Source organism: Sus scrofa, chromosome 3 (assembly GCF_000003025.6).
Source record: "Sus scrofa isolate TJ Tabasco breed Duroc chromosome 3, Sscrofa11.1, whole genome shotgun sequence".
In the NCBI taxonomy this organism is placed as follows: Eukaryota; Metazoa; Chordata; class Mammalia; order Artiodactyla; family Suidae; genus Sus; species Sus scrofa.
This window is the reverse complement of record NC_010445.4, coordinates 6,677,356-6,735,751: the sequence shown is the minus strand read 5'-3', so window position 1 is coordinate 6,735,751 and position 58,396 is coordinate 6,677,356. Positions and strand designations below refer to the sequence as shown.

The following is a 58,396-nucleotide window of genomic DNA, read 5'->3' as shown; positions in this document are numbered from 1 at the left end:
ACCAGTGAAATGGCCTTGATCTGCAAGGGGAAATTACAGAGGACATGGTTTTGGGGCCCCTTCATTCCACAGCAGAGAACAACTAACTTGAAAAGTCTGATGTGCTGAGGTTGTGAAGGAAGACATTTGTGCCTGAAGGGCACCCAGCCCCCATGTATCTCACTTTCTCATTTGTGTACTAAGGGGCTCATCTTGTACTTTAACAAAAAAATGTAAATTCTTAGTTTGTACTAATATTCAATATCATGTATCAAAATGAGTAAATATAATTTTGCTCTTATCTTGTACCTATATAAAATAATATTTGTGATTGGTCAGCATGTATTTTCAAAGCTCTGTTTTAAATGCTTAGGGTGGAGATATGACTAAGACCCAGACAATATTCAGGTTGAAGATAGAGACAAATACAGTTAATTATAGAACAACCAAATTAAAGTAATCATATAGATTAAAAACTCAGAGTCCTCCATCAGCTGTAAATGGCTTATCTTCTTTCTCAGTCTTTATCAAGCGGTCAAAGTTGAAAATCAAATAACACTGAAGGAAGCATTAGGCTCGGGTATCAGCATAGGTGAACAGGGTGTCAGGAACTCAGTAGTGCAAGATGCACCATCAGTCTGCTATTTGCATCCTTTCATATGTTAGCCCAAGTGGCTTGTCTTCTGTGAAACCTGTCCTGACTTTCTCTGGCTGAGGGAATCAATCACAGTGTGAGGACGAAGTGTTTCTCTGGGATAATTTATGTGTTAGATCAAATTCCAAAAAATATGGTTGGAGTTCCTGTCATGGCACAGTGGAAACAAATACGACTAGGAACCATGAGGTTGTGGGTTCAATCCCTGGCCTTTCTCAGTAGGTTAAGGATCTGGTGCTGCTGTGAGCTATGGTCATGGAGTCAGCTTGGATCTGGCATTTCTGTGGCTCTGGCATAGGCCGGAGGAAACAGCTCCAATTACACCCCTAGCTGGGGAACCTCCATATGCCACGGGTGTGGCACTAAAAAGACAAGACCAAAAAAAAAAAATGATGGTTTTGTCATTTGTCTAGAGGCATTTTGGGATTTCCCCTTTTATTTCATCATTGATTCATTGGGTTTTTACTAGCATGTTGCTTAGTCTCCATGTGATCAATTATTTCCCATTTTTCTTTTTGTGTTGGATTTCTAGTTTCACACTTTTGTGGTCAGAAAAGACGTGAAATAATTTCTATCCTCTTAAATTTGTTGAGGCTTGTTTTGTTCCCTAGTATGTGGTCTCTCCAAGAAAATGGCCCATTCAAGCTTGAAAAGAATGTGTATTCTGTTGTTTGTTTGTTTTTCTGGATGTAGTATCCTGTACATATCAATTAAGCCCAACTGTTTCATTGTGTCATTTAGGATCTCTGTCACAATATTGATTTTCTCTGGAAGATCTGTCCATTGATTTCAGTGCGGTGTTAAATTCTCCTACTATCATTGTATTCCTGTCAATTTCTCCCTCTACACCTGATTGGTATTGTGGTGACCATAGCCTACATTTGATGTTGGGCAGGGCTTCCTCTGCTCTGTGGCCATCACAGCCCTGTGGAAGGTATGGGGAGTTTTGCTCCCCTTTTGTTGCAATAGAATCCCTGAGTGTCGGGTTTGATAAGTCCCTTAAGTGTGCACTCTATCTCCAGTGAGCTAAGTGCTGAAGCAAGTGAGACCCATATGGTTGGTCACCATGAATCTATACACCTCCTGTGCAGGCAATCCTGGTTCTGCTCTGAAGCAGCCCACGGTTGTGTCACTTTCTCCATTCTGTTTGTCCCAGACCTAGTGCTAGACTGTTGCTGGGGACCAGAGTGTTGTGGCTGTAGGAATCAAGGTGATTTTTCTGCCACCTGGGACTTAGCTGCCTCTATGGTAGGGCTCTCCCTGAGCCTGTCCACCCCAGATGCAGTTCTAAGCTGTGTTGTGAGGTGCATGGAACTGGAGTACTCTTTCCAAAAAGGGAACCACTATATACCCTTCCCCAAGGGCTACCCACCAGACATGCCATTCTGTGACACTGCCATCTGATGTGCTCACCAACAAAATCTGCTGCTGCCAGAACTGTCTCCAGTATGAGAGCACTGGTAATGGACTATGATGTTAGTCACACCCACGTCATGCGCACACTCACCAAACTCACTGACACCAAAGTTTCACCCCTCCATAAACACGCTGATAATGGTGCTCCTTTGGCAGATCCATGCCCTGTCCTGTGCACAATGATAATGGGGGTCCTATGGCAGACAGCAGCCCCACACTCAAGCTCTAATAGGCTTTGAGGTTAGGCTGGACTACACTCCAGGCCCTCTAGGCTGTCTCTGTGCAGCTACACTGAATCTTCTACCAGAGCCCATCTGCTGAAGCCTGAGTTTCAGTGCTGAGCAGCTGTACATACTAGCAGCCCTACCTGGCACACATTTGGGGCTAGGAAATGTGGTGAAGTGGCAGCTGTCTGTGCTGGTCTCTCTGTTCCGATCACTAGCAAGCTGGCACAAGACAACACATATACACCCCTCATGAGCATAGTTCAAGCCCCTCCAGTCCCTCTGTCTGTCCTGGAGGACCTCCAAGAAGGCAAGGAGGGTTCCTAGAATGAGGGGCCACACATGTGGACCTTTCATATTTCACAGCTCCCTCCTAGGGGCCCAGGTCCCATCCTGATGCTTCTTTTTCTGTTTTACCCACTTATGTGGGGCCATTCTTGCAGCTTTTGTTGTTAAGAGATCTTCTGCCAGTTTTCAGTGAGAAAAATATACGCAGATGTACTTTTGTTCTGTTTGTGGAGGGAGGTGAGCTCCACGTCCTCCTACTCTGCCATCCTGACCTCTCTGACTGAAGTGTTCACAAGTTTTTACAGTCATTAATACATGGCCAATCTTCTTTATGCAAATTTGCTACTTCCCCTTTCTTCCATCCAAACTGATTTATTATGTCATTTCCTCTGTGAATAACTCCATATACAACTAAGTCCTGGAGGGTACACAACACACCTGGCCACACAGCAAGGTCCTGGGTAGAGAAATAAACAAATAAAATAAGAAATGAAAGATAAGAAATAAAAATAGGTAGTACAGAATTCAAAAAATCACAAGAAAAATACTATGAACAGTGATATGCCAACAAATTGGACAACCTAGTAAAATAGAAAGAAATATACAGCCTGCCAAAACTGAGTCAATTAAAAAAACAGATAATTTGAACAGACCAATTTCAAGAAAGAACATGGACACCCTAATTTTAAAAACTCCCTGCAAACAAAAGTCCAGGATTGGGTGGCTTCACTGAGGAATTCTACCAAACTCAAAAAGAAAAACTTACGCTGATAGTCCTCAAACTGTTTTTAAAAACTGAAGAGGAGGAAACATTCCCTAATTCATTCTACAAGGCCACCACTACCCTGATACAAAACCAGACAAAAACACCAAAAAAACAAAATTGCAGGCCAATATCTTTGATGAATATAGATGTGAAAATCCTCAACAAAGATTATAAAACTGAATCCAACAATACATAAAAAGGATCATAGACCATGGTCAGGTTGGATTCATTCCAGGGTTGCAAGCATGGTTTGATATACATAAATCAATCAATGTGATACACCATATCTACAAAAGAAGACAAAAACTACATGATCATCTCACTAGATGCAGAGAAAGCATTTGAAAAAAATCAGCGTCCATTCATGATTTTAAAAACTCTCATCAGAGTTTCTGTTGTGGCACAGCAGTAAAGAACTGACTAGTATCCATGAGGATGCGGGTTTGATTCCTGGCCTCACTCAGTGGGTTAAGGGTATGTCATTATTGTGAGCTGTGATGCAGGTTGCAGACATGGCTCAGATCTCACATTGCTGTGGCTCTGGCTGTGATGTAGGCTGGCCGCTGCAGTTCCAATTCAACCCCTAGCCTGGGAACTTCCATGTGCTGCAGGTACAGCCCTAAAAAGAAAAAAAAATTCTCATCAAAGTGGATATAGAGGGACTATATCTCAACATAATAAAAGCCATTTATGGCAAAACTCCAGCCAACATAATACACAATGGTGAAAAGCGGAAAGCCTTTCTGCTTAATTCTGCAACAAGGCAAGGCTGTCCATTTTCACCAGTCTTATTAAACATAGTATTAGAAATCCTAACCATATCAATCAGACAAGAAATAGAAAGTACACAAATCAAAAGAGAAGAGGTACAGTTGTCAGTATGTGCAGATGATGTGATACTCCACACAAAAACTATTAGAACTAATAGTTGAATTCAGCAAGGTAGCAGTATACAAGATTAATATATAACATTTGTTGTATTTCCTTACACTGAAAATGAAATATCAGAAAGAGAAAGTAAAAATGAATCTCATTGAGAAATCACATTAAAAAATAATAAAATATCTATGAATAAACCTAACCAAGGAGGTGAAAGGCCTATATTCTGAGAACTATAAAACACTGATAAAGGAAATCAAAGATGATTCAAAGAAATGGAAAGATGTCCCATACTCTTGGATTGGGAGAGTTAATATGGTTTAAATGGTCATACTAACCAAAACAATCTACAGATTTAATGTGCTCCTAATCAAATTAGTCGTGGCATTTTTCAAGGAACTAGAACTAATCCTAACATTTATTTGGACTCACAAAGGCCCAGAATTGCCAAAGCAGTACTGAGGAAAAAGAGCAAAGTTGGAGGCAAACCCTGTCAGACTTTAGAAAAAACTACAAAGCTACAGTAATCAAAACAGCATGCTATTGGCACACAAAAAAATAGACATATAAAATCAAATGAACAGAATAGAGAACCCAAAAATAAACCCCTATATCTATAGTCAATTAATCTCCAACAGATGAGGCAAGAATATACAATGGAGAAAAGATAGTCTCTTCAGCAAGTGGTGTTGGGAAAGTTGGACAGCTGCATGTCATTTGATGAAGTTAGAACATTCCCTCACTCCATACACAAAAATAAACTCAATATGGTTTGAAGATCTAAATATAAGACATGACATCATAAAACTCCTAGAAGAGAACATAGACAAAACATTTTCAGACATAAATCATAGCAATATTTTCTTAGATCACTCTCTTATAAAATAAATAAAAGCAAAAATAAACAAGTGGGACCTAATTAAACTTCAAAGTTTTGCACAGCAAAGGAAACCATCAACAAAATGAAAAGATACCCTGTAGACTGGGAGAAAAAGTTTTCAAACAATGAAACTGACAAGGGGTTAATGTCCAAAAAAATACAGTCATATAACTCAATAGCAAAAAACAAAAACAAAAAACAACCCGATCAAAAAATGGGCAGAAGACCTAAATAGACATTTCTCCAAAGAAGACATACAGATGACCAATAGGCACATGAAAAAATGCTCAACGTCACTAACTATTAGAGAAATGCAAATCAAAGCCACTGTGAGGTATCACCTTAAACTGGTAAGAATGGCCAACACAAACAGTCTACAAATAATAAAATGCTGGAGAGGGTGTGGAGAAAACTGTTGGTGGAAATGTACACAGGTTCAGTCACTATGGAAAACTATATGGAGGTTCTTTAAAAAACTCAAGATAGAGTTACCATATGATCCAAAAATCTCACTCTTAGACATAGAGAGAAAAAATGAAAACTCTAATTTGAAAAGATATACACCCCAATATTCATAGCAGCACTATTTACAGTAGCAAAGACATAGAAACAACCCAAATACCAATCAACAGATGATAGGAGTTCCGTTGTGGCGCAGCAGAAACGAATCCCACTAGGAAACATGAGGTTTCGGGTTTGATCACTGGCCTCCCTCAGTGGGTTAAGGATCTGGCATTGCTGTAAGCTGTGGTGTAGGTCGCAGATGCAGCTCGGATCTGGCATTGCTATGGCTGTAGTGTAGGCTGGCAGCTACAGCTCTGATTAGACCCCTAGCCTGGGAACCTCCACATACCATCAGGGTGGCCCTCAAAAGACAAAAAGACAAAAAAAAAAAAGAAGAAGAAGAAGAAGGTAAGTTATATATTACCCATTAAAAAATGAAATATTGCCATTTGCAGCAACATATCAACCTAGAGAATATTATACTAAGTCAGAAAAAGACAACTATCATGGTATATAACTTATATGTGAAATCTAAAGAATAACACAAATGATCCTATATACAAAATAGAGACTCACAGACATAGAAAGCAAACTTACAGTTACCAAAGGGGGAAGGGAGGAGGGGAGGAAAAAATTAGGGACAAAAAATTAACAGACAACTGTATGCAAAATACATAAGCAACAAGGACTTACTGTATAACACAGAGAGTAATAGTTGATGTCTTGCAATAACCTGTAATGAAAAATAATCTGAAAAAATATACCTATGTATTTATCTGGATCACTTTGCAATACACCTGAAACTAACACAATACTGTAAATCAACTACACTTCAATTTAAAAAAAAAAATGTAAGAGTTCCACTGTGGCTCAGCGGGTTAAGACCCAACTAGTATCCAGGAGGATTCACGTTTGATCCCTGGACTCGCTCAGTGAGTTAAGGATCTCACATTGCCCAAGCTACGGTATAGCGGATGTGACTCAGATCTGGCATTGCTGTGGCTGTGGTGTAGGCCAGTGGCTGCAGCTCCCATTCAACCCTAGCTTGGGAACTTCTAAATGCTTCAGGTGCAGCCCTAAAAAGCCAAAAAAAAATTGTAAACACTTCAAGATCTGAGACCATGTCACGGTCTGTACCTGTTGCAGAAATCAGCATTAATAGTTGCTCAATAAATGTTTGTCAAATTGAACTGAATCAACAATCAACATAGTGCCCTTCACATGTGTTATTCATTTGCTTGTATCGATTTTTAAATTGAATAAAAGTTTAAATAGTTTAATCTTTGCAGGTACCTACAAAGTATTAAAATAATTTTTTAAAGAAATAGAAATTTAGCTCTCGGCTTGGAAGAGTCACTCTGGTAGCTTACAAATGTGGCAACACTTTGAGGTATACAAAGAGTAAATAGTTTTATTGCAAAATTTGAGTTAAGGAAATTGAAAAGTCTACATTGGTTTTTATATCCTAAAATGTAAAAGCACAAATAAATACTGGAGATGACCTATATTCACGTAAAGATAAACTGCAGCTAAGAAAAACTAACAGAATTTCCAAAGTTGTTGCAGACTCTTAGAGACTCATGCAAAAAAGATGAAGTATTGGCAGTATTGAAATTTACAAAAAAAAATCTCTCCTTTAAAATAAATAAATAAATAAAAGCAAGATGACGTGTCCATAACTCAGTTCTCAAGCCTTCAATCTTCTCAGTAGGGCAAACCCTGATCTTGTCATTTCAGGGTATTCAGGTGGTATCCAAGTTTTGGTGGCCAGGCATTGTGGTTGGTGAGGGGGTGGTGAGGCCAATGGCAAATCTGTAAACATTTGCTCCTGGCTATGGAGGAGGTGAGCATCTCCCCCCAAGGTCATTGCATGTGGGTTGGGATGTGTGCCTACCGTGTTCAGGCCACGAGCCAAGCCTAAATAGAAATGTGTCAGGGCCTTGCCCTTATGAAGGCAAGGAGGCAAAAAGCACTAAGCAAATTACCACACAACTAAATATTGAGCTGGATACTGGGACATGTGCTATGAAAGGGAAGAACTGCCTTTCTTAAGTTCCCAGCAATGATAGAGTTGACCCTTTTTTGTTTCCTTAAACTCTGTCTTTCTTCAAAAGATACGGAGACAAGAGAATCAGCAGGATGGATGCGGTAGAATGTGTGACCCTGGGCGTCCTGGGGTCTCTTTCCTCATCTGTCTGAGAGGAAAACTGACCAGAACTGACCTATGAGGACCTTATCCCAACCACAAGGCCTCTTCACCACCTGTCCTCTCAGGCCCTGTGAAAGATTTTCTAAGCACTTCTTCCTCCTTCTTTATTCTCTCTCCCTTCTATGTCATTTAGGGTCCCCATGTCCCCCAGGCCTGTGAGGAACCAAGAGTTCCTGAGGGCAAAATGGAAGAGGATCGACCTGGGAGAAGACAACCAACCTGTTTAAGTCCAGAGCTCTAGATTCTAGAGTGGCTTCCCAAATGGGACTGCAGAGAGGGGTGTACACACACACACACACACGGGCATAGAAAGCTAAACATATTGTTCGGAGTACTTGGCCTGCATTAACTGATTTAATCCACCCAACAACCCTATGAGCTAAGTATTGCCGTCATTCCTGTTTCACAAATGAACAAACTTGGGCAGAGAAAGGTTAAGGAACCATCCAAGAATGCATAAACAATAACTAGTAGAGCTGGGACTCAAATTTAGAAAGTCTAGGTTTCTAACTCAAGGCCTTACCTTGAACCAGGCCCATCCTTGCCCAAGAATTATGGGGGAGCTAGTCTCAGAGCCCAGGTATTCCGAGAGGGTGGTGAATGCCCTTGTCTCTACACAGACAAGGTGAGGCTCCCTCACAAGCCTATCGGTGAGAGTCGGGGTGAGGGTGGGGGATGTTCTCCCTGACCCCCACACGTCCCATCATGCAGAAAGCCTCCCTGCACTCCACCGGCCCCTGTGCCCTGAATCAGAAGTGCTCTCATTCACTTTGCATCAAAGGGAAGAGGAGGAGAGAGATTTCCTCATGGCCACTTGCTTTCTACACAATTCCAGAATTTTTATCATTCCAAGTTAACAAAGAACATCTCTACTGCAAAGTACTGTTTATAAAGTTCTTTCATGTCTCTCTCTCTCTCTTTTTTTTTTTAAGTCTTTTTAGGGCCTCTCCCACAGCATATGGAGGTTCCCAGGCAAGGGGTCCAATTGGAACTGTAGCTGCCAGCCTGCACCACAGCCATAGCAATGTCAGATCCAAGCCAGGTCTGTGACTTACACCACTGCTCACAGCAATGCTGGATCTTTAACCCACTGAGCAAGGCCAGGGATCAAACCCACAACCTCATGGTTCCTAGTCAGATTTGTTTACACAGCATCACGATGGGAACTCCCTCATATCTCTCTTAATTGATCCTTAAGGAATATTTGTGAGGATTTCACGTGGGCTGGGATTATTTAAATCCCTCTTTACAGATGCAGAAACAAAAGCTCAGGGTGGGGATGAAACCTGCCCAAGCAATTAAACCATGAATCCAGGACATATGGTCACAGCTGGTGATTCATACTTACTTGGATTCCAAGGTGCCTCCTGAAATAATTTGGCAGGTTGGGTCAGCCTTAATAGTTATACAATAAATAAATGATTTCCTTCCACTCCTTTCAGCATGATTCCACTGTTGTACAAACTCTACAGAGCTGGTTTTGGCCACAAAATCACAGCACATCGTTCTGCCTACTAAACGTTATGTTTTCACTGAATTCGTGATGTTAGCCAATAGGAGATGTTGCAAACAGGTCTGACATGTAGGAATCAGAATCATCTGGGCTTCCAAGAAAGAAGGCAGTAAAAGATGATGAAATCCGTGAATGAAAGAGGAATCAGAGAATGGAAGGCAAGTGTCAGGAGACCACGACAAAGGCAAATAATGAAAGAGGAAGTATTGGGGGAAGGAAAAGATGAGCATCACAGGTCATATTGCGAAAGAGAGGCAAAGCGTTGGTGGTCTCTCCTCAGTGTTGCAGTAACCTCTGCATGAGTTTGGCCTGATCCTAGGCTAGTCTCACCCAGGGAATCCCCTCCTCTGTCACCAGACAGAGCCTGGTAAAACATGGATTTTGTAACATTCCTCAGTTGCTCAGACCTCTCCACATGCTTCCATCATCCACAGGATAAAACCCATGTCTGGCGGTAGCAACTCAAGACCCTTGTTGGTCCCTTGGGCTGCTTCTGTCTCCTGGCTATTGTAAACTGTGCTGCCATGAGCATAGGGGTATATATCTTTTCAAATTTATGTGTTCATATTCATTTTCATATTCATTCATTCATATTCATATTCATAGACACCCAGAATTGGAAGTGCTGGATCATATGGTAGGCTACTTTTCGTTTTTGAGCAGTTTCCATACTGACGTCACAGTGGTCGTACTAATTTACAATCCCACCAACTAGGCAGGAGAGTTCCCTTCTCTGTCTATCCTGGCCAAAACGTGTTTCTTGGCTTTTTGATGAGAGCCATTCTGAGGGAGGGGTGTGAGGCTTGACTTGTTTTTCCTGACGATGCGTGATGTTGAGTACCTTTTCATGTGTCTGTTGCCATCTGCACGTCTTCTTTGAGGGAAAAAAAAGGCTATTCATTTCTTCTGCCCATTTTTAATTGGGTTTTTCATTTTCTTCTTTTTATATTGACCCAGAGGGTATCACACTAAGTGATATAAGTCAGAGAAAAAGAAATACCTTAGGATTTCATTTATATGTTGAATCTAAAAAACCAAACAAACAACAGAGAAACAAAATCATAGACACAGAGAACAAAAAGATGGTGGGCAGATGGGAGAGGCACTGGGGGACAGCCACAAAAGGCCAAGGGGACAAATAGATACAAACTCCCACATATAAAATAAACAAGTCAGAGGGACACAATGTACACAAAGGGAATACAGTCAAAAATATTGGAACAACTCTGTATGGTGACTGATGCTTATTAGTCTTATTGAGGTGATCAAATCCTAATATATAAAAATATCAAAGCATTACATCGTACACTTGAAATTAACATTGTATGTTAAGTACATCTCATTTTTTAAATAATAAAAATAAAATGTGGAAAAAAAAAAGACTCATGTGCATCTGGTCATGGCTGGCTTCTTCAGTCTTATCTCAGACCACTTCTAAGGAGCACATGATGTTTTAAACAAGGTATGATCTGCCACTCCCCATGCCCGCCAAGATGAAACATAACTGATTCTTCTAGTATCTGAACAAAACTGTTCTTCCCCCTGGAAGGGGCCAAGCTGATTTTCCATCTGGTGAATTCCCAGGCTTCCTCTGGAAGTCAGGTGGGCACTATCTTCCCCAGCAACGCTTGTCCACAGTCTCAGCATGTGGGTGGTGGGGAGAGTCTTGCTTCTGCTCGCTCACAGTGGTTACTCAGAAACACAGAGTGCCTCTCAGGCCATGATGCTCATTATAATTATTAAAAAGTACACACGCCTGGGCCCACCAGAATATCTAAAATCTGTAGGATGATGTCTTAAACTGAAGAAGATCATACCTATTAATTTAACTGTTGCTAAGAACCATGAAAAATATTAGTTAAAATATTAGAAGCAATAGGCCAGTTCCTAGGAAAGCATAACTGACCAAAACTAACCCAAGAAGAATACAAAATTAAATAGTACAAAAGGTCTTTTAAAAATTAAGTGGAAGTCATCCTCCCACAAGGAAAGCATGAACTCCAGAGATTTCCCAAGGAAGAAGAGCCTGAGACCCAGGCTTTCCGGCTACTGTCTTATGGGGAAATTGAGCCCAGGGGAGCAAGGGTGAAGGAAAATAAAAATCAAGCATGAAAGGCAGGATCATCTATACCAGGTCCCTTAACCAACCTGGCCAATACTTGCTATTAAAAGCAACCAACTCTTTGATCAACAGAGGCCATCTTCTGAGAGGCCGTAGGACCACTGCATCCAGGACAGCCCAGCCAAGGGAAAGAAAGAGGAAGAAGCTATCCAATGATTTCCTTCTCCCTTTGGGCCAAGGTTCTGCCAGCAGGGCAGTAATTCTCTAAAACTTCTCTATCATACATGATCTGGTAAGTTGACAGGCACAGGCAAGCTTCACCTACACCAATTAAGCTGGAATCCATGAAAAGCTGGTCCCTGAAGTTGGGGCTGGAACAGACACCAAGAAAGGTGCACTAGTTCTTGATGCTGTCTAACACATTCTCCCAAAATAGAACAGCTGGAAACAACAAACATTTTTACATCACAGTTCTTGGGTTAGGGGTCCAGGTGAGGCTTAGCTGGCACCTCTGGCTCAAGCTCTCTCAGGAGGGTTATAGTCCTGCTATCGGGCTGGGCTACATCCCATCCAAAATGTCACCTGGGGGAGGATCCACCTCCAAGTCCTCTTAGGTGGTGTGGCAGGATTCACTTCCTCACAAGCTCGTGGGTTCCGTTCCCTGCTGGCTGTGGGCCAGGAGCCCCCCTCAGATCTTTGCCACCTGGGTCTCTCCTCAGGGCAGCTCCCAACATGGCAGCTGGCTTCCCTCAGAGTGAGGCAGGGAGCTCCCAAGGTGGAAGCCACAGGCTCTTATCACCTCATCTCAGAAGTGGCATCCCATCTCTTTTACCACATTCTATTCAGTAGAAGCAAGTCACCTGTCCAGCCTCACCAATGAGAGGGGTTACACAGGGGCATAACTGCCAGGAGGCAGCACCCTTGGCAACCTTCTCAGAGGATGTGACCATGGAGCTGAAGCCGAGATTCTGAAGCATCACATAAAAACAATCCAAAAAAGAAAACTATTGGCCAATATCTTTGATGAATATAGACGCAAAAATTCTCAACAAAATCTTAGCCAACCGAATCCAACAACATATCAAAAAGATCATACGCCATGACCAGGTTGGGTTCATCCCAGGTTCACAAGGATGGTTCAACATACGCAAATCAATTAACGTCATACACCACATTAACAAAAGAAAAGTCAAAAACCATATGATCATCTCAATAGATGCAGAAAAAGCATTTGACAAAGTCCAACATCCATTCATGATCAAGACCCTCGCCAAAGTGGGTATAGAGGGAACATTCCTGAATATAATCAAAGCCATTTATGATAAACCCACAGCAAATATAATACTCAATGGGGAAAAACTGAAAGCCTTCTCACTCAAATCTGGAACAAGACAGTGATGCCCACTCTCACCACTGCTCTTCAACATAGTTTTGGAAGTCCTAGCCACAGCAATTAGACAAACAAAAGAAATAAAAGGCATCCAAGTAGGAAGAGAAGAGATCAAACTGTCACTGTATGCAGATGACATGATACTATACATAGAAAACCCTAAGGACTCAACCCCAAAACTACTTGAACTGATTCATAAATTCAGCAAAGGAGCAGGATATAAGATTAACATTCAGAAAGTCAGTTGCATTTCTGTATACCAGCAATGAAACATTAGAAAAGGAATACAAAAAGACGATACCTTTTAAAATTGCACCTCACAAAATCAAATACCTCGGAATACACCTGACCAAGGAGGTAAGGGACCTATATGCCAAGAACTATAAAACTTTAATCAGATAACGTAAAGAAGATGGAAAGAAATGGAAAGATATTCCATGTTCCTTGATTAGAAAAATCAGTATTGTAAAAATGGCCATACTACCCAAAGCAATCTACAGATTCAATGCAATCCCTATCAAATTACCCATGACATTTTTCACAGAACTAGAACAAACAATCCAAACATTTATATGGAACAGCAAAAGACCCAGGATTGCCAAAGCAATCCTGAGAAACAAAAACCAAGCAGGGGGCATAACTCTCCCAGACTTCAAGAAATACTACAAAGCCACAGTCATCAAAACAGTATGGTACTGGTATCAAAACAGACAGACAGACCAATAGAACAGAATAGAGAACCCATAAATAAACCCTGACACCTATGGTCAGTTAATCTTTGACAAGGGAGGCAAGAACATAAAATGGGGAAAAAGAAAGTCTTCTCAGCAAGCATTGCTGGGAAACCTGGACAGCTGCATGCAAAGCAATGAAATTAGAACACACCTTCACACCATGCACAAAAATACACTCCAAATGGCTGAAAGACTTAAATATACGACAGGACACCATCAAACTCCTGGAAGAGAACATAGGCAAAACACTCTCTGACATCAACCTCATGAATATTTTCTCAGGTCAGTCTCCCAAAGCAATAGAAATTAGAGCAAAAATAAACCCGTGGGACCTAATCAAACTGAAAAGCTTTTGCACAGCGAAGGAACCCAAAAAGAAAACAAAAAGACAACTTTCAGAATGGGAGAAAATAGTTTCAAACAATGCAACAGACAAGGGCTTAATCTCTAGAATATGTAAGCAACTTATACAACCCAACAGCAAAAAAACCAATCAATCAATGGAAAAATGGGCAAAAGACCTGAATAGACTGTTCTCCAAGGAAGATATACAGATGGCCAACAAGCACATGAAAAAATGCTCAACATCACTGATTATAAGAGAAATGCAAATCAAAACTACCATGAGATACCACCTCACACCAGTCAGAATGGCCATCATTAATAAGTCCACAAATAACAAGTGCTGGAGGGGCTGTGGAGAAAAGGGAACCCTCCTGCACTGTTGGTGGGAATGTAAGCTGATACAACCACTATGGAGAACAGTTTGGACATACCTTAGAAATCTATACATAGAACTTCCATATGACCCCACAATCCCACTCTTGGGCATCTATCCGGACAAAACTCTACTTAAAAGAGACACATGCACCCGCATGTTCATTGCAGCACTATTCACAATAGCCAGGACATGGAAACAACCCAAATGTCCATCAACAGATGATTGGATTAGGAAGATGTGGTGTATATATACACAATGGAATACTACTCAGCCATAAAAAAGGATGACATAATGCCATTTGCAGCAACATGGATGGAACTAGAGACTCTCATACTGAGTGAAATGAGCCAGAAAGACAAAGACAAAGACCATATGATATCACTTATAACTGGAATCTAATATCCAGCACAAATGAACCTTTCTACAGAAAAGAAAATCATGGACTTGGAGAATAGACTTGTGACTGCCCAGGGGGAGAGGGAGGAAGTGGGAGGGATCAGGATCTTGGGGTTATTGGATACAACTTGGAATGGATTTACAAGGAGATCCTGCTGAGTAGCATCGAGAACTATGTCTAGATACCTATATTGCAACAGAACAAAGGATGGGGGGAAAAATGTATACATGTAAGAGTAACTTGGTTCCCATGCTATACAGCGGGAAAAAATTAAAATAATAAAACAAGAAAAAAAAAACAATCCAGATAACTGGAAAAGAAGGGGGCATACCCAGCTCATTCTATGAAGACAGTATCAACTTGATCCAAGTAAGACAAAGCACAGGACAAGAAAGGAAGAGTGCAGGCCAGTCTCACTCATGGACTTCAACACAAAAGTCCTGAACAAAATAGAAGCAACCCAAATCCAGCAATGATGATACACCATGACCAAGTTGGATTTAACCCTGGAACTCAAGGGTACTTAACAGAGAAATAGTAATACATATCAGTTATCACATTAATTGATTAAAATAAAAAAGTCATATCATCCCAATTGTTTCAGAAAATTCATTTGATATTACTCCCATATACGATGATCTTAAACTAACCCCAAGAAATTTCCTCATTCTGGTAAAAATATCTCCTAAAAAAAAAACCTAATAAAATATCATTCTTCATAATATAAAAGAATCATTTTCTTATACCATTTAAATGCTTTACCATATACACATAGGTCCTTTTCAAAATTTGTAACATTTTTAAAATTTAAAAAAAAACCATCAATTATCTTGTTGTTGTAAATGGAAAGAATATTATTACTTGTTTTTGTCAGAAACCCAGCTGGTTGATCCCAGGGGGAATAATTCAAATATCACTGAATAAATTAAATATTCTTCTACCTTGTGAGGCTGTTTGCACTGATCAACAAGACTTCATTTAACTGAGATCACCTAGGTTCCCAAGCTGAGTTCCCCACATTTCATTAGAACATCAGCTCCTATTGGCATTCCCATTGTGGTGCAGTGGTTAACGAATCTGACTAGGAACCATGAAGTTGCAGGTTCGATCCCTGGTCTTGCTTAGTGGGTTAAGGATCCGGCGTCCCCTTGAGCTATGGTGTAGGTCACAGACGCGGCTCAGATCCCACGTTGCTGTGGCTGTGGCGTAGGCCAGTGGCAACAGCTCCAATTAGACCCCTAGCCTGGGAACCTCCATATGCCATGGGAGTGGCCCTAGAAAAGGAAAAAAAGAAAGAAAGAAAAAAGAAGATCAGCTCCTATGATAATCATAGGGCAATAATAAACCATATACCCAGAAAATAAACAAATACTCATCATTTGTACATGCAGTTCCAAGAGTTTCCTGAAGGGACATATCGCCACAGTGCTGGCCAAGCCCAGGGGACCTGCCCCGCCAAGTACAGCCCAAGCCTGGACTCCAGCATAAGGTACCCTATTCTGATCAGTCACACAGTTACCCCAGGGTCATAGGTCCTCTCTATCAGGCTCAACCTGCCTTCACTCTGCCCAGCGCTATGACGCACCATGGGGGCAAAGTGTGACAAAGAATGTCGTGAAGGGCGCATTCCTGGCTGGGGTGCTCCGTGCAAGTAGACGGGAGGCTGAAGTAAGCAACGCTAAGTGGGATCTGGAGACACTGGAGGGATGGATGGGCTTCCCGGAGGAGGTGGCACTCGCAGTACCAAGGACAGGGCAGTGTTGCCCAATGGAGAGAAGGACACAGGGCATTGCAGGCTGTTGAGAATGGCCCAGCTCACCGTCATCACTGCTGAGTAAGTCTGTCATTACTTGGTTGCAAAGCACAGTGTCTAAATCAACTCAACTTGTGTTACCACTGATAGGGAAGTGTTCAGATCCCCGGTCCTGTATTTCTAGGGCCATGGTTCCAACCTGGACAGCTCAGCAGGGAGCCGAAGGCTGTGCATGGCCTCTGGAAAAACTCACTGATTTTCAGGTATCATATATATGTCTGAGTGTCTGAATGGTTTTGCCTATTCTAGATGTTTCATACACATGGAAACATATAACATATGGCCTTTTGTGTCTGGATTCTTTCATTTACATGTTTTAAGGTCATACCCTCTTAAACCATGTATCAGGACTGAAAACCCCTTTGATGGCTGAATAATATCATGTGGTACCGATATACCACAATTTATCTCTTTCTCCACTGATTGGCCTTGTTTCTACACTTTAACTGTCATGGATAGTGTTGCGATGTACATGCAGGTACATGTGTTTCTTTAAGCAACTGTGTTCCCTTCTCTTAGGTATCTCCCAGGAGTGCAATTGCGGGGTCATACGGTAATTCTGTTTACCTCTCTGAGTTGCTGCCAAACGTTTTTGCCAATCGTTGCACCAATTTACAACCCACCAACAGTGAAAAAGCCTCCCAATTTCTACACATTCTTGCTGAACACTTGCTTTTGACATTTTCCTCAAGTTGATATCCTAGTGCTAGTGAGCCAGTAGAAGTTCTGGAATGTTGAAATAATTAAAAGGCTGGGAGTTCACGGATTCTGAGCTCTATTTTTTTCTTCCTTCTCATTGATTGTATTTAAATGGATCTCTTAATAGCCTGCTATGGGTGGAGCCACTGAATCACTGTTTAAGATTTAATATCCTGGATTCTAATCAGGGCTGGTGGTGTCTGTCCAGCTGTCTGAGCTCAGCATCCTCAGTACAACCTCCCCGCCTCAGGGCACGGAGCTGCCCCCTCTCCCCACCCCTGTGGGACCTGAAAGCCCCTTGTGTTGAAATAGCTCCCATTCTCCTCCTCCTGACCTGGGGTAGAAATTGTTTCAAAAAGTGCCCAAACTTGAGTCCACTGTAGGCAGAGAAAAGATTAATCACAAAGGAACAAAAAAAAAAGTAGAGAAAGTTCATTCCCTCCTTACAGACACAGAGTATTTATAAAATGCAGCCAGGACTTCCAGGCAGGGAACAGACTAGGACAAGAAGAGTGAGGCATTCCACATGAAGGCAAAACTGACAAACTCTCAATCATCAAGATTAGAGTTTATCTGACATGATATTTGTAAAAACTGACATTAATGCAAAAAATCTATGAGTGATAAAACATCAAACATTTTAACAAAAGATGGGATCAATAGGGTAATTTTCTTTACATCCCAGAGTTCTTCTAGTTAATGACACACATGCTCCACTTTCCAGGGGCAAACTGTCCTTATTGTGCACATACACTGAAATGAGTCAAAAAATAAAATGGGCTGAGGGTGGGTAGAGGGGTGTGAAGATGAAGGCTGATACAAATAAAGCAAGATGCTACCTGTTCAATCAAGAGGGTGGTGCAGGGATCTTTACTATACAATTTTTTCCATGTTTCTGCTCAAATTTTCTATATTTGAAAACTTTTGTTATAAAATTTCAGGAGAGGATAACTAGCGATATTTTTGGTACTCAAGAGTAAGCTATACTATACTATTTATTAATCAATTTTACACATGCTTGCTGAGGGCCTACTATGCAAACATCACTCTGCAAGAATTAAAAATAGAGTAGAGAACCAGAAAACTTAGCTCCTGTATTCAAAGTGCTCATACTTTTGTGAGGAAGACAGATAATATAGTAATTAAGAGAAAGAACAGGAGTTCCCACCGTGGTACAGCTGTAATGAATCCGACTAGGAACCATGAGGTTGTGGGTTTGATCCCTGACCTCGCTCAGTGGGTTAAGGGTCTGGCATTGCCGTGAGCTGTAATGTAGATCACAGATGCAGCTTGGATCTGACGTTGCTGTGGCTGTGGTATAGGCTGGTGGCTACAGCTCCAATTAGACTCTTAGCCTGGGAACCTCCATATGCCATAGGTGCAGCCGTAAAAAGGACAAAAGACAAAAAAAAAGGGGGGGGAGAGAGAGAGAGAACAAATCTTTATACAGATTTTGTTTTGTCTTATCTACTAACTAGCAATATTTTTAAACAATTTCAATAACATAGGCAGAATGCTCTTTAACATAAATCACAGCAACATCTTGTTTGATTCACCTCCTAGAAAAATGACAATGAAAGCAAAAATAAAAAATGGGACCTAGTTAAACTCAAAAGCTTTTGCAGAGCAAAGGAAACCATTAAAAAAGAAAAGACAACGCATAGAATGGGAGAAAATCTTTGCAAACGATGCAACCAACAAGGGCCTACTCTCCAAAATATACAAACTCATACGACTCAACAACAACAACAACAAAAAACCAATTGGAAAATGGGCAGAAGACCTGAATAGATATTTCTCTAAAGAAGACATGTGGATGGCCAGCAGGCACATGAAAAAATGTTTAACATCACTAATTACTAGAGAAATGCAAATCAAAACTGCAAGGAGGTACCACCTCATGCTGGTCAAAATGGCCATCATTAATAGGTCTACAACTAACAAATGCTGGAGAGGGTGTGGAGAGAGGGGGACTCTCCTTCACTGTTGCTGGGAATGTAAATTGGTACAACCACTATGGGAAACAGCATGGAGGGTCCTCAGAAAACTAAACATAGAACTACCAGATGATCCAGCAATCCCACTCTTGGGCATATATCTAGACAAAACTTTCATTCAAAAAGATACATGCACCCCTATACTCATCACTGGAGCACTATTCGCAATTGCCAAGACATGAAAACCTAAATGTCCATCAACAGATGAATGGATTAAGAAGATGTGGTACAGGAGTGCCCATCGTGGCTCAGTGGTTTAGGAACCTGAGTAGGAACCATGAGGTTGCGGGTTCGATCCCTGGCCTCACTCAGTGAGTTGAGGATCCGGCGTTGCCGTGAGCTGTGGTGTAGGTCACAGACACGTCTCGGATCCCGAGTTGCTGTGGCTGTGCTGTAGGCCGGCGGCTATAGCTCCAATTAGACCCCTAGCCTGGGAATCTCCATATGCCATGGGTGTGGCCCTAGAAAAGGCAAACACGCACACACAAAAAGAAGACGTGGTACATAAGCACAATGGAATGCTGCTCATCCATGAAAAAATAAAATGTCATTTGCCGCAACATGGATGCAACTAGAGATTCTCATGCTAAGTGAAGTAAATCAAGAAAAGACAAATACCATATGATATAATTTATCTGTGGAATCTAAAATATGGCACAAATGAACCCATCTACAAAAGAGAAACAGACTCACAGACATGGAGAATAGACTTGTGGTTGCCAAGGGGGATGAGAAGGGAGGGAGGTGGACAGAGAGTTTGGGTTTGGTAGATGCAAACAATTACATTTCGAATGGGTAAGCAATGAGGTCCTGCTTTACAGCAGAGGGAACTGCCCAGTCCCTTGTGATAGATCATGATGGAAAGTTGTACGAGAAAAAGAATATGTATATGGCTGGTCACCATGCTGTACAGCAGAAATTGGCACAACACTGTAAATCAACTATACCTAATAAAAATACAATTAAAAGATAATTCCAATATCTTTCATACCTTGCCCACTTCTCACTCACCACACCCCTATCCTAGGCAGACCCCCGACATCTCTGACCAAGACAATGACCGCAGCCACCTGTCCTATCTCCTCTTAGACGGCAACCTTTGCACATCTAATCAGGACACTCCTAAATCTGACCCCTCCCACAGTCCTGTACAGCCTGTGCCTCATCAGGTGACAGGTGACACCCCAGCTGTATTCCCAATGGCCCTTATCAGACCTCACATTGCCTCAGCCTGGAGTATTTGCAGGTCCCCGCACAGCCCACACTACCTCCCGCCTCTCACTTTCACTCAAGCTGTTCCACCTATTCTCTCCCGAATCCCTCTTCATTTTTAAGATCCTCTAACAAACTTTAAACATGGTGGGTTGAACACATGCTTTTATTTCTGAAGCAGCCTGATGCTCCAGTAAAATGCAGAAAAGAACTCTGTCTCTCTCTCTATCTTTCTGTGTGTGTGTGTGTGTGTGTGTGTGTGTGTGTGTGTGTGTGTGTGTGTCTTTTTAGAGCTGGACCCATAGCATGTGGAAGTTTCCGAGCTAGAGGTTGAATCAGAGCTACTAGCCTACACCACAATCACAACCACACCAGATGCGAGATGTGTCTGTGGCCTATACCCCAGCTCGTGGCAACAGTGGATCCTTAACCCAGTGAGTGAGGCCAGGGATTGAAACCACATCCTCATGGACACTATGTCAGGTTCTTAACCCACCGAGCCACAACGAGAACTCCAAGAACTTTCTGAAAAGGCATAACCCCACAGGCACAAGGACAACCAGATGGGAGACAACAGCCACCAAACATTTGAACCTACAAGTATTTGTAGCCAAGAGCCATCAAGAGTTATCCTTAGAAGGAACCAATGCTGCTGACACCTTGATCTTGGACTTTTAGCCTCCAGAACCGCAGAAGAACCAATTTCTATGGTTGAAGCCACCCAGTCTCTAAGACTTTGCTCTGGCAGCTCTAACAAACTAATATAGATCCCTTCTCCTTCCCTCATGGGCTTGGAGCAACAGTGCCTGAGGTCACACTTAAATGTGCAATAAGTATATTTTTGTCTCTTTAATTAAATTATGGGATTCTCCTGAGTGGGAACCAGGATTTGTTCATTTCTATATTCCCGGGGCCTAAGACTGCTCTAGCTGGCATGCTGACTTGCAAGGAATGCATTAATGAAGGAGTAATCTCCATTTTGCACAACCAACTTCAAATTTTAGTTAGATGGGGAGTGCAGAGGTCACATCAGTCTATAAACAGACCAATTGATTCCTCATTAGCGGGGTCATGGGGCAGGAAGCTATAAGCCATTAAAGTCACTGGAATAGCAAGAGTTGGGCTTTGAGCAAAGCCAGGACCACTGACACCTGGAATGGCTGGCTTTAGGTTCAGGGTCTGCTTTGGCATTTCACCTGAAGTTAGTTCAAGATAAGTCAATCCAGCAAAACTGTAAGACTTTAATACCTAGATCTTCTATCACTGCCACTTCTCTGCCAGATAAAGAGATGAAAGCTCACAAAAATGGAGATTAACCATAAGCCGGGTTTAGGGGAAAGCCCACCAATGCACCAATGTGACCATAGCATGGGAGCAGCAGGGTGGGCCCAAGAAAGGGACAATGCCAAGGAGGGGGCAGATGTCAGGGCAGGACGTACATCCAGAAATAAAAAGAAACAAGTCAACTTATGGGAATACCACAGGCACAGCCAAAAAACAAACAAAACAAAATAAAGCACTTTAGAATTACAAACTTAATACAAATTACAAACTTCATGTCACAGGGCAGCATCAGAGAGGATGAAATGGAGAAAAAGTGAAATCTCAAAAAGTATCCTCAGACCTCCAGGGACTAAGCCACTCAGAAAACTGGCTCTTCAGCAAAGTGATCTGTGGCTAAGCGGGATGCTGCCATCTCTTCTGCAGCTCAGACCTGGATCCTCATCACGAAGGCCAGTCTGTTGGTGGGTCAACACGTGCTTGGAACCATTCCCAGCCTCCTCTGAAACAACTTCCTAAATCCCCTCAATAACCCCATGAAGCAGGTGCTATTTACCACCCCTGCTGCCCAAGTGGGAAAACTGACGTTCCCCAAGGTCACCTCCCTAGGTCACCCAGTTTATAAGCGGCAGAGCTGGGTAACAAATCCAGGGGGAGAGAGCCTGCCCCTCGACCCCCTCCCCCTCCTGGAGGCACCACTCTTTACCCTCCAATCACGACACCTGTTGGGCACCCCCGCCCCCACTTCACGGGTGTGCCCACAACCCTGTACACACACCACCACAGCCTCATGGGGAGTTTGCATCTTCAAACAGGACTCTGTGGAGAGGACAACTGTTGGCCTGTAGAACTGAGTATGGAAGTAGAGACACTTCCATGTCTGAGGGCCTTTCAGCCCCATGGATGAGCACCACGCTGCAGAAGGTATCAGCCATGAGTCACAGGAGGGGAAGTGAATCCTGAATTAATCATTGTTGACTATGGTCCTGCCTCTGCATCTTTGACCCCTGATGGGATAAACCTGCTTCCTCTTAGCTTTTCATGTGTCCTGGACACTGCACAGCCTAGACATGACCAGAGAAACCTGTCAGAAACTGGAACCAGAAGAGCAATTTGAAGGGAGGGCAGGAGAAAGCCCCGTGGATACAGTGGCAGCGTTTCCCCAGGGTCACGGCAGTGCACCTGCCCTGCTTCCCCAGGCTTACTTGTGACGACAAAGCATGTCTGGCTGGGGGTGTTTATATTGGTCTTTGCAAAAATGTTGAAGAGCATCCATCACCAGTCTGACATGGATGATGTAATAAAGTTTCATGACAGATGTTTGCCATGATTTTTTGAAATAGTAGATGAGCTGGAGCTGATAATGCTGATGCCCAAACCTTGGAACCAATGTTGGCCTCCTGACAACTGAAGATAATGTGTCTGTGAGAATAACGGCCGTTATTTATTGTCAGCTGACTCTCTGGGTGCCCCGGGGTCTGTGTCCTAAGCACATCACACACATCCTGCTTTCAGCCTCCCTTAAGGTAGGTGCTGGCATTAGCCCCTATTTTGCAGACGGGGACTCTGAGGCACCAAATACTAAGGGACGAAGATAATTACCTTCTTCAAGGCTGTATTCATCAGTGTCAGTAGTGGAAGAAGTTCCCAGATTCCTTTCCTGGGCTGCATGTTCATCCCCCAGTCACGGCAGTGTTTGCCTCATTAGTAATTAAAGCCTGCCTCATTCTCGGGAGCATCTCCTGGGCCAAACTAAAGCCACTTCACCTGGGAGTTTGTGCCTCCTGGGGGATGGGAGAGTTGGTCTATGACTCACTGATGGGGTCCAGAAGGCTGGTCCCCTGCCTCAAATTGGGATGCACTCTGTGTTACAGAGCTCAGCTCTCCCTGTGGGACTGGGCTCCACAGAGACCCCTCTTCACTCAGCTTTTCCTCCGGCCCCACCCAGAGCCTCTCCCTCCCTCCCTTCTCCTGGGAGCCCTCCCTCAGGAAAGTATTTATACAAGAACCCCCACCTCAGGTACTCTTTTCAGGAAACCTGACTAAGGCATTGGCTGAGCCCCAGATAATAGATGCACCGTGGCATTTCGCTAAGGGCCCTACCAGGGCTGACATTCAGCCCAAACTCTGTGCGCCAAGATATGAAAAGGGTGGGGGAGGGGGGCGCTTTTCCTCATTTGCCCAAAGTCACTGACTTTGCTGGAATTTAAAACCCAGGAGCTCCAGCTTCAGAACCTCCCCCCATCTCTCAGTCACAGGCTGGTGCTGCCCTCATGCTAGAATAATACAAAGTCTAAAGTGGCGGGGGGGGTGAGTGCCAGCCAGAAGGTACCCTTGTGACCACCGCCCTCAGCAATCACAAACTTATTGAATAGTCTGTTCAAAGAACCATGTTTCTGACCACCTCTGATACTTCACACCCCCTATAGCCCCCACACACAATGACAGGTCCCCTGTGACCTCAACACCACCTCCAAGTCAGGGTGTTAATGCGGATACATCACTGCCCTCCAACCTCAGGGCCCCCAGTCCCCCCACCTGTCCCACCTGTGCCCTTAGAGACAAGGACCTGCTGTCATCTCCTTGGGTCTGGAACATTTTCAGTCCGTCTTTGGTTTTCATGATGCTCTTTCCAAGATTACAAGCCAGTTACAGACTGGGGGGAGTAGAACGTTCCTCAGGGTGGGTTTGTCGGAGTCTTTTCACAATTGCCTTCAGGTTTGTCTCCTTGGAAGGAAAAGCAACCAGGTGAGGTGACTTCTTCCCACTGCATCCTATCAGGTGAAGGGTGATCAACTCATCCTATTTCTGATGATGCTCTCTGACCCCTTGATGAAAGGGGTGTCTTCCAGGTTTCTCCTCTGAAGCTACCCCTTCCCTCAGGAATTAAGGGGTATTTTGAGCCCCAGTACTTTGAAACTATGCAAATATCCTCTTCAATTTATAATGTACCCATTTATTTACGTACATCTGTATGTACTCGTGTTCTATTTTCTCAAAATGGCTTATAATCTCTTACCATCCGTATTTATAATTATGCTCAAATTGTCTTTGCATTGGTCAGTGGAAGCCTCTCTGGCTGGCTTCCGTGCCTTTTTGTCCCATCAGTGTTTACATGTCCTTGCTTTCTAGCACAGGATGTTTCAGGGTCATCACCTACTTTCCCAGCCCTGGGAGCAGCCATTCCTCTAAGGAGGCCTGGTTCTTTTCAGTTGAAAATATTATTTAATAAGCCAAGATCTAGGCACAAGATGTGATTGTTGCTATTAGGATGTCACTGTTTCTAAGCCCTAAGAGTGGAAAGAAGTAAGTAATATCTGTATTTATATCTACACACACACCTATCTATATATCTACACCTGTCATCTGTATATATCACTCATCTAACTACCTATCATCTATCTTCATAGAAAGGTATGGATTTACACTGATAGATTCAGTTCCAGTCTTTGACTCCCTGGGTTTATTCTGGTTTTCTCCATTTCTGAATCAGTGACTTCCTGCTCCAACAGGGAGAATTCTAGCTTCCACCATCCTTCATGTGTTTGCTTCCTTGATCAGTCCCCCTTTATGGAGCCAGTTCCCCCAACCATCCCTTCCTAAGCCTGGACACCCTCCTCACATACTTGGGATCTCCCACCCTATTTAGACTCTGGCTGCTGCTACAGGCCACCCTTCTTAGGGAGTCCTTTGGGTCCCCGCACCTGTGCCAGGCTGCCGTCCCTGTGGACACCCTCCACTCCCTCCTTGGTCTCTGACTTGGAAACTCTCTGCCCCCTTCTCTACTCCTGCCCTGCAGTGTGAGGCTTCCCACCTTTGGTGCCCCACCTCCTGGCCTTAGGACTGGATCTTCCTGAAAGGGCAGGTGAGGCAGTGGAAGGAAAGAAGAGGGAAGGAGAAAAAAGGGAAAGGAAGAGCCCCGTGCAGCTTCTGATACCCACTGAAACCGACCAGTGCTTGTAGCCACTCTGCCCCATCAATTGACCAATCAACTGTCTTTTATTTCATGTTCATTGTGTTAAGATAGTTGGAGCTTGAGGATGAAACACAAAGAGCTATGAAAAAATATGTGCTCTCCCCAAAAGAAAGATTTAAACTATGAATACACTGTCTAAGCAAGGGGGATTAACTCTTACTTATTGAATAAATCAAACAGAAGTTTTTGAAGACCCCACCCAACCAGTGACTGAGATGGTCAAAAGCATTTAGTCACTGGCTCTTTCTGATACATTGTAGACATTTCCCCAAATGTGCATGAAGGCATCAGATGATACTTTTGTAAAGGGATGTTTATTGACTTCATATAATATTTAATTTAGAATATTCAACATAAAATCTGTAACACAAATATCCACTTTGGTCACCACAATAACTCTTCTTTTCATTAAAGTTTGTTCCTAGGAGAACCCAAGAAGCTGAGTCTGCATGTCTGACCCTCATTAATCACCTCTTTCAAATGACACAGTATGTAACACTCCACATAGACAGTGAGAAGCTAAGGAATGTGCAGCATCTCTAATCATCCATCGAATGCACTAGATTAAGCTTATCTTTATTTCCAGTTCTTATCACAAAGGAAATCAAGGTCTCTGGTACTCTGGGATGCAGCTTCCTTGAGGAACCAAGCCCGAGTCCTTAGGCAAAGTCAGGCTCCACTTGTGGTCCCATCTCTGGGCACAACCATTAGAACAATAGGTTTTTCTGGTTGGATAAGTCCCTGGGAGCTTATTTTCAGGGGGATCTGCAACATGTGAACAAGCAAACGAGAACCAATTAATGAAACATCGCCAACAAAAGAAACAGACAAGCTGCATGATGCACACTAATTCTTGACAAACATATAAAAGCTGACTTTTAGCACCATAGAGTCTTGATTTTTTAACTACTAACTCAATGTGTTTCAAAGATATAGGGAGACTCAGGCTCTCTATATTTCCTTGATTGAATTTTAATAGTTGGTGTCTTTTGGAGAACTGTTCTATATTATAAAATATATGTGGGAATTCCCATCATGGTGCAGCAAAAAAGACTCCATCTGGGAACCATGAGGTTGCAGGTTCGATCCCTGGCCTTGCTCTGTGGGTTAAGGATCCGGCATCACCACGGATTGTTGTGTAGGTCCAGATGCAACTCGGATCTGGTGTTGCTGTGCCTGTGGTATAGGCCGGTAGCTGTAGCTCCGATTTGACCCCTAGCATGGGAACCTCCATAGGCCGTGGGCATGGCCCTAAAAAGACCAAAAAATTAAAAATTTTTAAAAATTAAAATAAATTTTTTAAAATATGGGAATAAAGATGTTTGCAGTACTTCCTTATTATCCTCTTTCAAAATTAAAAGATGTCCCCTTTTATTGTGACCTAAGTGACTTAAGAGCCGGGCACAAGTTTAAGATCCACATCATAATGATTCGACTTACATATACCGTGAAATTATTACCACAAGAAGTTTTGCTAACATTCATCATCTCATGTAGATAGGAAAAGGAAGAGAAAGAAACAATATGGGGCTTTTTGTGTGTGTGAGAACTCTTCTGATCTACTCTCTTATGCTACACAGATAAGTTAGCTCTAGTCATTATGTTATGAATTGCATTCTCGTACTTATATTTTATCTGGAAATTCGCAACTTTTTCTTATGGCCATACTCATGGCATATGGAAGGTCCCAGGCCAGGGCTCGAAACCCAGCCATAGTTGCAGCAACGCCAGATAATTTAACCCACTGCCCCGGGCTGGGGATAGAACCTGCACCTCCCCAGCTATGGGAGCTGCAGCAGTCAGATTCTTTTTTTTTTTTTTTTTTTGTCTTTTTTTGCTATTTGTTTGGGCCGCTCCCGCGGCATATGGAGGTTCCCAGGCTAGGGGTCGAATCAGAGCTGTAGCCACCAGCCTACGCCAGAGCCACAGCAATGTGGGATCCGAGCCGCGTCTGCAACCTACACCACAGCTCACGGCAACGCCGGATCGTTAACCCACTGAGCAAGGGTAGGGACCGAACCCGCAACCTCATGGTTCCTAGTTGGATTCGTTACCACTGCGCCACGACGGGAACTCCAGATTCTTAACCCACTGTGTCTTAGTGGGAACTTCAGAAGACATTATTCTTTGACTAGATCACACTTTTACAGACAGACCCCTCAGTTTAAAAAAAAAAAAAAAACTTAAGAAAACACTATTAATGCAGATAGGTAACTGTCTGACCTGTGTTTCTCTACAAGGTTTGAAGGAGAAGTTCTGCAGGACTCTGACGAGAGCGAGTTTCATGTTCATGAGGGCAAACCTCATGCCAATGCAGTTGCGGGGTCCAGTCCCAAAGGGCAGGTAAGTGTAAGGGTTTATGGTGTCCTTGTTCTTCTTACTGAACCTGGTTGCATAACAGTACATGAAAACTAATTAATGAAACACAGAAACCTCAAGAGCGCTGAGTGTGAGGTGCTAAATCTTCAACCAGGCACATGAGGGGTCCGTCTGGGGGCTGGTCATTCATCCTGCGGTGGGTACGTTGCTGTGAGGAAGGGATGCTCCAGATCCTGCCCATCCCCCTCCCCCCGTGGGCGCTTTCAGCCGCACTGAGGGGATGCGATGCCTGCTGTTTAAAAGAAATGCATACACACAATGGAATACTACTCAGCCATAATAAAGAATGACATAATGCATGGATGGAACTAGAGACTCTCATACTGAGTGAAATGAGCCAGAAAGACAAAGACAAATACCATATGATATCACTTATAACTGGAATCTAATATCCAGCACAAATGAACATCTCCACAGAAAAGAAACTCATGGACTTGGAGAAGAGACTTGTGGCTGCCTGATGGGAGGGGGAGGGAGTGGGAGGGATGGGAGCTTGGGTTTATCAGACACAACTTAGAATAGATTTACAAGGAGATCCTGCTGAGTAGCATTGAGAACTATGTCTAGATACTCATATTGCAACAGAACAAAGGGTGGGAAAAAAATGTATACATGTAAGAGTAACTTGATCCGCTTGCTGTACAGTGGGAAAAAAAAATAGTAACAAATTAAAAAAAAAAACAAAAAGAAAGAAATGTAAGTGTGACCAGATCACCTTGCTGTACAGTAGAAAACTGACAGAACACTGTAAACCAGCTATAATGGAAAAAAATTAAAATCATTATACTTAAAAATATTTTTTTAAATAAAAGGCAATTAGAAACAAAGCAACAACAACAAAAAAGAAATTTTGTCCTTAAACACTAAATTTCCATTCAGGGGGGAGAGGGGTTCACACTCTGAAGGGCAGTTAGGAAAGGAGACTAACTGTAATGCTCTGAGGATTTAACTGTTATTTCCCCTTGTTTTCCCGTCCCCTCCCCTCTCCCTGTGTCCCTGCCCGGCTGGCTGGCTCTCTTTCTCTCTCTCCCACCCACAGAGGATGCTTTAGTCAGAATATTGACACGGACACATGAGGCGACTCTACCCAAGTGCAATCACTGACTTCCTGGTCAGCCCATACATTCCTTGATGCTTAGACCAATGTTTTATTCAAATTTGACTCCTCCACATTTGAATATATTAAGGAAAAAAATGTGGATTTGGGGAAAGCGATAATGGTGCTGTGGTTATGTCTATTTTTAAAGAGTCCCTATTTCGGAAAACATTCTGGAAGATTCGCAGACAATATGAACTAAAACGAAACAGGAATACAGAGAAAGGTAGCAGTAGCATGTGGATAAGGTGGCTAAATTGGGTTGATGATTCTTGAGCAGGGAATAGGCACAGACAAATACCTTAAAATAGTCTGTAGACTGTGCCTATAGAATAGGCTGTGGCTATGTAAATATACATATATTGTATATTTTTTTAATTCTCCACAATGTTTTTTTTTTTTAACATTTGGATTTCTCACTGCCTGGCCCAGCCCCTGACACATAGGGAGGCACGAACTCTCTGCTTGACATCTGGACAAATCAGACAGAAATGCAGAGTGGTCTCTGGCTTTAGGTTCCTGAGGCTCCAGGAGGGGGCGCTGCTGAGCTTGGAGGTTCCCTGGCCCAGAACACAGAGGACTGGGTTGACTCTGACTTCCTCTTTCAACAAGTGCTGTGTGTGGAGGTTGTGTCAGCACCAGGGGCCCCGTGGCTAGCACAACAAAGTCCCTGCCATCAGGGAGCTTAGAGTCAGAGGCTATAAAAGTCTAAATTGCATCTAGTGCTCTAAAAAGTTCCCTCCAAATTGTGGTCCCAACACACAAAAGGAAAGAAGCATCGACTCCTTCCAGAGTCCAAGCTGTGTCCAGACCAGACCTCAGCTCTGAATTCTCAGAAGAGGATGCTTAGCTCCTCCAAGGAGGACATCTCAGACGTCTGAGGGCAGAGGACGTCTCCGCAGAAGGTCAGCAAATACTGAGAAGAAGGAGCTGGCCCAGGACTGCAGCCACAGACAGCACCGGGGCCTGGGTGCACCTCTGTCCTCAGTGAGACTCCTTGAACCACAGGGATGAGGCCTCTCGGTCCCCAGCCTGCATCTCACAACCATGCTGGAGGAAACGGCAGATGACGTTTAAAGAAATGAAATGTGGGAGTGGTGGTGGTGGATTCGGACAGAGGAGAGGACAGACAGAAGATCTAAAAGGAAATAAAAAGCCTACCCACCACCAACAATATAGTTGTTGGGCAAATTTTTGGCATATGCATACAAACATGTATATGTAGAAGGTTGTTTAGAATGAACTGTTAAATCAAATAATCAGTATAAAGCCAAATTAATAGAAGGCCATTTGAAATAGTAAGCATCTATACAGGCCTACAAAAATATCCTTAAGGACTTAAATTGCAAATTGATGAGGCCTATCTTAAGGTATTAAGAATGCAGAGAACCATAATTTACTTTTTTCTAGTCCACCCTTTGTATAAATTTGACTCAACCAATGGAATCTTATAAAAAGAAAAATTTAACCATAAAAAGATGTACAGAGAAATGACTGCATGCGGTATCAGAATATACAAGCACCAAAGAGGATCAGGATGGATCCCCTTCCCTGGGGTCTCGTACCTTTCAGGGCGGAACTCCTCAGGCTCTGGCCAGAGCTCCGGGGCTCTGTGAAGCGCAAAGATTGGCACCATCATCACGGTCCCTTTGGGAACGAACACGCCATGGATTTCCACATCCTTCTTACAGGACCTCTCAAGTCTAGGAGTAACTGGGAATATTCTGAGAGATTCGTTCACCACCATGTCAAGATACTCCATTTGCGCCAGACCATCGTAGGTGGGAGGCCTGGGAAGGAGAAATAGATCTTGATGAATTAAGATTTGGGATCAAGGGTCAACTCAGTCTATGTAGCCCTCTTCAAATGGTAGGACCTTCAGAGAAGCATATTTTTGAATTTATGGCACACCCACAGCATATGGAAGTTCCTGGGCCAGGGACTGATCCAAGCCAGGACCTACATCAAGCCAGCAACACCAGATCCTTCACCTATGGCGCTGGGCCAGGGATTTGACTGCCAAAGCAATCCAAGCTGCTGCAGTCATCAGATTCTTAACGTTCTGTACCACAGTGGGAACTCCTCCAAAGAATAATTTAAATGGGTAAAGGACTTTAGCATTTATAGACATTTTACTATTTATTCTGGCCTTTGATCTCTCAATGGCCCATTGAGATGTGTGGAGTAGGTATGACAATGGGAGACCTTTGAGACAAACCCTGAAAATAGCCTGAAATCCTACTCATTATGTGCAGTATTTTTTCTAGGACAAAAAAAAAAAATTGTGACAAATGGACGATGAACTTTAAGTGAAATATGCCGACATCACCATTTTCTTTTTAAAAGGAAGGCGTGACATCTACGCTAAGGAAAAGGGGATCCAGGAAGTAAAAATCTCCCTCTTCAATAAATTTTTTTTAGTTTTCTTTTTTTAATTACTCAATGAATGTATGACATTTATAGTCGTACAATGATCATCACAGTCCAATTTTCTAGGATTTCCATCCCACACGCCCAGTGCATCCCCCCACCCCCCAAACTGACTCCTTTGGAGACCTTAAGTTTTTCAAAAACTGTGAGTCAGTATCTGGTCTGCAAAGAAGTGCATTCTGTCCTTTTCTCAGATTCCACATGGCAGTGAAAGCATTAATAAATTTTTAGGTTGATAAATTCTAGTCACTAATTCTCTCTCCATGCTCTATTTTTTTTCTTTCCTTTTCTTTTTAGAGCTGTACCTGTAGCATATGGAAGTTCCCAGCCTAGGGGTCGAATCAGAGCTGCAACTGCCCGCCACAGTCACAGCCACAACAAGAAGCCATGTCTGCAACCTACACCATACCTCACAGCAACCCCGGGATCCCTAACTCACTGAGCGAGGCCAGGGAGCAAACCCACACCCTCATGGATACTAGTCGGGTTAGTTTCCACTGTGTCACAAGAGGAAATCCCATGATCACTAATTCTTTGGATTATACATATAAAATGTGAAACCAAATGATATAAAATCTCCATAAATAATATGGGGAGAAAAAGAGTTACTTTCTAAATCAACTGTGTAAAATAGGGGTAAGATGGGTGGTACCAGGAACAGAATTTCAGTTCCAGGGAAAGTTACAAGAGGATAAAAGTGACCCCCCATCCCCCCAGCCCCAACTCTGTGGCTGGAACACATCCCTCTTGTCCCTTCAGGTTGACTATAAGGTCTGAAAGTCCCTACAGGCAAACCCAAAGCCACTCCAGCCCCAGAGGCCAGGTCTCCTCACCCCACCAAGAATCCCAGTTTGGGCAGAGATCTGGGAACAGTGGGGGTGATATGTGAGTGTTTTAGGAACAATACTATAGACGGTGACAAGGCTCAGGAGCCAACACCCTGGCTCCCAGTTTGGCGTCTTCACCACTGGGCACAAGGCTGGTGCATGCGAGTGCTTTATCTCTCGGTAGCTCAGTTTTCTGAAATGCTGCAGGGAGATAATCAGAGTTGACACTTCCTAGGGTTGAGTGACAGAGACAGTCTCTGCTCCCCAATATCCACGTGGTCCCCCTATTTCCCAGCTCACTTGACGTTACAGGAAACCAGCTTTGCCAATGGGCTGTGAACTGAGGCGGTTATGTTGGTTCAGGAACAAATCATTTAAAAAGCCAGGGAGCAGTGCTCAAGTTCCCTATTCCCCAGACAAAGACTCGTGTCCAGATAATGCAGGTCCAGGATGCTGGGGCCTCCTAGTCTGTTTCCCTGAGTAACTGTGTGGAGCAGAGCTTCCCACTCCCGCCCTCCACTGACCATCTGTGCTGCACGTGGAGATGTGGGTCAGAGATAAACCTTTGCTATGAGAGCTCAGAGAGATGGGGGCTCATCTGTTACTGAGGCATAACCTAGCCTCTCCTGACTAATGCAGAATTTTATGAAGCTTAGATTCATTTATAAATAGAAAGTACTAGAATAGATATACATATAGGAAGCAGCAAATGTTAGCCAAGAATGTTGTTATTATAAGTAATACACTAAAAAGGGGAGAACCCAATGCTTAACTAGTGTTTGTCTCTTAGTGAACTGCTCATCTTATTGCATCAAAAGCATCCCAATACGGCGTTTACCAGTGATGACAGACCATCTCTAAACCAGGGAGGTCCTAGGATGCAGCCTTACCTTGTATTTGAAGGACCTAGGACTCTAGGCTTGTCCAAAACCACAGCCAGGACCCAAGCTCATGTCCTCTATTTCCTTTCCTATGCCCTTGTTGTCTCACGCCTCCTCCTGGTCCCAGGGTGGTAGACGGAATTAAAGGTCCCAGTTTTCCACCCCTTCCTGGGTCCACGTCCTTTGCCATCTAGCGTTTTGGCGCCCTCCTCTTCTGACTCAGGTTGACCAGGTGGCTCACTTTGAACCAGTGGGAAGTGGGCTCAGTGTGATGCTAGCAGGGTTTGGGGACACCCACATGATTGGGGTTCTTGCTCTTGACACCTGCCACTGCCCTAGAAGCAGACGTGGGCTATGAGAGATGTGTGGAGCTGAGTCGGCCAGGCCAGCTGAGCCACGGCCAGCCCAGATGAGCAACAGTCAGACCAAAGCAAGTCCAGCCAAGTCAACAGATAACTATGCAGACACTGGAGTGATAGATGCTTCCTATCAGATGTCACTGAGGCTGTGTGGCTTTTACATGACATATCATATATGACATGCCAGTACCAGCACTTTTTTCACAGTACCTACAGATCTGTGCATAGCACTCAAGTCCTGTTTTCTTGCCTTTGTTTTGTATGCTTTAGATCCTTCCGAAACAGTGCAGGTAAAAAATGTGGGATTCCCTTTTTTTGGGCAAAAATCTCCTAAGAAGGGGTGAGCAGCATCCTGCTTAGGATTCATCCCCTCCCCCACTCCAGTATCACCACTCACCTTATTGGGGAAGTCGCATCAATCTCCTCCTGCAGCTTCTGCTGGACGTCAGGGTGAGTGGCCAATTCATACACAAGGAGGGAGAGAGAACTGCTAGTGGTCTCATACCCAGCAAAAATAAAAATAACACCTTGGGCCACAAGTTCTTCATTGGACAGACCTAAAAGGAGGTGAAAGACATTTTAGGTAAAGCCTGTCAATACAGTGTCACAGTTTGGATGATGAGAAATCCAAACGAAGCTGCCAGATCTCTAGGGAACAAGTGTAAAAGCAGCTGAGAGTCATACTGGAAGTGGTTTTCACTCTCCTGTGCTCCTTAAAGAGCCAGCGAAAAGCAGCAATTGTCTTAATCCTGTTTCCCCCATACTGTTCTTGGCCTCTGACTCCCAACTATGGTGCCTCCCCCACAACACAGCTGAGTAATTTCAAGAGACAGCATTTGAGTCTAACAGACACTGCGTTATCCAGTATGTCCCTTGCAAAATCCTAAAAGGACTTCGGCTATAAGTAACACAGGGTAATATTCTCTTTCATCATCATTTAATTTATTCTAGCTAGAGGATAACTTGGTTTTTTGTCAGATGTTACAAGACTAAAGCTTCATCATAGGAAACATTAAGTGATCTTTTACGTCAATAGGTTTGTGAGAACTTAAGACAACAATATAATACAGATAAATTCTAGCTACTCAAAGTGTGGTCCATGGACCAGCAGCATCAGCGGCATCTGGGAGCTTGTTAGAAATGCAGAGTCTCACACCCCGACCTAGAACTAGGAATGTTCATGAGATGCGGTGATTTGTGTGCACAACGTAGCCCAAGAAGCAAGAGCTATACTTTGAGAGGCATCAGGTAAAAGAAGATCTGGGGCTCTAGTCTCCACATGGAGGCTCTCAGCTCTGCACAGAAGCTGCAGAGATTGACAACAAGCTCGAAGAGCTGTGATTGACCCTAGTGTCATCATGACATTAAAATAGCAGAAGAAAGAATGTGTCCTCAGAAGGACACTGGCCATCACGCAATACAGAAAATGGGGGTCCAGTGAGTGGAACTGGCAGTGCTTATTCAATCATGGCCCGAATGTCATCTTCTCAGCGCCTTCCCCCGTCTTTGCTCTTCTTTATGCTCAGCAAACAGCCCTGGGATTATACATGGGTCCCCCTGTTAATTTTCTCCTAAGAGAAACCAAGCATGGTCAGATTCTAATCTCTTCGATGGGAATGGACTGTGACAGTCAGATACTGACGGCCCTCAAATCAATGTGGGACCCACCCCAACCATGTAATTCACAACAAAAACAACACAAAATGAGTGTAAGAAGCATCTGCAGGGTTCTGATTTCCCAGTGATGATTTCTGTGATACTGCTGTGGGTAATTTCTACTATCAAATTCTTTCCCCAGTTAATGTAAACCCCATGGATACTCAGAGTTTAGAGCTATGCCAGCCAGTGCAGTAGTCACAGGTGACACTTAAAAAAACACACAGGGAGTTCCCCTCGTGGCTCAGCAGGAACAAATCTGATGAGCATCTATGAGGACAAAGGTTCGATCCCTGGCCTCACTTAGTGGGTTAAGGATCCAGCATTGCCATGAGTTGTGGTGTAGGTCACACATGTGGCTCAGATCTGGTGTTGGTGTGGCTGTGATGTAGGCCAGCAGCTACAGCTCTGATTTGACCCCTAGCCTGGGAACCTCCATATGCCATGGGTGCGGCCCTAAAAAGACAAAACACACACACACACACATACACACACGTACGTATATTTTATGGCCACACCATGGCATATGGAAGTTCCCAAGCCAGGGGTTGAATCCAAGCTGCAGCTATGATGACCTACACCAAGCTGCAGCAAAGACTGATCCTTTAACATACTGTGCCGGGCCTGGGATCAAACCCCTGCCTCTGCAGCAACCCAAGCTACTGCATTCAGATTCTTAACCCGCTATGCCACAGGGGGAACGCCTACATTTATCTTCGAATTGATTAAATTAAATACAATGTAGCATGCAGTTTCCAGTGGCAGTAGCCACATGTCACGTACTCAATAGCCACATATATTTAGTGCTTCCTGTACAAAACAGTGCAGATATAGAATATTCCTTCATCACAGAAAGATGTGTTGACCTGTGCTTACATATATAGATCAATATATTGAAGATATTTACACATAGTTTTAGATACATTTACAGTGGGTGCAAGAGTCAGCTAATCCTTTCTTAAGCAAAATTTTTTAAAGTTAGGAATTTTTGCGAGATGGTTGTCAAAGCATTAGTAGCTTGAAGTTAACCATAGAGGAGCATTCGTGCCATGCAATAAACTACAGATCAGGGGCTTCTTGTTTGAGAGAACCTGTTTGCTTCACTGGCGATGGGTAGACATAGAAATACCTATGTTCATCAGTCTTATGTTGGATGTTCTTAGCTTTGTCCAGTGAAAAACATTCCTAGATCCCAGGCTTTGATTTCTAAATACCACTTCTCACTAAAGGGAACCAGAACCCCTTGGAGAAATGGTTGGTTCCAGGGCTACTCAGGGGAAATAGAAGAGAAACCCGAACTGTCTTGCCTCAGAACGTGAGGAAGTTCTCTGAAAATGATGGATTAAAAGGATACCGGATACTCCGTATGCTGTAATGGTGGGGATATCTCATTATGCATTTGTCAATACCCATAGAATATACACCAAGAATGAACCATAAGGTCAATTATAGACTTTCAGTGCTAATAATGTATTAACGTATCTTCACTGATTGCAACAAGCGTACAAGTCCAGTAGTATCCTTTGATAGGCGGTGAAGCTCTGTGTTGATGGGGCAGGATGTATGTTGGAAATCTCTGTACCTTCCACTCCATTTTGTTCTGAACCTAACCCCTCTAAAAAAAAATCCTTTAAAAAAGGATTGAAGAAGAAGAAAAGAAAAAGGAATACAGGATCATACTTGAAAAAACTCCAGTGGACAAACCTGGGTGAATTTGAGAATCAAAATCCAAAATGATGTGAGAGAATAAGTTAGCTCTCCATGAGACCGTCAGGATATAAATAAATAAACCAATGAGGAAATGAGGGCGGATGGAGCACTCTTCCCTACACAAGAACATGAAGAATGATGGACTTCGAAAGCCATGGTGTTGCCACCATCACAGCAATGAAGGTTTCAGTCAAGAACCATCCAAGGATAATGAAAGTGGTAGGTGAAATGTGGAGGATTAATAGAATATTTGCAGTCTCAAAGGCTTCTCCCACAAGTTACATATTAATGACAGAGGAAAAAAAATGAAACCTTGCAGTGATTGAGCTGGTGAACACAAGCTTCCCAGGAGCTTGTGCCTCCTGATGTGATGAAGCCTTGATGCAAATTTCCAGGCAGAGGCTCTGACTCAGTGGGTCTGGAGGAGCCTGAGCGTCCACACTGGAAACAAGGGCCCCAGAGGCTCTGCTGTAGGGGATGCACAGACCAGGACTGGCTCCTGGGCCTGACCTCCTTGCTGCACTTGCCCTTCAAGCTCTGAACAAAGTTGCACCTGCCCACTTCTAGGAAGTACCTCAGGCTACTGTTTCTCTCTGAACGTGTGACCTTCTTCAATGGGGCAGAAATGCTCATCTGCCTGGAAAAACTTCCTGCACATTTTCAGAACCACCCCTTCCTCTGGGCCTCCCCACAGGGGCCCCTCTGACACCTCCATGCTTACCTTTATGGGCGTCCATTTCTTTGGAATTCTGGGAGTTAATCATCAGCTGAAGAAGGTCCACTCGGTGCTGGAAAATAGAGAGATTTCAATGAGAGAAAAGTCACTTGCAGCGTCATAGATTAATCAGGGGGTTGTATTTATCCTCTCTCTTGAGAACATGGCCCCTTAAAGACCAGGAGTCTATGTAGTACTGCCTGAGTCCTCAGTGAACACCAACACCACGTACAAGTCTGGGAGACCATGGTATGTCTCTAGGGAAACCCAGCCATCACATTCAAGAGCCTTTTGATCCTTATTCTCCCTGAGCTTTGGCATCTCTGGCTTTTGAAACAGCTTCTTGGCCAAAGAATTGTCTACCCCCATTCCTGTCATATCTGCTTGCTCAAGAGAGTAGCCATGATATCAATCTTTTATTTCTCTCCGGCTTTCATGCTTTCTTTCTTTCTTTTCTGTTTGTTTGTCTTAGTTCTTGGTCCAGGGATTGAACGTGCACCACACCAGTGACCCAAGACACAGCAATGACAATGCTGGATCATTGACTGCCAGGCCACCAGGGAACTCCTAATTCCTAAGGAAGGGCATATAAATGGAGCCCCTGACCTTTGCAGAGTTCACTGGAAGCTTTTGTAGAAGCATCTTCAAGCTCCTGATCCTTCCAGATCTCTACACAACCTCCAGTACCGTCCTGGGTACTCAGCCCTGTAACCCCTGACCTGCAGGCATCCCTGTGCTGGTCTCCAGACCTCGCAAAGGCAAAGCTGGTTAACCAGCTTGCAGCCTCATCACCCAGAGAAGACCCCTGCCCACCCAGACTATGAGAGGCTCAAATGTACCATAGGCTACACCCCACAGGTGCCTCATGGGGCTTCCATCAGACCATCTGTGAGAGAGGAGGCTTGGAGTTGAAGTGGTTCTTTGCCAGTCTAATATGTGAGGAAATTATAATACCAGTAAAATCATTTTTAAACAGTAATTTTTATCCCTTGACAATTTATTGAAGAAAAGTGGTCCACTTCTTACCTCAATGATATTTATACAATAACATACGAATTTCTGTGCCTATCTTTCATTTGTTTTTTTGTTTTTTTGTTTTTTTTTTTTTTTTGCTTTTCTTGTCTATTCAGGGCTGCACCCCATGGCGTATGGAGGTTCCCAGGCTGGAGGTCCAATTGGAGTTACAGCTGCCAGCCACAGCCACAGCCACAGCAATACGGGATCCAAGCCACGTCGGCAACCTACACCACAGCTCACGGCAACGCCAGATCCTTAACCCACTGAGAAAGGCCAGGGATTGAACCCACAACCTCATGGTTCCTAGTCGGATTTGTTAACCACTGCGCCACAATGGGAATGCCATATACCTATCCTTCTATATAAACATTGCTCTCTGACTCATATTCTTATTTTCTTCCCCAATCACCTCCTTCTTCACTCCCCCAGATTTTAAAACCCTCCTGTTCTAAACACTACAGTTCTCTACCTTCCTTTAAAAACGCAGAGATATGCACAAGCCACATGTGTACAGCACAGTCGGTCCACTATACGTGAACGCCCTCAGGGAACCACCTGCCTACTTTACCTTTTGTGTATCTTTGAGGCGACTTTCTTCATCCTTTTTATGGATCTCGTGAAAAAATTCACAACACTTTTGGGAAACAGAGTGATGTTTAATACTTCCAAGATCGGGGTCAAGAATGGAAAGAATACTGTAGGGGAAAAAGATAAAAAGAAGCATGGTGAATTTGCAAAGTTTACCTGGAGCAATTACCATGTGCTCTACCAAAATCAAAAAGGTGAAACCACCAGGGTACTCAGCTGGGAGCCAGTGCCTCTATGACTTTTACTGAGACTTCCAAGCCAATGACTGAGCCAGAGTAAGTCCACATACAGTGATGTCATGTAGTACGAGGTCAGTGGCCCTTTGGGCATCTTTGGAATGATGAGAGGATGTCACTACATTCTGGGAACTTACAGTCTTTAGCTCTTGGACTGGCCTCTCTTTGGAGAAACCAGATCACAATCTGTTAGTTCAAGTAATCAAACTGTTCAAAAACAATAATCGTGACAGAAATAATACAAGGTGTATCGTTACACCACTATGGAATGTAACTATAAATCAATAACAGAAAGAAAGTATGTGGAAATTGAATATCACACTCCTCGATAACCAATGGGTTGACAAAGATAGCAAAAGGGCAATCAGAGATTACTTTTCAATGAATAAAAATGAAGACACAACATACCAACACTGATGAAATGTAGCAAAAGCAGTGCTCAGAGAGATATTTATGCCATAGGTTTCGATCTTTTTTTTTCTTTTTTCTTTTTGCTATTTCTTGGGCCGTTCCCACGGCATATGGAGGTTCCCAGGCTAGGGGTTGAATCGGAGCTGTAGCCACCGGCCTACGCCAGAGCCACAGCAACGCAGGATCCGAGCCGCGTCTGCAACCTACACCACAGCTCACGGCAACGCCAGATCCTTAACCCACTGAGCAAGGGCAGGAACCGAACCCGCAACCTCATGGTTCCTAGTCGGATTCGTTAACCACTGCGCCACGACGGGAACTCCATAGGTTTCGATCTTAAAAGGGCAAAGATCTTAAGTAAATAATCAAACTTTCTACCTAACACACTGAAAAGAGAGGAGGAAACAAAAACCTAAAGTAAGTAGAAGGCAGAAAATAGTAAAGACAAGTGAAGAAGTTACAATGAACAGGAGAATAAAAAATTAGGAAGAAAATCCTTGAAACCAAAAGTTGGTGCCTTGGAAAGAATTTTTAGCTAGATAGGCCAAGAAAAAACAACCAAATTGCTAGCATCAGAAATGAAAGACGTGGGATTACAACTGACTCTTTGTTTTTTTATTTCTTTGCTTTTTAGGGCTGCACTTGCGGCATATGGAAGTTACCAGGCTTGGGGTCAAATCAGAGCTGTAGCTGCCAGCTTATGTCACAGCCACAGCAATGCCAGATCCAAGCCATGCCTGAAAACTACACCACAGCTCACGGTAATACCAGATCCTTAACCCACTCAGTGAGGTCAGGGATCGAACTCATGTCCTCATGGATACTAGTCGGGTTTGTTAACCACTGAACCATGATGACAACTCCTACAACTGACTTTTTAAAAATGAGAGGAGTTCCTGTTGTGGCTCAGCAGGTTAAGAACCCAACATAGTGTCCATGAGAATGTGAGTTTGATGCCTGGTCTGTCTTAGTGGGTTAAAGATCCAGCATTGCCGCAAGCTATGGCATCAGTTGCAGATGTGGCTCAGATCCTGCATTGCTGTGGCTCTGTCATAGGCCTGCAGCTGCAGCTGTATCTCCCATTTCACCCCTAGCCCTGGAATTTCCTCCAAATGCTGCAGCTGTGTCCCTAAAAAAGAGAGAAAGAGAGAGAGAGAGAGTGAAGGATTATAAAGAAATCTATGGTAGATTCCTGGTAGCTCAATGGGTTAAGGTTCTGGCTTTGTCATTGCTGGGGCTTGGTTCAACCCATGGCCAAAGAACTTCTACATGCCATATAGCATGGTAAAAGAAAGAAAGAAAAGGAAAGGAAAACAAAAGAAAATAAATCTGTGTATAGTCAATATCTTTCAATCACCCATAATGGAAAATAATCCGAAAAAGTGAAAATGTGTGTGTGTGTTGTGTGTGTGTGTGTGTGTCACTGACTGAATCATGTTTTTGTATACTTGACACTCATACAACATTGTAAATTAACTATGCTTCAAATAAATACAGTAAGCTATGAACAACAGTATGCCAATAAAATAGATAATTTAGATAAAGGGACAAGATTCCTAGAAAAACATAAACGGACTCAAAGAATTAGACAATATAAATACAACTATAAGAGCTCCAAAGTCTGAGTTAGTAACCAAGAAACCACCTACAGTTTGTCAAAGAAAAGCTCAGGTCCAAGGGGTTTAATGGCAAATACTACCAAAATATTAAAGAAGAATTAATACCATCTTAAAAGAAACTCTTCCAAAACTAGATGGTGCAACACTTCCAAATGTATGAATCTGATACTAAAACCAGGCAGAAATAGCACAGATAAAGAAAGCTACAGGAGTTCCCATCGTGGCGCAGCAGAAGCGAATCCGACTAGGACCCATGAGGTTGCGGGTTCAATCTCTGGCTTCGCTCAGTGGGTTAAGGATCCAGCATTTCCCTGAGCTGTGGTGTAGGTCACAGACATGGCTTGGATCTGGCATTGCTGTGGCTCTGGAGTAGGCCGGCAGCTGTAGCTCTGATTAGACCCCTAGCCTGGAAACCTCCGTATGCCCAGGGTATGGCCCTGAAAAGAAAAAAGACGAAAAAAAAAAAAAGAAAGAAAGACCAACATAACTTATACCATGGATATACAAATCCTCAAGGAAATACTAGCAAACTGAATCCAGAAATATATAAAAGGTGATAACACACCATAATTAAGGTGTAGTGTGTAATACATATTACATATCAAAGGAATAAAAGACAATGACCATGTGATCATCGAATAGATCCATAAAAAGCACGTGACAAAATGCAACACACTCTTGCGATAAAAGTACTCAACAAACAGGAACAGAAGGGAGTTTCCTCAACTTGATAAAGGGCACCTACGGGAGTTCCCGTTGGGGCTCAGTGGTAATGAACCCGACTAGTATCCATGAGGATGTGGCCCCGCTCAGCAGGTTAAGGATCCGGCATTGCCGTGAGCTGCAGTGTGCATTGCAAAGGTGGCTCAGGTCCAGTGTTGCTGTGGCTGTGGCACAGGCCGGCAACTACAGCTCTGATTCAACCCCTAGCCCAGGAACTTCCATATGCTGCAGGGACAGCCCTAACAATTAATTAATTAAATTCCATTTCTATACACTGTAATAAATAACCCCAAAATTAAGAAAATAACTCTATTTACATAACATCAAGAAACAGAATATTTAGGAATAATTTAACCAAAGAAGTGCAAAACTTCTACCCTGAAAACTGCAACATTGTTGAAATGAAAATGATATATAAGTAAATGAAAAATATTGTATGTACATGTCTAAGAACACTAAACATTGTCAAGACAGCAAATCTGCAGATTTAGTGCATTCCCTAGGAGAATCCTAGCTGGTTTCTTTTTAGTAATTGAAAAGCTGACTTTAAAATTCATATTCATTTGCAAGGGGCACAGAAGAGCCAAACACTCTTGAAAAAAATAAAAGAATAAAGTTGTAGGACTCATACTTCCTGATCTCAAAACTTATCACAGATCTATAGTAAATCACAAATCTATAGTGAACAAGGCAATGTCATATGGGCATAAGAAAGATACAGTGAAACAGAATAAAATTTAGACTCCAGAATTAAACCCAGTTTTCTATGGTAAACTCAATGTTGAGAAGAGTTCCAAGACCATTCAATGGAGACAAAATAGTTTTCAGTGAAAAGTACAGGGACACCTGGACGGCTGTGTGCAAAAAATAGAAGTAGACTCTTATCTCACGCCATATATGAAAATAAACTCAAAGCAGACCAAAGACCTAAACTTAAGAACTAAAATGATACACCTCTTAGAGGAAAACCGGCAGGTAGATCTTTATGACCTCAGATTTGGCAATGGACTCATAGAGATGACTCCCAAAGAACAGGAAAGAAAAGGAAGAAAACAGAAATTGTACATAATGAAAATTTAAAATTTTGCTCTTCCAAGTGACAAGGCACCTATAGAAGGGGAAAAAAATCTTTTTAACTCATCTCTCCAATAAAGGGCTCTTATCTGGAATATACCACGAGCTCTTAGACCTCAACAACAGAAATGCAATCCAACTATAAATATAAATCTTACAGTGGTGCATTATACAGTATGTGAATAAAGCTACTGAGCTATTATTAAAGCTATTATTAAAAAAAGAAAGAGGTGTTCCCTGCTGGCTCAGTGGGTCAAGGATACAGCATTGTCTCTGCTGTGACGCATGTCTGATCCATGGCCAGGGAGTCTTTACAGGCCCTGGGGCAGCAAAAAAAAAAAAAAAAAAAAAAGGTGAAAAAGGGAAGGAAGGAACAAATGAATGAAGGAAGGAGGGAGTGAAGAAAAGATAAAAGAAAAAGAATTCAAGTAGACTACATACTTATTGAGAGAAAGAATGGACTGAAGAAACTAAATTTTAAGAGCTTCCTGCTGTTTTCCACAAAGGGGTCTTGTGGGTTGTTGAGGGAATCGACGTTCACTCCAAATGCTGTGCTAGTGATCACGTCCATGCTGTAGGCCCCAAAGATGCTGAGGAGAGAAAGATAAGAACGATTAAAATCCACCTCTCTTTACTGGCCTTACCCAACGCATGTAACAAGAAGCGCCTGGAAAAATTGGATGTCCAGCCAAGAGAGGTAAAGAGCCACACTCTTTTAGAACCATTTGCTGGATCATGGAAGAGTCTATGCTATCAGACTCACACATGAGGTGTGTACCAGGTGCCCGTGATGCAGCTGGCCCTGTGCTGGGGTGGTGGGGACACTAAGGCAAGTTAGACTCCCCCATAATCAGACAGAATACCATAGTGTGTTTTGACCATGGGCAACAGGAGCCATACAAGCACTGTGTCTGAGTAGGACACAGGGTATGATAATTAACTCATCCTGGGGGGAGTCAAGAAAGGGGACACTGGCCTCGCCTCAGTCCTTGTGCTCAGAGCTAGTTCCTTTTCTGCACGTTACAGAACAGCAGCCTCCTGTTCTGAGCTGCCAGGAACATCCGCCCTCCTTGTCTTACACCTCTGTGAAGACTCCTGAAAGGTTAATCCTTCACTCCAAAGGTGATACAGAGAATCCCATAGTAAGCGGTCTTGTGTTCTCACTTCTCCTGAGCCATTCTCAGTTTACGCCTGCTGTTCCTGCATGGTATGTATATACTTTTATATATACAATCTGCTTAGACAATACATGCTATGGTCACCCTACCCATAGCCTGCATGGGGCCTTCTCTCTCTTGAGGATGAAGGAAAGCCAAATGGTGGTTAAGAATCAATATTAGGATTTTCCCCAGGAAAATTCGGAAGAGCTTGAAGTCATTTCAAGTTTCACATTGTAACATTCCTACCCAACCCACTGCCTGCCATTACCTACCAAGAGCCTACCCCCACTGTTCCCTACCCTGTATGTGCAAAACTTGGAACGTGCACATGCGTGCACATGCGCACACACACAGGCGCCCACACAGACACACACACTTTGGCACGAGAACATTTCTCTTTTCTAAACTATGGATTTTTGTCTTTCTGAATGGCCAAAGTGGCAGGTAAACAGGTAAGCTAAACCCTGGCTCATGCACACAGAAATCACCTTCTCTCTTGGCTGCCCTGACACTCAATCTAGGGTGGCCCCCTGAAGAGGTACCACCACACACCTACTTCTGTCTGCTCCTTACAGTGACTCAGCAGTGGGGATCTGGCTCCACCATGGGCAGAGGGAGGGTCTCAGCAGAGCTCAGAACCCCCGCAGCTTCACCTCTACTTACTCTTTCATGGTCACAGGTTTGCCTTTCTCTGCTTCCTTCCTCAGGTTGCTCACCAACAAGTCTCCATAATGGCTAATGATGGGGAACATCTAGACACAAAATAAACACCACCCGAAGTTAAATGCAGAGACTCGAGTCCTAGCAGGACCTGGCTTTCTCAAGCATGGAGCAGGAAGTGACATTTGACATTGAATCTTCGAAAGTGTAACAATAAAAGACATCATTAGGAAACTCAAGTTCAGCAGACTCTTTGGAAAGGGAGTACGACCATTTTCTACCTGTCCCTAGAGTCATTATTTAAGTTCATAGTGGAAAGCTCTCTGCTTTGCTCACCTCCTTGAGCTTTCCACTGGTGAAGGTCGGAGACAGCAACGTTCGGATTCTTTTCCACTCTTCATCCTCAGCCAGAGAGACAGCACTTCTCATAGCACCACGTGGACCAAAAGACTAGAGTCAAAAGCCAAACACAGTGACCCTGTGTTAAATTTTGGAAGTCTCGACAGTTGTAGAAAATGTCTATAATACAAACCAATTATTTAACGAACGCTGACGGACGGTCTAGTTAGTAGCAGGCCCTATGCTAGATGCTCAAGAAATATTTATCCTAGGGAGTTCCCATTGTGGCTCAGTGGTAATGAGCCTGACTAGTATCCATGAGGACACAGGTTCGATCCCTGGCCCTGCTCAGTGGGTTAAGGATATGACATTGCTGTGAGCTGTGGCATAGGTTGCAGACGTGGCTTGGATCTGCCATTGCTGTGGCTGTAGTTCAGGCTGGCAGCTGAAGCTTTGATTCGACCCCTAGCCTAGGAACTTCCATATGCTGCAGATGCAGCCCTAAAAAGAAAAAAAAAATAGTAGGTAATACATTAATATATTAAAAAATAGATTTAGGAATCTGTTTGCTGTTCTGAAGAAATGTTACAGTTACATAGAAATCCTTTTCTCTTCCATTTTCCTCCAGTGATAGAAGGAAAAGGAAAGGGATAATTCTGTTTCTCAGCTTGGGATTGGAGGATCAAGCCAATCTGCTTGAGACTTTTTTTCCATCTTCCAAAATTATATTCTGTTTTAAAATGGATACTTCGAACACCCATTCATGATGGAAACTTACCAACTTGATAGATAAGAAATTTCTATGTAATAACATGAATATGCGACTCCACATTAGAAACACAACATCATTTGTAATCACTCCAAGTAAAATAATTTGTTAAATACATAGTTAACAAAACATGTATAGAATCTCTATGAAAATGACACAATGTTGTAAAAGGAATCAAAGAAAACTTAAACAGAGAGACACACTGTGCACATGGATTGAAACTTTTTTGGGGGGGGACCATAAGTTTTGACCTAATCAACACATAGATTTTCCCTTCATTGATCTATAGGTTTATTTCAAATCTTATCAAAGTCCCAGTGTCTTTTGGTAAACATGCATAAACTGAATCTAAATTTGTATGGAAAAAGAAAAGGATCTAGTAGAGCTAAAACAATTCTGAAAAAAAAAATACAGTGGGAACAATTTTCTACATGCTACGACTTACGATACAGCTACACTAACCGTGATTCCCGGCAGAGGGCTAAATACATAGACCAGTAGGCAAAATAGAGCGTGAAAAATAGACCCACACAAATAGGTCTAAGTAATACCTGACAAGAGGGCAACAGCCATACAGTGAAGGAAGAGCTGTCCTTCCACAAATGCTGGTGGAGCAATTTAGACATTTATAGGCCAGAAAAAAAAAATAAAAGGACAATGACCTAAACTTCACATGATATACAAAAAGTAACACAAAATGGATCATAAACACAAAATATAAAAACTATATAATGTTTAGGAGAAAATCTGCAGGACCTAGGGTTAGGCGAAGAGTTTTCAACTTCATGCCAAAGGCGTTACAACCTATAAAAGAATAAAGGATAAATCTGCCTCATCAAAAAAATTTTTAATTGCTTTACTAAGACTCTGATAAGAGGAAAAAACAAGCTACATACCATGGCTATAAAAGACGAGTGAGAAGGAGCCTGATGAGGATGGAAGAGTTCTATACATTAATTGTGGTGGTACAACTGTGAGGTACCACCTTACACTAGCCAGAAAGGCCATCATCAAAAAGTCTACAAATAATCAATGATGGAGAGGGTGTGGAAAAACGAGAACCCTCTTACACTATTGGTGGTAATGTACAGTGGTGCAATCACTGTGGAAAACAGTACGGAAGTTCCTCAAAAAACTGAAAAATAGAACTACCATACAATCCAGAGTAAACCATCATTAGAAAAGATATATGCACCCCAATGTTCCCTGCAGCACTGTTTACAATACCCAGTACAGGGAAGCTACCTAAATGTCCATCAACAGAAAAATGGATAAAGAAGATGTGGTACACATATACAATGGAATATTACTCAGCCATAAAAAAGAATGAAATAATGCCATTTGCAGCCACAATGATGGACCTAGAAACAAGAATACTAAGTGAATTTAGTCAGTGAAAGACAAACATCATACAAGATCACCTATATGTGGAATCTTAAAAAAAAGGGGGGGGGATAAAGAGCAGAAACAGATTCATAGACTTTGAAAAACATATGGTTACCACAGGGGACAGGCGAGGAGGATGGGAAGGATGGACTGGGGGTCTGGGATTGGCATATTCACACTGAGTTATATGGAACAATTGGCCAACGGGGGCCAGCTGTACAGCACAGAGAACTCTACCCAGTATTCTGTGATAAGCTATGCAGGAAAAGAATCTGAGAGAATGCATATATCTATATGTATGTCTGGGTCACTTTGTTGTACAGCAGAAATTATCACAGCCTTGTCAATTCGCTAAACTTCAATAAAACTTAGAAAGAGAGATACAAAAAAAATTATGGTGGTAGTTACACCAATTATATACATATGATAAATTTCCATAGAGCAATACACACACACCAAAAGAATGCACAGAAAACTCATAAAATCTGAATAAGCTCTGTGGTCTGTGGGTAGTATCGATGTCAATTTCCTACTTGGAAACTGTATGATATTTATCCACAGTAGCAAGAGGGAAACAGGATGTAGGATACACAACATGGCACCACCCTGTACTTTTCTCTTTTGACAGTAACCTGTGAATTTATAGTTACTTCAAAATAAATATTTAATAGATACAAATTTAACCTTAAAAAACTGATGCTTACCCGCCGGTTTGTGAAGACAGAATAACATTCTTTCACGAGGACCGTTTTGATCATGTCTGGATCGGTGATAGCCAACACGGGCTGCCGACCATCAAAAAACCTGGGGAGGGAAAACAGGTCTGATTAAAAATGATCTGGTTTCTGCAGCTGGAGCCACCCTGGAAGTCCAGACTCTCACCCTGACATTACATAATCCTTCCTCCTAGAGATCACAGTTAGAAATAAGATTAGAGGGAGTTCCTGTTGTGGCTCAGGACTAGTATCCATGAGGATGAGAGTTCGATTCCTGGTCTCATTCAGTGGGTTAAGGACCCAGCACTGCCATGAGCTGTGGTGTAGGTTGCAGACATGGCTCAGATCTGATATTCCTTTGGGTGTGCTGTTGGCCAGCAGATGTAGTTCCGATTTGACCCCTAGCCTGGGAACTTCCATATGCTATGGGTGCAAGCCCTAAAAAGAAAAAAGAAAAAAAAGGAAAAAAATTAGAACATTTGCTAAGTCTAGGTGTTGTGGACATAGGTATTTCCTATGCCATTCTCCATGATTTTTATGGAATTTTTTTTCCTTTTTTGGCAGCACCTGTGGCATATGGAACTTCCTGGGCCGAGGATTGAACTCACACCACAGCATCGGCCTAAGCTGCTGCAGGGACAATGCCAGATCCTTAACCTGCTGCACCACATGAGCACTCTTCTCCATTATTTTTATATGTTTTTAATATTTCATTATCAAAAAGGCAGTTGGCCTAGTAAATAATGGAGGGAAAGTCAATTATCTAAGAAGGAAAAAGTAATTAAGTAGAGTCCACTCACTCATTTTTGCAGATATATCAAAACCATAAACGAGGCATATGAAATTTGGAGACACAGAGATCATAAACATGCAGCAATTTGTCTGAAAATGGAAGAAGATTTGGAATGCACCACAAGTGAGAAGAGGACAATGAAAGATTTCCCGGTCTATTTTTTAAATTTTGCTTGCTAGTCTACATGTTTTTAAAGGAAATGTTATATTAATCAGGAGATATACTGGGTAGCATCAAAGTCAGAAAAGCTTGAAACTAAAGGACAAAGAGAATAAAGACATCGAGAGAAAGGTGCAGATTTCATTTTGAAAATACATTATTTTCATTACTTATATTTATTCTTCTGTACGAATTCCAAGTGGGCCTCGGGCTCCATGTAGGTGGCCTCCCACAGCAGTAGGTTGGGCCCACGTCTGACACTCGTACCACTCAAAGCTGACCCTTCACATGTGCTGCATCCCAACTGGCCTGATCTCCTGACTGTCAGGATTCCTGTTCATGGGAATGGGCCTCGGGCATGAGGTTGACTCTAAGTTCATTACACTGTCTTCTGGCTTTTGTGTCCCACTATCCATCATTCACAATCGCTAGAACACAGTGGAAGATTTCCTACAAGTCAATTATTCTTTCTTGGACCTCCCAGAGGGATTTCCAATGGTTTCAGGATCACAGTTAAACATGGATGAGAACCACTGCTTTATTACTGCCCCTTTCCAAAATTATTCTGAAATTCAGAGGCTATAAGGGGGTGTCAAGTGTATTTAGAGCTGAAGCAGAGTCAAAAGGGAGTGAGGAGGCACATAATCTGCTCCCCATCTGATGGATCATATTTCTTGGATGATTCCCTTCTTCCCCATCATGTTTTTAAAAAAAAACACATGGGTGAAGAAAGGACAGTGGTTTGGGGGAGGAGGGTAACTTTTTATATTCATGATCTCACTCCAGCCTTAGTACTTCTTACACCATCAGTTAAAATTCAGATTTGGGGGGGCCCCACCCCAGACCATACTGATTCGGTATTGCTGGTGAGTGGGGTCAATATCTGTATTTATCACTTGCTCTCCTGTGTGGTTCTTCTTGACACCCAAGCATAAGCATCATTTCCTAATGAGGAAACTGGGATTCTCCATCAGGAGCTCACAGGTAGTAAATGTTGGAGGGGCAGCTGGGGCTGGGCCAGGGAGGATGTAGTGCTATGTGTCCTTCACACTGAAGCAGGTTGTCTTTTCAGGGTCATGCCAACTCAGCAGAGCCCTAAGGGGAGAAAACGCACAGAGAGGGAAAACCCTCTCTCACTTCTTCTCAGCAAATAATCACCATGTACACCTCTCCTGCTGTTCTCACCAAACCTCCAGAAATCCTAAAATTCATCAGCCCACAGGACACACTGTGGATTAAAAATATCCCACATCTTCTCAAAGGAAGAGGAAAAGCATGCATAAGCCACTAATTGTATAGGCTTCTATTAAAAAGGCTTCAGTTAAAAAGACATAACTCTATACTCACAGAGAAAGGAAAAAAATAAATAAATAAAAGTTAAGAAACAGTTTCCCATTTCTGAAGGCCTTTGTTCTCCCCCGATATTTTCCCATAGCACATGTTGAATCCAAAATATAAAGGAATTTTGGCTTTTAATTAAAAGTGAATCATGTGGGAAGGGGCAATAATATATATTGATGTGCACACATGAGAAGGGTCTGGAATTATGCATTTTATGCAATTAAAGCCATCCTATAAGTTATCCAGTGGCTCGGTGGGTTAAGGATCTGGTGTTGTACTGCTGTGGCTCAGGTCACTGCTGTGACATGGGTTCAATCACTGGCCAGAAAACCTCCACATGCTGTGGGTATAGACAAAAAAAGAAGGGGAGGCACCTTAAGGAAGGAACAGTGGGGGGGAAATGAATAGCAAAACACTGGGTAAAGAGATGCTAGGGGTCCCCGAGCCTCCAAGTCTGGAGCAAAGTGCTGACTCAGACTGGGGAGCTGGACACCTGGTGACATCTGGGGTCCCTGGTGGAACAAGCCTCCCAAGCTTTACAATAGATGGTTTCCTCCCCAGGAGCTCTGAGCTGAGAGGGTCCTCCACACCACAAGGGGGAGCCGCATCCCAGCAAGTCTAGGCAATGGAAGGTTCCAGAACATCATACTCACCCCCACATTTTCCCATACTGTTGAAAACACTTTTTGTCAAAATGGTCAACACCCTGCAAGAAGAAACAAAATTAGAATATTAATCCAAATGTATTGAACCCTACCTCTTTAGGAGGCAAAAATGTCTTCCAACTCACGAAATCAGGCTACTGTTTTGCACAGGCAGTTGCAGAGAAATTCTTACTCAGAGACGTCTCAGAGGAAAGGAGGGAAAACAGAGGAGATATGGGAAATGAGAACTTAAAATCACGCTTGAATTTTCTCCAACTGTTATAGACACTGAAGGCTTACCTTTGCCTGAGAATATTCAGTATCTCCTTGTCTTCTGTGAGAAAACTGAAGCCGGGGGAAAGTTAGAGTGGCCTAGACACCCTTTCAGCTCCCAGCTAAACATCCTTTCCATTTCTCTCATGAGCCCTCTCTGGATTCCAGCAGAAGGAGGAAGTTAAAGACACCAGTGAGCTTTATTGGTCTAGCAATTTATGTGTTGAATAAGAAAGTGAATGGCTGAATCACAATGTAGATTCATTTTCTAGTTTTCTAGATCAACACACAAAAAAATGGAAGGTGCTGCAACCCCACAAAGATGTTATACATTTACCCTGATTTTACGCTTCTATAACTTAACAAAACAAAAACTTCCTGTGACTAAGTTTCTCTGTGATACTTGATGGTTTAACTATGCAAATAAAGTTCCCCAGAAATGTGCGTCTTGGGTGCATCTACTAGGAGGTTCATCTACTAGGAGGACGAAGGGAAAGTATTGCTTTTACAGGGGGAAAAAAGTTCAGGAGATTAGGCAGTAACCAGACAATGAGGGCCTCCGTTGGGGGAAATCAGGATCTGAGATACGAAATTGAACCTCACGTGTGCAAGAAAGGAAATCTGAGCCAGAGAGCAGCTTGCATACAAGACTCTCTCCCTGGGCCCCTAGATTTAGTTCATGACCCTTAGTTCCGGGGCCAGGCCCTGGGCAAGGCATCAGAGCTGAATCAACCACAAAGGCACTGCCAAAATTCACAGTCCATGTGTCACCTTGCACATTCCATTCAGTTAAATTAAATTTTTAATAATTTTGTCAAATCATATCATTTTGATTTATTTTATATAAGTGATTCTGCCTTGTTTAAAAACAAAAACAAAAACCTTACAGCATACATAGTGGTTAAAAATCAAAGTAAATAGACAACCACCATCTTGCCCCTGTTATACCTACTCCCTGCTCAGATGCACCCAAAAAGTGACTCCTTTGAAGGCACAAAAGTGAAGGAGAAAACTCTTGCTCCATCCCTTAAAACCCAAAAGATGTCAGGGGTAGCAAAAGTGGAATAGAGCCACAGAAATAACCGCAGGTGTTAGCAGGTCGTGAATGGATTCATGTTCGTGCGAAATACCCAAAGATAAACTCTCAGGCTGCTATGAAACTGAAGTTACCCAGCAAACCAGGAGGAAGAAGAAAACGCTATCCAGAGCTTATGCTGCCAACAGGAAAGTCTGACTCTAAGGAATGCAGCTGAATGGGCAATGACCAGGAGCCCCTTCCGGCTTTTCTCCTGATATTTAGGAGGACTGTGCCTCTCTGGGAGTCTGCACCTGGAAGAAGCGTCTCTTCACAATACTCACAAGACAGAACATCAAGTCCTGAGCTGAATCAGCCAGAGAGCTGGGCTGTCAGATTCAGGCAAAATCTGAGCTCCTAACAACTGCAAATAGAGGTGTGATGTAAAACCGGCCATGTGCTGGGTGGGGCCCAAGATGTCACTTCTACAACGTATGAAATCTCAGAACTTCCTCCCGAGGAGAACAGTTTTACTGTGGAACTCAGCTGGAATTTGCAACCATAAGAAGCAAAGAGGGAGTTCAGACAACACACACCTTACGGTAGCCCAGGATATTTCCAAAATAAGGCAGAGGTCTTGGCCCAGGAATCCCCAGCTTCTTAAAAAGGCCATGTGAATAAGTCCCATATCTATAAAGTGAAAGAGAAAACCAGGTCACAGGGATTATGGAACAGGGGCTGTCTCATAACTGACTCAGAACTGGAACAGTCGACCTAGGGAGGTAACATGTAGGCAATAAATAATATCGGCAACTCCCAAAGCAGTAGTTACATTCACTCATCACCTCCTCTCCCACCACCACTATGAGACCCGCAGAAGGTAATGATGATTAGCTAAAAGCAGCCGAATTCTGCATGAATTGTAGAGTGAACACTTGATAGATGTTTTTTTTTTTTTTTTTGGTCTTTTTTGTTGTTGTTGTTGCTATTTCTTGGGCCGCTCCCACGGCATATGGAGGTTCCCAGGCTAGGGGTTGAATCGGAGCTGTAGCCACCAGCCTACGCCAGAGCCACAGCAACGCGGGATCCGAGCCGCGTCTGCAACCTACACCACAGCTCACGGCAACGCCGGATCCTTAACCCACTGAGCAAGTGCAGGGACCGAACCCGCAACCTCATGGTTCCTAGTCGGATTCATTAACCACTGCGCCATGACGGGAACTCCTGATAGATGTTTTGACTTGGAGTGCTCCCAAGAGGTTCAGGCTGGAATTCTTCCAGGGAATTACTCAGATTTCTTTCATAACTTGACTCTTAGATGATTTGGAGAGTCTCATTCAAAGTAGAAGTGGGAAATTTCTTTTTCCATGTCCATGAGTTTTGCTTAACAATGCCCACATAAAAACAGAGTTAATGGAGAGTCTACTGTAACATTGTTCTCACAATTTTCTTGGAGATTCTTATGCTTTTCTTTCCCTCTATGTCCTGACTGCATTTTAGCATTTAATTCTTCTTAAGTCTATCTTCATAATTAGGCCTTACCAAACAATAGTGTACTTATTTCTATAAAATGAAAAAAACTATGTTCAAAGCTTCCACTGGCATCGCAGAAATGTGAGCACATTTCAGCTATGCCCACGTCTCTGTTTCAGGCAATTTGGTTGATCTGAGCTACAGAGAAAAGTGAGTTTCCATATGTTCCCTGAATGTAACTGTATAAATGAAACCAATGACACATGAATCCATTTCCTGACCATTCTTTCGCGAATGGTTCCTGGGCTCACAACCTGTGATGTTCACCTGCTAAGCAAAGTACCCCAAGTACACTCATTTTTTTCAAGATGCTCAGTCACGAAATAGTTAGGTTACTGCCTCTGTGCATTAACTATGCCAAAAACCCATTAAGGAGATTGCTCCCTATGGCTGGTGGACTTGCAACTCATCTTCCTGTGTTCTGTGTGGAATTCCACAACTGTAGGTTTTAAAATAATGCAAGCCTTCTCAATCTGGTGTTTCTGAGAAGCAATGGCATGGAGAAGAGAGGATGAGGGGAAAGGCCGAAGGTATCATTTTAACCATGAGGTTGCTAGTACTCCCAATCTAACTCTGTAGAGGCAAAGTAGGAAGACATGCTGAAAAGTGTGCTATGTGTAATTGGTTCAACATGCCCTGCAGGTGCTTTCAGCTAAAAGCAGATTTTCCAAATTTCATGTACCTTCCTGCAGAGAGCAAAAGAAGCATTGCATGACATACAATGAATAACCATAAACATTCCAGAATGATCAAGACCTTGTTTCTTCTTTGATGCTGAGCTTTTAAGGTCTTACGGGTTCCAAATATTCTGTACGAATCCATCACATTTTACATGACAAAATAAACCCAAAAACTGCATGAAAGAAACTTTGTTTGAAGATGCAGAAGGGGCACCTTGGCCAAGCACAGCTTCCAAGGGTATTGGAATGGGTATTTGGCTCTTTCCTCCAGAAGAGTTGGTGGAGGCGTGGGCATCAGCTTCCAAAAAGGGAGTGACCTAGGGTATTTCCACCCCAGCTCCTTCTTCACCCATCACAACCAGGGCAAACAGATTTCTCCTTCTGAACTCTCAGTGTGTTACATGAACTCAAAACTGATGCCAAGACACAACTACAGATCATCATGCTAAGTGAAGTAAGCCAGAAAGACAAAGACAAATACCATATGATATCATATATGTAGAATCTAAACTATGGCACAAATGAACCAATATACAAAACAGAAACAGACTCACAGACGTGGAGAACAGACTTGTTGCTGCCAGGGGTGGGGGAAGGGAGTGAGATGGACTGGAAGTTGGGGTTAATAGTTGCGAACGATTACATTTAGAATGAATAGACAATAAGGTCCAAGGTCCTGCTATATAGCAAATCCCTAGGGATAGACCATGACGGAAAATAATATATATAAAAGAATATATATATATATATGTATATTTCCATGATGGAGAATAATATATATATATAAAGTAATATATATATATATATATATGCCACTTTTCTATCCAGCAGAAATTGGCACAACACTGTAAATCAACTATGCTTTAATATTTTAAGAAGTGATACCAAAACATTGAATGAATGTGTCAGAATGAATTGGTCCCAAGGAATGATCTGGTCCAGTGTCTAACCTCACATGATTCCATGTAAAGGCACAGTGTGGTCTGGGTGAATTCTTGGATTGCTTTCCAGCTTCGCATGGTTTGGGAAAGCTGCTTTGAGTAAAAAGGAAGGGCCTTACAATAAAGCCAATCATTCTTATTGTGTTTACACTGTGCTGGCATCAGGAAAACACTGTCTGCAGCTACTGACTCTTGGTGGCAGCAGTATCTTCTAAGGCTACTGTGATGTTTGCCTGGTACTGACACTACCTAGTAACAGCCCCAGGGCCAGATGGACCACACATCATGTGACTTAGATGGGGACCCACCCCAGGCTTCAAGCAGATGAGATGCCAACTCTGCTGACCTCCGGTGGGACCAGGTCAGACGATCATCTCTGGGAGGTCTGCTCTGAGGAATGAGGACTATTCTTCCCTGCATCCTGACCCTCCCAGGATGCCTCCCCCATTATCACTGGCTCCCAGGCGCGCTTACTCGCCTGCACTGAAGATTAAAATAACCTGCTGGCAGGTGTATTTAAAACAACCTATATCAATCACAGAAATATATCTTTCTACACTAGATTTCATTTCCTGACATGATCCTAGAAATGTCAGCTTATTTATCTACCTTTATGATCAAAAATACTGAAGAGCAGATTTCTTTTATCCTTCAGAAAGAACATGTGGGAAAGGGTCTCATATTATTAACAAATCTGTTACAAAGAATGAATTAAAAGGTGTCAATTTAAAAATGTCATGAAACAGAAAACATATTGCCACATACCTGAATCACAACCATTACTTTCAAAGAATTAAAACAATATTTATGCAGTTCATGATTTCCTACACTTTTCTAGTGAAAGTGAAGTTGAGATAGAGGTCAAATGTGATATGGAGATGGCCTTTCCTACCCACTCATTGAGAGGAATTTCTCTCCCAACCTGCTCCATGATGTCAGGAATCCCTCCACTGAAAAAAATTCCTCTGTTAGACGATAGTGATTCTTCGTCCTATACTGTGCTTAAAGGGAAAAAATAATTAAATATGACATGTATGTGTAACTGGGTCACCATGCTGAACAGTAGAAAAAAAGGTATTGGGGAAATAACAATTGATTACAATTAAGACTGCTTGAAAAAAATAAATAAAAAATAAAACAGAAAAAAAACAGGAGCTGGAGTTTGGCACTTGTGCCTTTGTAGGTAGGTTGTTAGCAGATCTCATATCATAGGGAAAATAAATTTCTATGTTGACGATCTCTCTCTCTCAGATACTGGAAGAAAAGGTAAAAGAAATGAATAAAGTATCCAGATTTCTGCCAAGTCTCCTCTGTTCTACAGATTTCTGATTTGGGGGCTAGAGAGTTGGGCATAGAAAGAGTGGGAGGATGGCACCCTTAGAGATGAGTGCCAAAGAGGGGGCATGGCGTGGGGGGGGAAGCTGAGTCTAAGAGACGGGCAATGTCTCCAGCCCCTGGGTGACCAGGTGCCTTATGTGAATGACACCTGGGGTAGGAGAAATGGGACCAGGAACCCCTGAGTGACACAGGGCCCAGCTGCTCTACACATCTCTGGTAGCAGACCCAGAACCCAGAAGGTGAAGACAATGGAACAAAAACCCGGTTGACTTCATGTCTCCAGGACCCCCAGAGCTTGGGAAGGGGAGGGTACCCCACTGCACAGGGACCCATTGGTTAAAATCTTCCTCTGGTGGATTCTGGTCCATGGAAACGGGTCGTCCATCAGAAGATCTTCCCTGGGAGCAAATAATGTCACTAAACTCTGCCAACTACAGAAAATAGGCACTTGGGGGCAGGAGGTTGGTTACTCCTTCCACGGGACTGAGTCAATGTCAATAATATCAATAATACTCCCTTTGCTGTTTGTGGACCCACAGCTTAAGCACCCTTCCCTCCATTAAATCTGATCTTCAAATCAGTAAAGGGAAAGGGAGACCTGATTAGCACCTAAGGCCAAGGGAACAGAGCAGACAAGTCTGGACGGCTACTCACAGATAGAGGAGCACCAGGCTGGTAGCCAGGAGAACCCAGGTTTCTGTGGAAAAGCCTGGGATCAGGTCCATGGCCACTGTCCTCCGTGATTCTCTCCTCGGATTTTCCTTTTAGCTGGTTGTGCTGTGCTTTGCCTGCTGCTTTCACACCCAGTGATGACTCGCTGAGGCTGAAAGATTTATATGCTGGGAAGTGGGTGGAGCTGGGGTTGCAGCCAGTGAAAATACACCAGTGCTTTTCCTGCAGGAGCCCTCCCCCCTTGAGAGTTGGCAAAGCACCATGGACACTCAAGTTTGACCTCCTTTGAACTCATATTCTGTGAGAATTCAATAACAACTCAATAAGTGTTATCAGTAAGTCCAAAGGTTACAGAACTCAAATAAAACCACTAGCCATTAATCTCCTATAAAATGTCATGTCTCCCTTAAGCTGCCTGCACTCCAAAATACTTTAAATCCTCCATGCAACCTAGGTCTATAAATCTTTACCCATGCCATTTCCTCTGCCTAGAAATACCCTTACTTCCCCAATAAGGCACTTACTCATTCTTCAAATCCCAGCTCAAAAAAAAACTATTCTGTCCTCAGAGACATTTCTAAACAACCTACTCGAGCAGGAATAACTGCTTCCACTTCAGGACAATTCCTATCCCCCTGAACACATGTCTGTTATCCACCAG

At 42.9% G+C, this 58,396-nt stretch overlaps 1 protein-coding gene across 1 annotated transcript; it reads right to left on the bottom strand.

The window, feature by feature from the left end:
• Positions 25,897-57,841, bottom strand: CYP3A46 (cytochrome P450 3A46). The gene is given in 16 exon segments (NM_001134824.1): positions 25,897-26,360; positions 27,819-27,981; positions 30,636-30,860; positions 33,318-33,319; positions 33,965-33,976; positions 33,979-34,124; positions 37,655-37,721; positions 39,234-39,260; positions 39,263-39,360; positions 43,758-43,906; positions 45,140-45,228; positions 45,473-45,586; positions 48,335-48,434; positions 51,293-51,345; positions 53,168-53,261; positions 57,718-57,841. Coding segments are annotated over 16 exon segments (1,506 nt in total). The 5' UTR covers positions 57,789-57,841; the 3' UTR covers positions 25,897-26,264.